Genomic DNA, 72,089 nt, shown 5'->3' with positions numbered 1-72,089 from the left:
GTCTCTGTCCTAAACTCCTCTTCTTATAAGGACACTAATCTCCCACACACTACCTTAATTACTTTTTACAAATGCCCTAGTCCCAAATGAAGTCACATTTGGAGATCCTAGCACTTCAACATATGAATTTGGGGGACACAATCCAGCCCATGAAAGCTCTCTAACATTATGATTCCTCTGCTTTCTGGGCAACTAAGAATAAGACTTTCTCAGTTTGGTCAAAAAATTATAAAAACTTGTAGCGCAGGAACCCCCATTCATATTTGTATCCTTCAGTGACAGGACACAAAGTAGGCATTAAATAAATATGTCCAGAAGGAGTGTGTGACATTGTGTGATGCAATTCCCAGTTTGCTCCACTCAGGTATGTCTTTTTTAGGGATGGAATTCAGTGTGTGTACAACATGCGTCCTCAACACCTCTCAACAAAGAATAGTGTTTCTTACTTTCCTAAAGATGCCACGGGCAGTCTTACTCAGTTCATTGCATAGCACTCTGAGAAACAGGAGTCTGAGAGGCAGCACATGAGGAAGAAGAGTGCAGAGAGGAGGATTTGCCCAAAGTGTACTGAACAGGGCCCACCAAGCCCCTCCCCAGCTGAGAACTGAGTTCACTGAGTGCCTTTGGCTCAGGCCTGGATGTCAAGCCTTGTGCCATTCATTCCAATCCACAGGATTGCCTGATTAGTCACTACAGAGAAAAACAGTAGGAAGAAGTGCTGTGGGGCCCTGGGACCCTCCAAAGCAGCCACCTTGTCAAGATTCATGCAGCCAACAGTGCTGCAGTTGGTTGAATCTCCTGGAGGCACCGCAGTTATGTGCTGCCAACACTCCAAGAAGACCACAGATGGGCACCTATGCAAATGTCCATATGCCATCATGAAAACCTAGCCACCAGCTTCATCACCATCACACCACAGCCCTGCCACACACGCATGTATGCCCATTCATGCACTTGCATGCACATATGCACACTCATGCATGCACACAGGTGCACACCCACACACATCTCTGAGATCCTTCCAGACCATTCTGAACCCACAGCCCCCACCCATGACTGTCAGCTTGACCTGGGCTCCAGGGACTGTCCTCAGCTCTCTCCTTTCAGACACTTATGGAGCCATTCAGAGCACTTTCTCTCAGGCACGATACCAGTAATCACTTTCTGGCCCCAAACACTGCAAAGTAGGGGCCAGACAACAAAAACAAAGTCAGTCAAGCATTCTCAGACAAATGGCTTTATTGCTAACACTTCCTAGGTGAAATAACAAACATTAGCAAGGGTTCAAACATTAATTTGGCACTTCTGGCAGAAAAGACAGAATGATAAATGGTCAAAAAAGAGATGATAATGGTTGCTGTCCTCGCAAAGAAACAGAAGATGGTTAGATCTTAGAGAGCTGTTTCCCTCATCCCAGCGGTCTTTTCATCCAATAGATTATCAATTTATCTATCTGTCTGTCTGTCTGTCTAACTGTGTGTCCAGGGATCTGCTTGAGTCATAGCAACCTGCCAGGTTCCCTCTAAAGCAGGACCTAAAGAAGCCAAATGACTTGGGATATTGAACAGGAAATGTTTCCTCTTCTGTATTTTCTGATTTTAAGAGAAGATGCCCAAGTAAGGCAGTGAGGGCTGCACGGTAAGATGAAGGGGCTTGGGTCTCATTAAAGCCAAGACTGGCAGCAAAGATGGAAAGAGGAGCTGCTGAGGCTTATTTGGGGTTTACAACCCTGCGCACACCTGGACTCACGGCTTCCCTTCCTATTAAAATCCCCTTTCCCAGCTCACAGACAGGGTCCCCAGTGGTCCTGGTCGTGACTTGGGCTAGGTAGGCCCCTCTTTTCCATGCCAGGCTTAGCATGAAAGCCTCTGAGCAGCCTGCTCCATGCCGCCTTGCTTGGGAGGGTTGTGCAGGCAGGCTGGGCTTTGAAAATGCAGGGGGCTGTCTGCCCCTAGAAGGTGCATCCTGCCACCAGGGAGACAGCCAGCTGAAAGTCTCTCCCCAAACCTACACCAGTGGGTTTTTCCCAGGTCCTCTTAAAAGAAATACTACAAAAAAAGGTGGTGGTGGTCTGGCTCCTGTGGCACATTCAGGACAAATAGTTATCATGCTGAAGGGCCAGCGAGGCCACAGTTTTGATCTCATGTTTACATAGTCCCAGCCTCCACAGCGTGCCAAGGAATCTGTGTCCCATGCAGCCTCAGGGACCTCCTGAGGCCCGTTCCCACCTCATGTGTTTTTGCAGCTTTCGCCGCCTCCACTCACATGACTCGGCGGCCCTGGGTGGCTCTGCTGGGCAGCAAGTGCACTTGCTGGAGGAGAGAGCCCCTCACATCTGCGCCCAGCGGGGAAGCCAGCGCTGCTCGCCTAAGACTGCCACAATTCTAAACATATACTCCTAAACAATACTCGGGTGGTGGGGCTTTTTCTTTCTTTCTTTCAAATTTCAAAGCATTGAAAGTCATCTTGCCTCTCCAGATAGAGCCAGCCAAAGTCCCATTGTAAAATAATAGCCAAACATGACTAAGTGGCAAGTCCCAGGCACAGCCTTACATGCTTCCATGGGGCAACTCAATAAACCCCCTTTACAAAGGGGCAAGTGGCACACCTCTGGAGGTCACACAGGGGCCACTGTGTTCCCAGAACCAAGGCATGGTGTGATCCTGATTCCAAACCTTACCGCCTAACACCATGCTGTCCGATGTCTGAGTTATCTCCTGCTCCTGCAAGGCCCACTTGCCCTGGTTTCACATCCCACTTGCTCCACCTCGTTTGTTCTGCGAGGCCTGAGTGGCTTACAAAGTTCGCCACATGCAGACAAAGCCCCAGGGTCTTTCCTGCAGCCACAGGGCTTAGCTGCTCTCCCGTTGTGGGAACATCCAGACCTGCAAGCAGGTTTGCTATTTCCTCCTTCAGATGGCGGCCAGCCCTAAGCCCAGTGCTCCGAACCTGAATAATCAAAAGCAGATGTGCTACCATGGAATCCTAAGCTCTGGGGTTAGATATGACCTTCACGATCACATCAAGTCCATCCCTGAGGGCCCTGCTCCAGCCTGCTCTGTGAAAGCTCCCACCTATTCACCCTGACGAGTTTTAAATATCTGGATTGCAGACATTTCTGCTCCAGTCCAAAAATGAGGAAATGCTCTTATTCCCCTAAGGATCTGATCACTTACCATCTTCCACCTGACTCCTAGTCTCTTTGAACTTTGATATGCCCTCTGCACCAGAGCAGTCTATGTATTTAGGAACCGTTAAAAGGTGAAGGCCGGTGCAGTTTGAAGAGTCAACATTTCTTTGAAGCATGTGAGTCCCTTCTGTTAGTACAAACTTGTTCCTGAAAAATGTAATGAAACTCATCATCTTTATCAACAGCAAACATTTATTCAGCACCTACTATACCTACTATTTATGCATCCAACTTAACACTGGGAAAAGGTGGTACAAATACATGAACGCATGTAAAAAATAGCATTGCATGGCCTCAAGAAGCACATGAGGGAGAGAGCCCCTAACACACTCAGGTCGATGTGACGCAAAACCAGTGTGATGAGCTGTGACAAATGGGATGATTTCTACCTGAGCAGGGTGGAAACACTTCAAGGAGAAAGTGACCTTTATATGAGGCTTTCACAGGTAGAAACCCACCCTCCACCCCCACCCTGCAGAGTACACTTTCCAACCACGGAAAGGGCACGGTACCACTGGTGGCCCAAGGGGCAGGAACATTCTTACCAGAAGTTGAAGGAGCTGAAGTGACTGGGGCAGGCACCAGGCAGTGACAGGGCAGCTGAGTCACATCCAGGCTGTGGAGGGTCTTGTGGTTCAGGAAGCCGGATGTTCATCCACGGCTTTTGGTCTCCAGGTGTGACCTGTGCACAATGGGAAAGCTGAGAAGGAGGGATGGGCTGCCCTGGCGGCCCTGAGGATGCCACAGCGTCTTCCCTTGGCCACTTGCTCATGCAGGTGAAAAGAGAAGCCCCTCAGGCACGCATTCCATCTGTGCTTCCTGTGAGGCCAGGAAAACTTGCAGCCAGGTCCCACCTCCTTGGCTCAGCCCAGCGACGATCCATCTTCCCTGCCTCTACCCTCACCAACACTGCCTGTGCTTCTAGGAAGCACTGTAATCATCCGTCGTGGTGATTTAGGAGCCCACCTTTTCCGTGCACTGAAGTGAGAGCTTGCAAGGAGTAGGATGGTTCCTTCCCCATCACACAGGGTCACTGAGGAAAGTGCTGGAGAGACTCCTGGAGAATCACTTCGTGAGGCTCATCACGACCTCTGAGCTGCGCAGGGGACAGGAGGCTGCAGGGTGAAGACTGTGCCGCTTCTGTTTCCCGCGGAGCCCCGAGACCATAAGCATGAGAAACTGCTGGGGTCTCAGGGAGGCAAACAGTTAACAGGAAAGGACTACTAGTGGGGCTCTGGCCTCCCCCAGGGGCTCTCCCTGGGGAAGGGGCCCTGAAGGTGCCCATGGTCACTCCTCCCAAACCAAACCCAGTCAGGTGGAAGGCAGGCCGCTCTGCTCTACCCCACTTTAGGTCAGCCCCAGGGTACTCGGGTGGCTGCAAACATTCATCAAGTAGTTTCTAAGGACAAACCTCTCAGCTGACTGCCTTGAGGGCCAGGAGATGAATTAATCAGGCTCGCCTGAGAGAAAGTTTCAAAGTCTCTGGAAGGACAGATATAGCCCTAGGAATGCCAAGGAGGCAGCGCTTGCCTCCAGCTTGGGAGAAAGAGTTGGGTCCTTAACTATGGCAGATGGGCTTGTGCTTCTAAACCTTTCTTCTCGTAGGCCATGACATTATTATATTAACTGGAAAATGATTCTGAAAAGCATGACAGAATTAATCGCAAATCAAGGTGGTAGAGACGACAGCTATAAATGGAAACCGGCATCATGTATTGATTTAACTGCTCACAATCTCTTGAACTAGGGTTTCTTAGCCTCTGCACTATTGACATTTCTGTCTGGGTGACTCTGTGTTGTGGGGAACCATCCTGAACACCATAGGGTGTTTGCACTGTGGATAAAGTGAAGGTTCCTATGGCCAGGATTCTACTTGGCTCTGGTCAGCTAGCTCACTACACACGTGTGGGCAATGCATTGTTATTGACTCTATATAAAGAGCCCTGCCCAGTGCCCCCAGTGACACAGTGGCAGGGCTGCATGGCTGCAGGAGAGCAGAGGCTGGAGTGGTGGCTGTGCCGAGGACAGAGACTGGGATGGCTGTGCGGACAGAGGGGCCCCAAGGCAGAGACCAGCTTGCTGCATGCAGACTTGCTCTGAGTGATCAGGATTTTAGTGACTGACCTGCCACCATGGAAATAAAGTTGGGTATAACCTTTTCACCCCAAGAACATTCTACTGTCATTTCTTTGGTCACATTGAATCCATAGTGAACTTGCCTGGGGCTGAAACCCATTGGCAGAACAAGAACTATCCCCTGCCTCTGCCCACAAGACTCCAGGAGCACCTCCACCCTGTTGTGACACCCAACTCAGACATTGCTGAATGTCCCCTGGGGGCCAGGTTACCCTGGATTGAGGGCCATTGCCTTAATCCAAGTCAGACAACATGCCCACCTCTCCAGATGCCCACTGCATGTTGCATCTGCCAGGTGACACCTGAGTACAGCAGATGTTGTCCCCTTTCACTCTGCAGGCACCATAATCTCTCAGCTGTGTCCCCACTCAGTTGTGACAGCCATGGGGGCCCTCTGCTCATTCAGTCAGTTCCCAGGGACAACACCCATGTGTCTTCGGTGCCACCACCCCACGCAGGGGTGGCCCTTGCCGCCGTGCTCACTCCCATGCCGCAGTGCCGACTTGGAGGCAGCCTTCCCTCTGCTGGGCACCCCCCACTGACTCTGCTCTACCTTAGAAAGAAACGTTCCATGTCTCCTCTGTCATCTATAAAATGGCAATTAGAAAGATCCGATTAAACTCCATCAAAGCACCTCCTGGATCTAAAGGCTGTTGGGGAGGAAAGAAAGTAAGTGTGCTGTCCCCAAACTGATCATTCCTGCCATGGCTGCTCTGTGCAGTGGGGCTTCCCCAAGGGACTTCAGGGTGGCTCTGACACACAGAAAAGGGTCTGCTAGTCTGGGCACCCAAGGACTCCATGTGTCTGTTAGGTGCTTAGACCTGCAAACCAGGCCAGTTTTCATGCTAACATATAAAGGCAATTCTAGGTGGAAATCTATGTATTTTCACAGAAATCCTGGTGAAGCCTCCAGGCAGTTTGCATACATCATTGGTTTGCTCTGCAAGCCTCCCAAAGGAGAGGAGCCATGCCCTCCTTGTCAAACTTTGACATGTCAATAGGGCATGGAGGCTGAAGAGTCCTCAGTGTGTTGAATAGGACAGAGATTTATTTCACGGATCTTAAGGGGCCATGAAGAGGACACTCAATAACCCTTAACTTTTCCACCCAGTGTGAGATGAAGTCTGCAGTGCTCTCAAATTGAGGCGCTAGTGCACACTCAGCTGAAAGGAGTTTAGCACCATGAACGCCAACAATAACGAAAGACGCATCATCTTCTAAAAACCTTCTGCTCCCTGCATTCCTCCAGGTGGATAACTACCCAGAGTCACAGACCCCTTTCTCCAGAGCTGGGGCACTGATTCGGGGAGCCCCCATGTTTCTAAATACAACACAATCAAGGACCATACACCTCCCCACCTCTCCTCAATCACACGCCAAAAAGGAGCAATGACTCCAGCCACAGTTGGTATCAGGTTGTCTGGAGTAAGGAAAGCAACAGCCAGAGGAGTTTCTACAGGCAAATGATGCCACGTGGGTCTCAGGCACCAGATTCAAGGTTTTCACTGCAAATGTGCTTACAGGGCAAACCTCATTTTCATCATCGGTGAAGTAGGGGCCGTGCTACTTGAATAGTAATCCTGACATCACTGTGATGAGTCAGTGGAACACTATATGTGTGATGTGTTTACAACTCCAGATATGTTAGTGTTTGTGTGTTTCGTACATGCATCATGTTTTAGGGGGAAGATGTCCCTACGCTTTCTGATATTGTTCATGTTCTTGTTCAGGACCGAGGCGCAGCATTCCCCAAGTAGGAAGAGCAGATCCAAGAAGCGGCCAGGCGCACAGCACTTCCGAGCCTGAGACGCATCCCAGGGAGGATTCTCCCACACACGGGGGCAAATTCTCCAGATGGTCACACTGCAGCACACAACCCTTTCTCCTTCCTTCTTGCCCTTGGTTCCCGTCATCATTAAATGAAAGCAAAATAGAAACTATCAATGTTTATTGTTGCAAGTTAGGAGTTGCAACAGCCCAGTTCAAGACTGGAAATCGAATCTGATTCCACTTCCCAGACCAGATCCAGATACTATTGGAGTTTTGTTTTTACTCACACTGAGTTAATTGCCTCAACGACTGTGCCACTGTAATGTTCTAGCTGGGGGAAGATTTATCTACAAATGAAATTTTAAAACCTGGCCATTTTCATTAGAAAACCAAGGAATTTGTTTGGAGGACTACACCCCGTTCTCTGGACTCAATGTTATGTACATTTATGTTCACTTCTTTACCATACTGGGGCAGAGGCCCAGAAATAAAGTCCTCTCTCTCTCTGAAACAGTTGCTAGAAATGCACTATCTTCATGAGAATTTATTGACCTACACTAACTACACAATTTGTGAAGTATTCAGAGAACCGTTGAGATGGCAAAAGGTCTAGAGATATTGATAGAGGTGGTTTGCATGAAACCCAACTGTAGCACTTTGAAGAGAGAACTCACATGTTTCCTGATGTGAATGATATTAACATCATTATGAAGGAAGATAGGTTCCAGGAGACCCATACATCTGCAACTAGAAAGTGAGGAAATTAAAAGCAAAGCCATCAGGTGTTATGAAGACAAAGAGAAGTGTTTCCAAACCAGCACCGGATGGTCACAGGCAGCATGGAGGGGTATTAATGGAGTGAATTATGAAGAACCGACCACAGTTATGGAGCTCTGCTGAGTGGGGTGGGGAAGTGGATGACAAAGCACTAAGTTCCATTGGCTAGAGGCTGAAGTTCAAAGATGAGCTGTTAGAGCAACTGAGCTTACCATGCGTGCACCTGAGCAGCCTTTTGTAGGTCATACAGACAGAGCTGCCCCAGTCTCGCTGCTGACCTGGAGAACATTCACGAGGCTGTTCTCTCTCCCCACCAATGAAGCCTCTCAGTGTGAGGCATGAAAACAGCCCCTCCCTTGGCCTCTCCTTGCACCTGGATGGAGACACCAGGGACCTAGGACTTCAGGAGAGTTTCAGTTTTTCTACATCTTGAAGGAACACCAGCCTAACCCCAGGTTTCCAGCTAGATTTGCTCTGAGCTAGAACATCACAACAGGGTTCCTGAAAGTGTCCCTGACCTCAGAATATGTTTCATTACATATAATAATGAAAACAGGGTCCTGGGAGAATATTACAAAGGATGTAACCCAATAACAAAAGAGCCAAAAATCAAAGAACTTTGAAAACCAAAAGGCACTCCACAGGACACTGGGTGACATGGATACACTCAAGCAGTTTCTCCATCTTCCTTTCTTTAATGAGAATTCCACAAGCTACACATTAAAATGTAGCAGAAATAAAAATATTGTTTAAAAAATCAGTTACCAAATATCAAGTTAGAGTACGGCATAAGATCAGCAGCAGTTCAGGAATGTGTCAACAGCTAGAGCCTGAGGAAACACACTCTTTGCTCTGGGAACGCTCTTGAGAGTTACATCATACAGTCCCCTCTGTCAGCACCAACGGGAATAGTCCTTTTAGGTCTCAGCACCAGGAAGAGCCATGACTGTCCTGAGCCTCTGACTTGGGTTTCCTTTATGTGTGCTCTGACACATAAACGACCCTGTTACCATCGTTCTGCTTGTTGTTAGGAAGCTCAAAGCCAAATGTGTGGCCCTCTTCTAGCTGGGTTACAGCATCTCCTGGGATACATTTTACCTGCCAGTATAACTTTGGAGTTTCTGAATTTTTTCTATTCATGTTATCCCTTTGCTATTTTCTTCAATTAATACTTTTATATGTGGTCGTATTATATTTTTAACAGTCACCTTAAATCCTTTTAGGACTGAGAATGTCAAGAAATAAATAATTGAATAAATAAATACAAACAATGGTTTATGTTTAGAAGACCAATAAACAAAACAGGACCTCAGAGTGTATAAGTTCAATGTGCATGCACAGTGTGAGGCAGATGGTACAGGATATCTTGAACAATGCTGGTCAGGTCACTGGAATGCTGTGACCCATTTTAAGGTTTTAAGACTGATGACTGACAACTTCAAACACATTGGAAGAAGGAAAGATAGAAGTGTCTGGAAAGTTTGAGGAAGTACCAAAGAAACATGGTTAATCTGCAAACATAAAGATGATAGAATATTCTAGAAGCTTTGGGATTTTTGAAGAACCATCACATGGAAGAAAGAATGGACTCATTCTGTTTCAATTCAGGCAACAGAATTAGAACCAGCAAAGGCAGCCAAGAATCAAGGAGATTTGGAATTAATGTAAAGAGAAGTTCCAACTAGGATGTCTGGAACAAAGGCATCAGTGTGCCAGGAACATGGGGGCAGGGAGGAAGCAGAGCTGCAGCAGGGGGCTCCCCAGTGCCTGGGAGATTGGCAGGGTCCTCAGAGTTCTCTTTCCAATGGGGCATCCAGACCTCTCTACTCTTCCAGCTCAGCACACAATCCTGGGAAAATTGCTTTCCTTCCTGGGTCTCATTTTCCTGGGGCCAAACAGCAGGTTTGTGACCCTCACATCTTGACTCACTTGGTGCCCCTTATTCACAGATAACTGTCTATTATGCACTGCACCATTTTCCAAAGGAAAAGTTCACCAGAGAACAACAGCCAGTTTTACCATGTACAGCATTATTGTGAAAACTAGACCTTCCTGTGGTGCATGATTGATGTGTATTTGACCAACCAGTTGTGCTGTCTGCTGCTCAGCCCCGTCCCCTCCACTCCACCAGGAGGAGGAAGAAAAACACGTCCCTCCAGGCCACATTGCAGATGAAGGCAAGGTCCATTCATAATCGCAGTGGGTCCAAGCCATGTAGGAAGGGCAGGGGAGTTAAGGTGAAGGAACCAGGGAGAGGCTCCCCCAGGCAGCACACTGATGGAGAAGCCATGGGGACATGGAGTCAGCAGGCGCTCCTGCATGTTCAAGTCAGAGTTGGCAGAGCATAGGTCTAATCAGCCCTACGTTATGATTTATAAGGTATTTTTATTATATTACCTATTTTATGTTATATTGAGTCAGAAAAATAAACAGCAATCCCACAAGAGCCTTTGATCTAGATGAAAGAATATAAGCTCTTATAACTTTCCTGCTCTGAGCCAAGGTTTCTGTCAAAATTTATTCTGGGCTCATCGGACTTCTGGAATTGGCCTTGCTGCCATCAGGAAAGTGAGGTTCACAGAATATAAATGTTTCTATTCTGTATGTTTTCAAAAGGTGAAGAGTTTAAGGTTTGTCTGACAAAAACCAACAGTGTTACCTGCTGCTTTAGAAAATATGTGCCTCCCATTTTGTCTGTGCAGTGGTGAAACAGCTCCACCTTGGCGTAGCCAGCTCCACAAGATTTTAACAGACATTATAACCCCAAGGCTCCCCACCCTTCTTCAGGAATTGCAGCCTGACAGAGGCGTCAGGCAGAGCAAGTGTGCCTCTGTATTTCACGTGTGTTTTCTTTTCCCAAAGAAGCAATTCTTCTACTTGAGTGGATGCTAGTACCAACCAAGAGCTAGCCTGGGGCTTTTCTGGCTCCAAAAAGCTGAGCTGAGTCCTTGTTAGCAGTGAATTAGTACAGTTTTATGCTAAACACGTGTTGGTAACTTGTGGCAGGCCCCTGCCTCGGAGGGCACCTGCGCGCGCACTCTCTGCGTGCACTCTACTCTGGCACCTGATGTGGGGGCACTGGAGCCCCTACTGACTGCTCAGCCACACCATCCCCCAAAGCAGGACAGGGGTGCAGAAGAAGCAGCTCCAATTTTCACCTGCATGTCTCCTCACACAAACATACACGGGCGGGCACACACTGTCTACTCTCCAGTCGCATCCAAGTCTTCTTTATCATCCACGAACAGATGAAAAGCCTTGATGTGCACAGCCTTGAATGGGGTGAGAGCACGTCAGATTCAGCACTGCTAGGTCCTGGGGCCAAGGCACTTCCCTAGTGTGGGGCAGGTTTGGACTTGCTCCCAGGAAGAGCTTCCAGATGATGAAGGAACCAACGAGCCAGTCAATCGACCCAGCGTAACTGATAAACTGCATGGTGATCAGCAGCCTAGGCAAAAGCTAGACCATCCAACAACGACCCAATCCAGCCATGTCCCGTGACGGGGCTGCTTGCCCTGGGTTTTATGCCAGAATCTTGAATTAATATTCCTGATGAATCAGAACTTACGGCGTCAGCATAGCCACTGGGAAAAAGATGAAAGCAGTGGATTCCTCCAAGGCTGCCAAGCTGGAGATCCAGAGAGCTTAGAGGCTTTTCCATACCCTCAGGAAAGCAGGGTCAGGTTCTGAATCCCCCTCTTTTTTTAACTGTGATAAACACACAACATACAACTTGCTCTCTCAGCCATCTTTAAACACGCCTCTCAGCAGTGGTATGTGCGTTCACATGGCTGTGCAGCCATCGCCACCACCCGTCTCCAGAACTCTCATAGTCACGCAGAACTGACGCTCCTTCCCCATTGAACTCTAGCTTCTCATTATCCCCGGCCACCTCTGGCATCCACCATTCCATTTTCCGTCTCTATGATTTTAATTACTCTAAGCACCCCAGGTAAGTGAACTATACAGTATGTGTGTCCTTTTGCAGTGCGCTTATTTCGCTCAGCATGATGTCTGTCTTGCCAATGGCTTTCAGCCCAGGGCAAGTTCACTATAGATTCAATGAGACTGAAAAAATGACAATGGAATGTTATGGAGGTGAAAGAGTTTATGCCCAACTTTATTCCCACAGTGGTAGGTCAATCACTAGAATCCTGTCCACTCAGAGAGAGTCTGCATGCAGCAAGCTGGTCTCTGCCTCTGGGCCTCTTGGCCCCCACAGCTGCCTCAGAGTCTGTCCTTGGTGCTGCCATCACTCCAGTCTCTGCTCTCTTGCAGCCTTGCAGCCATGCCACTGTGTCGCCCAGAGCACTGGGCAGAGCTCTTTATATAGAGTCAACAGCAACATGTTGCCCACACGTGTGTAGTGAGCAAGCTGACTGGGGCCAGGTGAGAATCCAGCCATAGGAACCCTCACTTTATCCACAATGTCCTTAAAGTTCATCATGTTGTATGAATCCCTGTTTTCATTCAGGATGGGAACAGTGCCTCCTTGCCAGACCCTCCACCTCCTCCTAGCATCGTCATCTCAAACTGGAAGGAAGCCTGATTGGCTTTTTTGGATGGCTGAATGGTGCCTTATTATTCTTTGAGCTAAACTATGCTTATAAAAATGGGATTTTGCTATATAACTATGGAAAATACAAGCTTAAGCAAATAAGCATTTCCCTGTTCACGTTAGAAGGTAAAGTTGGTTGAAAGAAAAAGGCTGGGGCAGATCGGCTGGTGGCCTAATTAAAAAGCTCAGGGACATTCTAAGCCCATGTTTTCACTCTCCCAAGCTAGGAAAAGCAGCAGCTGAAACTGTTGTAGCCCGAGGGTCTGGGAACAGGCCATCTGGACCTGCCTCTAATGGAAGGTTGAGTATTTTAGTCCCTGAAGCTGCAGGATTGAGGAGTTCACAGAGGAAATGTGTATTTCTACAATCTCTGGGCCCCACCATCGCCCACCCAATCATGTGGGGCCTGTATGGGAATGGCTGCCGATGGAGGGGGAGACCAGAAGCCTCCTAATTACAGTCCTGAGTGTGCCCTTTTCTTTCTTTTTTACCTTGAGGAGCCCTTTGCTCTCTCCTAGCTGAGGGTGGTAAAACTTCCAGCCCTGCACACACCTCCACTTTGCTGTGGCCTCTTACTGCAGACCCAGAGCAGCATCGCCCAGGCCTAAGCACAGATGGAGAAAGGCCCATCCCACCCCGTCCTTCTCCAGGTTCCAAGTGGCCAGTCCAGCTGGGCCAGGAGCCTGAGCACCCCAGCATTCAAAGCCCAGAATGGATCCGGCAGGTTCTGTGCATTGGCCCAGTCCAGCCTGGTCCCTCAGCGGACGTGGTCTCTGTAGCAGCTTGCATGGGAGATGCACCCAAAGCAGAGGCCTCTGAGATCCAGGGCCCTGTTTTCCACCTTGGTTTGAACTTGCAGTGAGATGCTAACAGGAGCAAATGCCAGGGAGAGAAGTAAAGCAGGGAAACACCAGACACAAACAGGCCAGCTCTCAGGGAAGACCTGCCAGGCCCACTCAGCCAGGGCAGAGGCCCAGGGAGGGCATATGGGGAACAGCCCAAGGCCAGGCATCTCTCAGCCCAAGCCTCTCTCTTCTGAGCTTAGCCGTCATTGCTCTGCTCAACAAAACCCACAAATTAAGTCATGCTGAACTAATATCCCTAATAGCCAAAAATCCATCAATAAAAGTTCAGTTGTTGCTTGAAAATCTTTCCCCCAATGGAGTGGGTGTGTTTAAAAGGACTTTATAAATCAACTAAAAGGAAATCTGAACCTTTGGAGTTCAAAGAAGAGTCCCACAAAGACAGCAGGACATGTGTGTCCTTCCACTGGGTGTGCATGTGCCCCTGGAAGCTTCACCAGCCTGGGTCCAGTTGGTCAGCATTTCAGGGGAATCCTGACCTACCCCACAGCCATTCCCTTCCCCTCCTCCTGGCCCTGAAATTTTCACTGGCAAATTTGTAGAATCTTTTTTTTTCTATGATTGTTTTCTTGATAAAAAGTCCATGCATAGTGTTTGAATTTTTTAATAGTTTCATTGCTTCACAGTTCCTGAGAAAACAATGCCACAGGGGGAGTCTGTAAAGTGAAGCTGGAAATAATTGGGGAGTGAATAAGGAGCCCGTTTTATTCTTATTCCTTGAATTCCAGGAAAGTGGGGACATGGCGCAGTCCTGTGCAGACCGGAGCCTGGCCCCCCGACACACAGTGGGCCCACCAGGGGGTCAACAGCTCTGGACAATGGGAGGTGGCAGCGCCCAGGCCCTGTGGCACACAGGCAACCAGCAGGACAGGAGCTGCCTCCCGCTCACTTTTTTATTCAGAATGAGGACTCAGAAGAGGATCTGGCCGAACTGAAGGCCATGTGTTAATCAGGGGGGTTACCGAATCAGCACCAGAGTGTGCCCTGTCCCCTTTTCCAGAGTGGATCCTGGGCCTCAGAAGGGGAAGCCACATGTAGGAGCCATGGGTATGTGGGGAAGGACCAGGGTCTGACTCAGGCCCTGACTCCATCTCTTACCAGATAAGTCACTGGACCCCATGGGCCTCCTGTTTGACCCAGTTCCCTCACCGGACAGCAAGAGGAACAATTTCTGTCTTCGGGGGCATGCTGGCAGTTATGGAGAAAATGCATTTCAACCATGAAAACTCAGAACTGAACAGCTGGATGGAAAAGGCATTAAGTCAGGGTGGAGCAAATGGGCCTGGATACCCAAGGGCTCCCTGATGTTGGGCCCCCCTTGAATCAGGCTCTCTGAGCAGACAGCTTATAAACACAGGCCTGCATGTCCTTCCCTCGACCACACCACAGTTCCTCAAGTGTGGACATGCCTTATCTTTGGCCTGCATTATGTTGTGCACACATGTTCTTCATTTATGCCTTTGAACACCTACTGGGTCTTTAGGAAAAGCTTGCAATACACAGAATTAGGTCCCAGGCACAGAGAAGAGAATCAGGGCAGGAGCTGGAGCTGCAGAGCAGCGACTTTCACCTGTGAGGACAGGCGCCCCTCCAGCTGCGGCTCCCAGCCCTGGGTGACAGGAGCAGCTCAGTGCTGCGGGGACCCCCACAGGACCAGGCGCCTCCGGGGCCTAGGGGCATGGGGGCTTGGCTGGACTGGCCCCATCCTCCTGGCCCCCAGTGCGCTGTGACTGCAACTTCTCGTGCTGATGCTCAGTGTTTGAAAGTCTCCTGTTACGTAGCAGACCCGTGTCAGACAGGAGGAAGGAGAGATGCGGGAAGCCAGGTCACTGTGAATGGCCTGCTCCGGACACAGCTGAGCTGTTTCTCCCAGAACTCCTTTGGAAGATTCCCTCTCCAGGTTTGTTTAAGAGGTCAGGAATCCTTGTCCCTGCACCAGGGCATCAGGGGGCTTACAGTGTCACAGTGTGACTGATGATCCACTAGAGCAAGGAGTGGTCTGTCTCGGCAGGGGCTGTCCTTCCAGGCCCAGGGCAGCGTCAGGCACAGCGTGGGTGCTCAGTAAATGTTTGTTACTTGGGCAAGTGGGCCATCTGCCTCTTTAGACCTTGGCACTGGCCGTAGGCCCTGGAGCAGAGGCCCCGCACAGGCCTTCCCAGGTGGATCTGGGACCTGAAGAGTAATGTCTCCACCTTCATATCTTACCTCTTCAGGGAAATCAGAAAATGTCAGCTTTCTCTCTGTATTGCTGTTGACTCACAGTGTGTTATCCCTGCTTCAGTGCATGTACAGGGTAAAGAATCTGCCCTGTAGGATCTGGGAACCTTGATTCTGAGGGGGCTGGGTCCCTGGCAGACTGATAACCATGGCAGAGTGACCTATGCTTCTGTGTTAAGGGCACCCAGGTCAGGAACTGCTATAACTGCGCCCTTTCACTTCATTAACTACAGCGGCTAGGTAGTGATACTGGGCTTGTTTCAATAAATAGACAAAGGCTCCAGAACGTTTCTCCTGGGCCTCAGGCATAGTGATGCGTGGCAGCTCAGCACTGTTGATCCAGAGTAGGGAAGGCGTATGTGATGGATGCTTACAGCTCCTGTACACTTCAACCTGAATTCATTGAATTCTGGGAATCAGTATTATGGTGTCAATTTTCCATATGTGCAGTGGAGGTTCAGAAAACCTAGTGACTTGACCCACCGAGACCTGGTTGTAAGTTGTGGGACTCTTTTTCTTTCCCTGTGATTGGGGTGTTGACAGTTTTCCAACTCACAATCCTACAAGATGTACCAAATGGCCATTTTAGGTACATCAGCCCAAACACAGCCCAGGAATGGCCAGCTCGTCTCTGCCTTAGCCTGTGCCATTCTGTGAATCAGTTCCTAGGTTGGGAGTCAGGATACCATGTGCTGCTTCTCTTTGAATTTTGCTGTTTCTGTGATCTGAGGAGAGCCCCTTCACCTCTCTGTATCTCAGTTACCTTCCTTTTCCCACATCCCCACCTGAAAATCAGGAAACTTGGGCCGTAGGAGTTAAAAGGCATGTCCAGGCACATGGACAGTCATGCTATATGCCCTGGCCTGACGCCACACCCTTGTCCTCTTCAAAACACCCATGTTTATTTATTCCTCAATAAGGATTCTCTGATCTTTTTTTAAAGTTGTTCACTCTGTGCTTCAGTCCGGACACTTTCTGAAGCTCTGTCTTTTTCACAGCTGTTTTCTTTTACGAGGTATACAAACCTGTCTTAAGCCCATCTATCAAACTTTTCATTTTAGGTAAAATCTTTAGTTTTAGAATATCTACTTGGTTCACTTTCTGGTTTCCATGACTATGATGATGTTCTCTTTCTGTACAATCATTATGCCTACATGCTCATTGAAATCTTTCACTATTAGCTTCTTTAAAGTCCTGTCTGCCACTGGAAAGATCTGACCATCTCTGAGTCTGTTTATATAGACTTTTTATGCTGTGTCACATCTGCCTACTTTTCCTCATGTCTAGTAACTTGTGATTGTGTGGTATGCTACTGAGAGAATGGATTTGGTTTTCTTTCTCAAAGAATGTTGATTTTTTGGTCTGGCAGCCAGTTTACTTACTGGTGGATCAATGTGAGTCAGTCAAGGTTTGAATTTAAGGCATTGTCTGTAAGAGTTTTGTTAAGGCTTGTCTATAAAAGTTCTTACTTGAAAGCCAAGATAGTCTTACTCTTAAGGCATTGCCTTTCTAGGATCTCAACTATAGGCCTTAGATGTTCGGTGAGATCTTTCTACTTTTGCTGTTGGAACTCCAACATCTCCCAGAAATAAGTGGCTTCTGGAATCTCCTTATAGCCCACAGCCCTCAGCAGCTGCCATGTTTCTCAGCCTTACTCATGAAGCTTAGTGCTCAGCCAGACCCAAAGAGATCCCTGTAAAGACTTTTTGGTGCCCTTTTCTAAGGAATTCCTTCCTCCCCAGCATCATGTCCCACAAACTCTAGCCACTTCCGTTGCCCTGAATATCAATCTGTTTTCTCCTACTAGTGAGACCACAACTCTGTATTTGTCTTTGTTTCCTTGTCACTGTTTGGAAAGTGCCTCCATGAGGGAACCAGAGGGAACATGAAATTCACCTCATGTTTCCCTCCTCAAAAATCATAGCTTACTTATAAAATAGCCATTTATGCTTCTTCTATCCCTGAATCCTTTGACTCCATCAGCTGCTCTCAGAACCACTATGACCATATTTTTGTGAAGGCCATGGAGATGACATGGAAGCAGAATTCCCAAGGAAATACACTGGGTGCCTAATCTACTAGGTAGGCAGACAGGGACTCAACAGAGGTTTGGCTCAGGTAGAACTGCCATCTCTTCTACCACCTGGCAGTCAGTGACTCAGTGACATAGAGCCACCCTGAAGTTGTATACATTCCCAGTGACAACTGTTTTCATAATAAAATTGCACCAGCAGGTCACAACGCCCACAAAGTACATAGATACACCTACATCTGTGTTTAAACTTCATAAAGAGACCAAAAGTGAAGCAATATCAAGGTGATGCACTGGGCTTGAAATACATTTGTTTCTGGCATGTTGACTCTTTGAGGCTTTTCTTTTCTTTAGGAAGAACCAGAAATGTTGTTCCAGTATCTCTCAGGACAATGCAATCACATATCAGCTCTAGGCTCTGTTGTCTGTTGGTTGCCTTGGCAAGCTGCTGAGAGTTCCTTTGGGTCTCCATGTCTGACTTGGGAATGGGAAATTGACATCAGGCTCAATCCATGTTTGGTTTAATAAACCTACGGGAGAATTGAAATGGAATCAGGCCAGGTAATGCAATAAGTGAAAGAGGCTTGAACTAAGCATACAACTTCTAATAAATTCTACTTTGAATTGCTTTAATCAATACACAGGCTGAACTGATTTTTTTTTCCTAGTATGTGTTCATCATTTGTACTTTGCTTTAAATAAAACTTTTTGTTTATTCTTTAACCTTGTATCCATCCATTTATGGCTTCATGAGCTTTTACAGATTTGCAGAAGGTTTTGACAGATTTCATGTCTGTCACAGTTGTCATACTCTTTATTTTTAACTTTTTCAGTCTTTGTGGAACACAAGTTTTAAAATTCCTGTATTCTTAAATTTTTGAACTTCTTTATGATTTTTTTTACTTTAATCCTCAGAAAATTTCATTCCTACAGTCTTAAAATAAAATGTATTTTGTAATTTTATTTACTGTTTTTTTTATTGTTTTATCCAGATGGACTTTATTTTACTATACTATATGAAATATGAATATAAATTACTTTTCTCCATATTAAAACAAATTACCCCCAATTCATTTTCTCAATGCACACTCTAAATTGTATATGAAAGTTATTTTACGTATTAAATTTGTACCTAAAGAGAGTCAATGTTTTGATTTCCTTGAGGTATGAATCTAAATTACTTTTTTCCACATTATAACATATTACCACCAACTCCTTTTTTAATATACATCCTACATTGTTTATCAAAGTTATTTTACATATCAAATTTGTACTTAAAGAAAGTCAATGTTTTAAATTCCTTGTCTGTCCCACTGATCCATATTATATTCCTTAAAAATATATTCTAATACCAGATAAATTTGTTCAAATATATGCATCATTTTAAATTCAGAATATCGTTTGAAATTCTCACAAGTTTATTACCCATACCACTTTCAGTATAACTTTATTAACCTTAAGCAATACACCTCTATATTTGATTTAGGTAATATGAATATATTTACATTCAAAGATATTTATAAATACCTGTTATTTTTTAAATGAGGTTAAATTTACCTAAATGTCAAATAATACTGGAACAAATTATACTCTAATGTTAAGCATCATGGTACCATTAATATATTCTAGAATAGCAGGTGATGGCGTAAAGTTTATATTACGAGATGAAGGAAAAATGGCAAGGCATTGTTCTTTCCATGTAATGATCCCAACTATAAAGTATGTGTTTACACTCATTCATTCATTTAACAGTTATTTACAAAACTTCTGCTGTGGGCCAAGCATTACCCGAGTGTTGAGGTTACAACAGTTAAAAAGCACCCACAAACCCTGGTCCTCATGGGACACCCCCATGGGATTTCCCAGTATGAGGAGCCAGTGGTGTGCTGGAGATGGCTCAAAGCAGTCTGCAAGGGCAAGGTGCGAAATTTTCAGGAATTTGCAAGCCCGTTGTTGAACACAGCCATCCATCGGAGTCCCTACAGCACCCCTAGCCCTGCAGAGCCTTTTTTGCAGATTTACCAGAACACTACTGGGGGAGTAGTGCAAAGAGGAAGATAAAGAAGTCAGATTTATATAGTCAGTTGGATAGTGACGGGTACTACAGAGAAATGCGTAGATGTCATTTCGCCCCATGAGACCCACGCACCAGGTTTGAGCAGCAGAATTATTACAGGCCCCTTTTCCTAGTCAGTGGGAGGATGGGGGAGCATTTTCAGTTATTCAGACCCTGGGTGGGTTTCAGTTCACCACTGACAAGGTTTTAGACACTTGAATAAGAGCTGAAGCTGGCAAGGGGTTCAGTCAGCTGCCTTGAGAATTTCTAAATTAACAATAATGCCAACTAATCCAGCACACCATGCCCCTACCTCACTACAGCTGTATCTATGTGACTGCAGAGGTGACACTAACAAATAAAAGAATGATTTGCAAAGCACAGTTGTGACTTTAGACAAGGAAATCCATGGCTGGGAAAGACACATTAAAGTACTAACAGTCCAGTGTCAAAACACTGTAGTTATCAGGAATGTACATTCTAAATATTGAAAGAGAATGTCTTTCAATATTAACAAACAAACAACAAAACCAGAAATTTCCTGAGGGTGTGATAGCCCTGTGAGGTTTGGAAATCAGCCAGTGCTTCTCTTTCTACATGCTCAGCTAAGCCATGCTGCTGTGTTTGCTGTGTTTGTGTCATCTTCTCCGAACTTGACTTAACATCTTTGTTTTAGGGTCTGGTTTCCAGTTCTGCTCTTGCTTTTCTGATGGCTGATGAGGTCTCTGGCTTTCCCCTGGCTCCCTAGAGGGCCCTCAGGTTCCCCTGGTTGTGGAGCCAGGAGTCTTCTCACCTAACCCTGTGCCCTGCTGCTCCCACGCTGTGTCTTTTCTGGGGGATGGAAGTTGTTCCCTGCGTTCTAACTGTGGCTTAGCCTGGAAACATGAAAGTTTCTCAAGATGCTCTGCTTGCTCTTTTTTAAGTTGCTAAATACTTTATTGACCATGTGGGTTCTGTGCTATGCTTTGGGCTTATTTTGTTAGTTTTTCAAAACAGCTGTTCCTGGGTTTTCTTCTTTTTCTTTTTTTGGAGTGTTTTTCTTAATGTCTCCTGGAAGTCTCTCCTTTGACATCTGACCTCTTGCTTTGAATCTCGGAGCAATGTGGATTTCTCATGCATGATGCCAATAAAGACAAGAGCTATCATGAAACCATTTTTTGCATATTAATCTTTATGGAGTTTCATGGGAATTAAAATGAAAAGATGAATGTAGAATGATTAGCTTATAGCAGGCACTCAATAAATATTTGCAGACTCTAAGTGTTTTGTGAGCTCCAAGATGCTTTTCAAATTTTGGCTGTAATAGCTCCTCTGTGAGTTCATAGCATGCCTCACCTCTGTGCTGCAGCTACCGATGCACTAGTCTGTCTCATGGAGTGAAGGACAGCCCTGGGCTCTCCACGCAGGGCCAGCCTTTACTCCTCACGGAACCTCCTATACTCACCACTGAGCCCAGGAGGTGCAGTAAAAGCAGCAAGGTCTATAGCAACACTATAATAAAAGATCAGTGAAATATAGTCCTTGAGAGAATCCATAATATCTCAGACATGAAACTGAGTTAATATTTCTCCAAGTAACTCGACCTTTTCTATTCTCATTTGACAAGTGAGGTATTTATGGTCTTAGTCTTCACAGAGCATTGCCACAGTGATTTTTACTTACAGATCTTATTTCCAAGGAAAAGAATGATAAACATCCCAGTGTGAAAATACCTGGTTGTACTTTACGAATTTGCATAATGGTCCATTTCCAGAACCTGGTAGGTTGATTACCAAAGGAAACCACCAAAGGAAAATGTGCCATTTGGATTTGTTTGCACAATATTCAACACCAATCCACCTTACCCAGCAGCTATAAAATTATCCCATTTTTCTATAGAAGCTTATTTTTCTAGCCACCATAATCACTTTTTCTAAATCAAATCACTGTCCTTATGCAGCCAAGCTACTTTGGTTATTAAAACGACATAAAACATTCTGAACAACATTGAAACCCAGGCATAGAGTGAGTTACAGGAAACAGAGAATACTTGGCTCCAAAGTTCACTTGTCTTGCAAACATTTTTTTTTACTCCATCACTTAACGTTTCTCCTTGACACTCCTTAATTGAATCCATGCAGATTCAATTCCTCCAAGGAAACCATCCACTTGGGCAGTATGAACTCTGAAAGGTCACATCATTTGGAGTTATCTCCCTCCAGAAAGAATGGCTTCCATTTATTTTTCAAGTTAAAAAGTCTATTTTTTTTCCTGTTCATGAAATTCAAAAATGTCCGGAGTAATTTAACTCAGACTGACCAAACAGAAAAAGCACGTTTCAAGCTGTGACAGAACCTGGAATGTCTGAGTCTGGAAGGATAATTATTTGGAACTTTCTTTTGGAAGCCAGGCTGCCAAATGATGGATTTTGTCTCAAAACCTGAGCTTTGCTTTTAAACTGCAATTTCTAAAGCAAGGAACCTTCAGGAAGAAAGGTCAGAATCCTCTTAGAATGGATAACTAAGGTAAACTGCAAGAAAACTATACTAGAGGTGTCCAGACTCTCTGATTGAACAGTCCCACCAGTCTGATAAGAGAATACATTGGGAACTGTTCCCCCACATAACATGCAACAAAATCAGTCATTTATTTCTTAGAACTGCACTGCATGCATGTTCACACATACATGAGCATGCATGTGTGTGTGCCATGCCCTCTTTGGCCTATTCTTCATGAGTTCTCTGCCCATTCAGGATGCAAATCTAAGGTTGCAGGGGTCTTGCCCCCAGCATTTAAAAGGCACCTAGCACAAGGCTGCCCTTGATGAAACCTTATGGACCTGATAACAGACATTTGGACCCCAGCTGTCCAGGGGCATGGATAGGCCCCCTTCCTTCTGTCTCAAGCCCCCAGCGCAGCTCTCAGTGCTGACAAGAACCCCACAACTTCGTTCCAGCAGAAGTTGGGCCTCTGCAAAAATCCATCCCACCAGGATGTGCTTTGAAAGTAGGACTTCTAGGCTGAGATCATATCAGTATTTTGAACAAAAGCATCGGACCACTGCTATTCTGGCTCCCAAAAGGCAAAATAGATACATTTCAGAAGGGATTGCCATGGTTTAATGAATTTTTATCATTCTAGAGGATACAAGTCTGCAAAATCAAGTTTTACATGAAGAGTTTGGTGTTAAGACAGAAAGAAGCATTGCCAAAAATACCTTTGTTTCATTCTAGTTGTATTGCAGTGTTGTGTTTGTCATGCTGCGGACAAGCCCAAACACCAAATTGTGATTAAAAATACTTCATGGTTACTCTTTGCCTCTGTAACCATTTCAACATCTGCTCACCAATGTATGGAGTTCTTACTACAAAATGTTGAAGAATCATTTCATTTCATTGTTTTCCTACCACAGTCCCTCCAAAATAACAAAATCTGCCTTTCTTCTGAGGCTCTTCACTTCGCTTACATGAATACCGGTACACTAGTTTTGGAATAAAACACATCAAGAAGATACATTAAAACACAAAGATGCTCAGGACACAAAGATTTAACTCAGAGTCCAGATTCTTGAAAGAAGACAGTTGATAAAATGAAAACAGGATCTTTCAGTTTATAGTAACATATTATCATTCAGTGATTTGATGCAGGAGGGAAGGACATTAGGAGAATAACAATGAATAAGAAAGCAGCTAGTTTATTTCACAGGAACAGATAGACAAGGAGCTGGGCTCTTAAAACACAATGGCTTATCTGATCCTCACAGCAACACTAAGTTCAGGTGTTATTATTAGACCCATTGCACAGATGAGGACAGATGAGGCTGAGAGGCTAAATGATTTTCCCAAAGGCACAGAGCTAACAAACAGTGGCAGTAGGCTTCAAACCCAGACGGTTTTGACCCCAGCTATGTAACTCTCACTGCTTTAACTCATATATGTGTCTTATACATGTAAGACACTCCCTTCACACGTTGCAGTTTGCATCCTTTCCCAAGTAAGAACAGAGACGATACTCTTAGGACAGGGTGAGTCATTATGGCTTCAGCATTCATTAATAACACTTGAAATTATGACATTTAAAACTAGATTTTCAAAAACGAAAAAATATGCTCCTAGTTTTTTAAAATGGCATCTATTCTTTCACTGTTGGATGCATAATTTATATAATATCCATTGGATCAAACTCACTAATACTTCCTTCTGATCTAATCCATCCTTACTACTACTAAAGGCCTATTGACTCATTAGTTTCTCCCCCTGTGACTGTAAATTTATTATTTCTGATCGTAATTATAGATTTTGACACTATGTGGTTAGTGGCATTTAGAAAGAAGGCAAGTATTGTCTTACTTAAAAAATACATGTTTTATTGAATAAAACCTTAAAAAAAATACATGTTTTATTATCAAGTAATAAATGGCTTAGTTTCTAAATGCTTTACCTTTTATCTAGTGTTAATATTGCTGCAATCACTTTCTGTTGATGGTATATGGTATGTTTTTCAATCTCTTTGTTTCTTTGCCATTTTATTTTAGATGGAAATTTAAGGTTGAGTTTTGTTTTATTTGTTGGTATAATCATATGTAAAAGTCCCTCAATTTATAATTCAAATTTAGAGTTTATATTAGAATTATTCCTATTTGCATTTAACTTTTACCAACTTATTTGGTGTTTTCTCTTCACCATGTATTTTGTTCATTGTTTCCTTTTACTTTTTCATGTTTTCTGACAAATTGATAAGGTTTTCCTAATTTTTTTTCCCTCTAAGGGCTTTTGAAGTTTGCATTCTATTTCTGTTTCTGTAGTTATCCTCAAATTTTTATGTTACATACTTCAGTTAATACATAAAAAGTTGATCCCTATTTTAACTGCCTCCTGAGTAATACAAAGGTATTGGAATACTCCACTTCTGATTTCTACCCTGTCTCTTACTATAGTATTGCTTTTCAGTATTTTAGTTGCAACTTATCTTTAAACCTTCCAAAAATTGTCTTATTTTCCAGCCAATGCTACTTTATATTTTCCAATGTATTTGCTACCATTTTTGTAGTCACTGATTCCTGACAACTGACTCTTACCTCAGGTTTAATTTCCCCCTTATTATAGCCTGTCTTTTAGTAGCTTCTTATCAGTGGCTTTCTAAAGGCAAGAATTTTGTAGTCCCTGTTTTGCCAAAAATGTCATTACTCCTCCATTTTGGCATTAATTGTTATAATGAAGAATCTTCTATCAATGTATTATCTTTGTGAGAAAGATTTTTATCTCTTTCTTTCCTGTTCTCCAGGCTTAATGGGTCTGGTATAGTTCGATTTAATACATTCTTCTCAGGATTCCTGTGCTTCCTAGAAATGAAAATGTGTATTTTCCTTGAGATCTGAAAGATTCTCAACCATTAGCCTTTAAGTATTGCTGGCCCTCGGTTTCATTCACTTTCCTCTCTCCTTCTGGAATTCACATGTAAACGAATCAGTTCACACTGTCCTCCGTGTCCCTTAGCTGTTCTGTTTTTTCCTTCCTCTGCGGCATTGTTGACTCCCTCAGAACTGCCTTCCAGTCCACTAATTCTCCAGCTGCCTGCTTGATCTGGGCATTACCCTGCCCACTGGGCCCTTATTTTCAACACTGTGTTTCTCACCTAAAGAATTTCTCCATGGCTCCCTTACATTGCTTTTCACACTGACAAATCTTTTTTCATTCATTCTCCTATCTTTTTAGTACTTTGACATATACTTACACCATTGTTCTTTTCACGTGGATATGTTCTTTCTAGTCTGGAAGGTGCTGATTCTGTCCATTTCATTTCTCCCTCACTGTGGCTCATTTTCTTGGGTAGTTGGTGTAGAATTGTCAGCTCATCTTCAGTGACACTACTTTTGCTATGGGAGTCCCATGAACCCTGGGTTGTGAAAGTTTCCCTACAGCAATAATTTCACATTCCCTTCTGCTAAAAATGTAGGGCTTTAATGGTCCTGAACAGTTATTTTATTTCTCTGCTTGGAATTCCCACAACAAGCTGGTAGTATAAATTTGGAGTGCACATCTGTGTATGCATAGACCTAGGATTTCAATTTTTCATGGTGACTCCTCTCTCCTCTCCCATAGATGACAGATTTTCTTTTTTACAAAATTCTTGAGTATATTAACTTCTACTAAACAGAAAGGACAACTCTTTGAGACTCTAGGCATTATGCAGGGGCCTCAGTCTGAGCTGCCTCCCTTTGGTACAGTTCAATATCTCATGTCCCATCCTACATATGGGTGAGACCCCCAGCCTTCGCCCCAAAGGTCTCCAAACATCATACTCTTCATTTGATACTTGGAGATTTCAGTTTTCCTTTTTTGTCTAAAGTTAGCTAAGTGTCAAAATTAGTTTTAGTTCTATATAGAAAATGCTCTTCACAATTACCCCACCAATGCACATGCACACACACTGACCATTGGCCCATTGCCTGACTAGTTCCTGCTTCCCTCTACTCCCGGTTTAGATGCATTTTCTCCAGAAGCTTTCCCTGCCCTATAGGCCTGGGACAAGGAAGTTATCATGGCCCTGTGCCTCAAGTCCTCTCTACTCACCCTATCAGAGAATTTCTCCCTCATTCCTCAACCATCTCTAAGACTGTTCAGAGCAGGATTGAGTTTTGTTCCCCATTTATGGCCCGCAGCTAGGACAGAGCTTAACTAGAGCTAGATACTCTTTGCATGTGCTGTGGCTGCTCCTGCGTGCTGGACACTGTCCAGGGCTTTGGGGAAGTGCAGCACAAGAGAGAGAGCCCAGGGCCTACTGGGAGGACAGTGTCTCCTCTCCTTTCCCCCAACATCTTGACCTCAGTTACTGCATTTCCTATGATAATTTGCTTCCAGGACTTCCCTACAAATTGTGAGTTTCTTGTGTGTAGGTAAGAGACAGGGTCAATATGTTCAGTATTTCTCCAGTTCCTGGTCCTGTTCCAGGGATTTCAATGCCATCAATTGGCTTTTAGGATTGACTTCATATCAGCATTGACTTTATCTCATTAATCCTCACAAAAACTCTATGAGGTAGATCTACTGACCCATTTTTCAGAAAACAAAACTAAGTCTCTACATGGCTAAGACCCTCTCCTAAGGTCACAAAGACAGGGAAGTCTGGGTGTCTGACCTCCTGCTACTCTTCAGTGTCTCGCTGCCTGTCCATCTGTGTTGCTGACACTCAGCCCAGTGCCTGGAGCAATGAGGACTGCAAGTGCATGTGGAGCAGAGGGCAAGATGGGGGCCCAGGCAAGGCCCCTCCTGAACTTTGTGTCTGAGGAGCAGCAAGCCAGCCAGGAGGAGAGAGAGGGCCCAGTAGTCACAAAGTATCAAGATGGGGGTTTCAGCAACAGGCATGTATGTCTCAGTGTGGAGGCTGGACCTCCAAGATCAAGGGGTCAGCAGGGTCGGTGTCCCCTGGGGCTCTCTTCTCGGCTGGTCACCCATGTCTCCTCACCAGCCTTCACTTTGTGCCTGTGTGTCCCGGTGTCTCTCCCTCTTCTTATAAGGGCACAGGTCCCAAGGATCAGGTTGATCCTGATGACCTCCCTTAACCTTAATCAACTCTCTAAAGGCCCTCTCTCCAGAGCAATCACATTGAGAGGTGACAGGGCTTTTTACATACGGATTTGGAGGGGTCAAATTCAGCCCAAACAGGCCCCCATTATCCACAGAGGGGAGATCTGAAAAATTGCTTCCCTTGCACTGTGCCCACATCTTTCTGAGGTCAGACCCACTGTCAGGGGGGCATGGAGGGTGAGGGACATGAAGAAGAAAGAAAGATGCACCAGGACATAGATCTGGTTTCTCTTTGGTCAAACCCAGACTATTCCTGTGCAAAGGGCCTGGTATTGCCGGCTTCTGCTCTGGTGTGTTTATAGCCACACAAGCTCTCCTTGTAGCTTGAGGCAAAACTTAGTCGTGTCTCCTCCTTGTTGTTTTTAAGCTAGAATGCTTATTTTGATCCATGTGCGGTCCACCCACTGGAATTCAAATGCCCACAAAATATTGTTTCAAAGATGCATTTTTAAAGCCCACTGTCCAAACTGATATTTCATGCAACTAACAGAGAGAAAAAAGCAGGAGTTGCAGTACTTGTATCAGACAAAATGGACTTCAAAACACCGAAAGTTACAAGAGACAAAGAAGGACATTACATAATGATAAAGGGGTCAATCCAACTAGAAGATATAACCATTATAAATATCTGTGCTCTCAACACAGGAGTACCCACATATGTGAAACAAATACGAACATAATTAAAAGGAGAAATAGAGTGCAATGCATTCATTTTAGGAGACTTCAACACTCCACTCATTCTGAAGGACAGATCAACCAGACAGAAGATAAGTAAGGAAACAGAGACACTGAACAACACAATAGAACAGATGGACCTAACAGACATCTACAGAACTCTACACCCAAAAGCAACAGAATACACATTCTTCTCAAGTGCACACAGAACATTTTTAAGAATAGATCATATACTAGGCTACAAAAAGAGCCTCAGTAAGTTCAAGAAGATTGAAATTGTACCAACCAGTTTCTCAGATCACAAAGGTATGAAACTAGAAATAAATTAAGCAAAGAAAATGAAAATTCCCACAAACACATGGGGGCTTCACAACATGCTCCTAAATAACGAATAGATCAATGACCAAATAAAAACAGAGATCAAGCAATATATGGAGACAAATGACAACAAAAATTCAACATCACAAAATCTGTGGGACACAGCCAGGGCCGTGCTAAGAGGAAAGTATATTGCAATACAGGCCTACCTCAAGAAAGAAGAACAAACCCATATAAACAGATTAAACTCACAATTAATGAAACTAGAAAAAGAACAACAAATGAGGCCCAAAGTCAGTAGACAGAGGGACATAATAAAGATTAGAGCTGAAATAAATAAAACTGAGAAGAATAAAACAATAGAAAGAATTAATGAAAGCAAGAGCTGGTTCTTTGAGAAAATAAACAAAATAGATAAGCCCCTAGCCAGACTAATCAAGAAAAAAAGAGAGTCTACACACATAAACAGAATCAGAAATGAGAAAGGAAAAATCACTATGGACACCACAGAAATACAAAGAATTATTAGAGAATAATATGAAAAATTATATGCTAACAAACTGGATAACCTAGAAGAAATGGACAACTTTCTAGAAAAATACAACCTTCCAAGGCTGACCAAGGAAGAAACAGAAAATATAAACAGACCAGTTACCAGCAACAAAATTGAATCGGTAATCAAAAAACTACCTAAGAACAAAACCCCTGGAACAGATGGCTTCACTGCTGAATTTTATCAAACATTTAGTGAAGACCTAATACCCATCCTCCTTAAAGTTTTCCAAAAAATAGAAGAGGAGGGAATACTTTCAAACTCATTCTATGAGTCTAGCATCATTCTAATACCAAAACCAGGCAAAGACCCCACCAAACAAGAAAATTACAGAACAATATCCCTGATGAACATAGATGCAAAAACACTCAACAAAATATTAGCATACCGAATTCAAAAATACATCAAAAGGATCATCCATCATGTTCAAGTAGGACCTATTCTAGGGATGCAGAGATGATACAACATTTGAAAACCCATCAACATCATCCACCACATCAACAAAAAGAAGGACAAAAGCCACATGACCATCTCCATCGATGCTGAAAAAGCATTTGACAAAATTCAACATCCATTCATGATAAAAACTCTCAATAAAATGAGTATAGAGGGCAACTACCTCAACATAATAAAGGCCATATATGACAAACCCACAGCCAACATTATACTTAACAGTGAGAAGCTGAAAGCTTTTCCTTTAAGATCGAGAACAAGACAAAGATGCCCACTCCCCCCACTTCTATTCAACATAGTACTGGAGGTCCTAGCCACGGCAATAAGACAACACAAAGAAATAAAAGGCATCCAGATTGCCAAGGAAGAGGTTAAACTGTCCCTGTTTGCAGATGACATGATATTGTACATAAAAAACTATAAAGAATCCAATCCAAAACTACTAGATCTAATATCTGAATTCAGTGAAGTTGCGGGATATAAAATTAATACACATAAATCTGTTGCATTCCTATACACTAACAATGAACTAGCAGAAAGAAAAATCAGGAAAACAATTCCATTCATAATTGCATTAAAAAGAATAAAATACCTAGGAATAAACCTAACCAAGGAACTGAAAGACCTATACCCTGAAAACTATAAGACACTCATGAGAGATATTAAAGAAGATACCAATAAATGGAAACACATCCTGTGCTCATGGATAGGAAGAATTCATATTATCAAAATGGTCATCCTGCCTAAAGCAATCTATAGATTCAATGCAATTCCTATCAAAATACCAATAGCATTCTTCAACAAACTAGAGAAAATCGTCCTAAAATTCATATGGAACCACAAAAGACCTCAAATAGCCAAAGCAATCCTGGGAAGGAAGAATAAAGCAGGGGGAATTATGCTCCCCAACTTCAAGCTCTACTACAAAGCCACAGTAATCAAGACAATTTGGTACTGGCATAAGAACAGACCCATAGACCAATGGAACAGACTAGAGAGCCCTTATATAAGCCCAACCATATATGGTCAATTAATATATGATAAAGAAGCCATGGATATACAATGGGGAAATGACAGTCTCTTCAACAGCTGGTGTTGGTAAAACTGGACAGCTACATGCAAGAGAATGAAACTGGATTAATGTTTAACCCCATACACAAAAGTAAACTTGAAATGGATTAAAGACTTGAATGTAAGTCATAAAACCATAAAACTCTTAGAAGACAACATAGGCAAACATCTGAATATAAGCATGAGCAACTTCTTCCTGAACCCATCTCCTTGAGAAAGGGAAACAAAAGCAAATATGAACTCATGGGACTACATCAAACTAAAATGTTTTTGTATGGTGAAGGACATCATCAACAAAACAAAAAGGCATCCTACAGTATGGGAGAATATATTTGTAAATGACATATCCAACAAGGGGTTTTAAGATCCAAAATATATAAAGAACTTACACATCTCAACACCCAAAAAGCAAATAACCCAATTAACAAATGAGCAGAGGATATGAAGAGACAGTTCTCCAAAGAAGAAATTCAGATGGCCAACAGACACATGAGTAGATGCTCCACATCACTAATCATCAGGGAAATGCAAATTAAAACCGCAATGAGATATCACCTCATACCAGTAAGGATGGCCAGCATCAAAAAGACTAAGAACAACAAATGCTGGCAAGGATGCGGAGAAAGGGGAACTGTCCTACACTGCTGGTGGGAATGTAAGCTAGTTCAACCATTGTGGAAAACAATATGGAGGTTCCTCAAAAAACTAAAAATAGAAATACTGTTTGACCCAGAATCCCACTCCTTGGAATATACCCAAAGAATACAACTTCTCAGATTCAAAAAGACATATGCACTCCTATGTTTATCACAGCACTTTTTACAATAGCCAAGATATGGAAGCAACCTAAGTGTCCATCAGTAGATGAATGGATAAAGAAGAGGTCATACAAATACACAATAGAATACTATTCAGCCATAAGAAAGAAACAAATCCTACTATTTGCATCAACATGGATGGAGCTGGAGGACATTATGCTCAGTGAAATTAGCCAGGCAGAGAAAGACGAATGCCAAATGATTTCCCTCATTTGTCGAGTATAACAATAAAGCAAAACTGAAGGAACAAAATGGCAGCAGACTTACAGACTCCAAGAATGAACTAGTAGTTACCAAAGGGGAGGGGTGTGGGAGGGTGGGTGGGGAGGGAGGGAGAAGGGGACTGAGGGGTATTATGTTTAATACACATGGTATGGGGGATCACAGGGAGTACAGTGTAGCACAGAGAAGGCACATAGTGGTTCTCTGGCAACTTGCTGCACTGATGGACAGCGACTGCATTGGGGTATGGGGGGGACTTGATAATATGGGTAAATGTAGTAACCACATTGTTTTTCATGTGAAACCTTCATAAGAATGTATATCAATCATACCTTAATAAAAAATAAAGTAAATAAAATAAAATATAAAATAAAATAAAATAAAATAAAATAAAATAAAAAAATAAAATAAAACTCACTGTCCATAAGTCCCCTGGCGGGACCTGGGACAGCTCAGGAAATCACATTCTGTTATGTTCTCAATCTGGCTTGCACTGGGGAGGAGGAAGAGGGGGTAGGATAATTTTTTTTGAAAATATTTTGAAGGCTTCAAATACACTCCCTGGCTAGTTGAAAGTCTGGAAAGCAATCTCATTTTTATTTCCCTAATGGTCAAAGATCTGATGATGAGAAAATTCCTTTAAAAAGATTTTTGTTTTGATTCCTCCTCACCTTCTGTACTACTTATTAGCAACTCAAAAAAATATAACTACCCAGAAGAGATTGAAAAGCCCTGATGGTAAATCCTGAAGCAAATCATATACAGACACACTAAAAAGGGTAGAGTTTTTTTTAAAAAAGGGAGTGTCACTGTACCTTGAGACAGAAGGCTTGACATACCCTCCCAGCTTAGGGAAACACCCTCACTACACCGGCTTCCCAGGTGACATCTCTCCAGCGCTTGCATCAAGAGTCACCTAAAGTTGTTCCCAGGTGGCAACTGACCCAAAACTCCAAATAGACAGAAGGCAGAGAACACACAGCCCCACCCTGGCCAGAGATGGCCTCGGGGGCACACAGGGCCACCCTGCCATTCTCAGAACTCGCCTCCTTAGGGATTTTTTTTCACGAACAAAGGCACACTCTCAGTTATCCCACTTTGGTTCTGTGTCTTACAACTGCAGGGTTCAATCAGATATGCATAGGAAAAGAGGGAACTATAATCAGACCGTGTCAGACTTCCCAAATACACAGAGAAGAGTAACACACTGCTGTCAGGACCCCTGACCGAGGGGGGGTCCCAGAGAGCTCTCCACTCCCCCAGTGCTTTTCTCATTTACTAATAAACTACAATGCTGTTTTTAAAAGACTTCTTCCTTCTGGGAGGTCGCCAACTACTATGCTCCCAGAGAGCTCTACTCTTAAGATGGGCTGCTGGAGAGGCAAAGGTGAAGGCTGGCAATCAGGGATGGACTGCTGCCCTCTGATTCTCCCATGTGGCCAGCTTTGGAGGAGTTTGTCTGATCTCAAGGAAGCCTCCATCTCCCTGCAACCAAGACTTCAGTCGGTGAGGAAAGCTGGGTATTTGGATTTGCTATTCAAGTTGACAACAGTGTATGCCAACTTAGCCATTCTAAGAAGCTGGATACTGAAGACCAGTCCCAGGAGCCCCAGTTCAACAATCCTGCAATATGGGAAATATACCTGGTTTGTTTCCCAGACGATCTCATATCTGACTCTTGAGTAGGTTCTTTTGGGACCTCTGTTTGGAGAGTGGGCTTAGATATTTGGGGGATAAATAGCAACATTAAATATTGCAGCAAATTTCCTGGAAGCACCAAAAAAGTGTCATAGAGTTCAGGAACTGAAAATTTACTTCTACTCTATGACTGTTCATAGGGCATTTGTCATGTGACAAGCATAGCACGTGGTAGGAGGGGATGCAGAATGCACATCAGTGGACCATAAAGTGTGCACTCTTTTTTGATCTGGCTTATTTCACTCAACATAGTAATCTTGCGATTCATGCATGTTGCATAGATTAGTAGTTGATTTTTACTGATGAGCAGCAATAAATAATCAGTATATGCCACAGATTATTTATCCATTAGCCTGCTACTGGGCATTTAGATTGTTTCCGATTTGGAGATTCTACAGATAAAGCTTTTATGAACATTTATGCACAAATATTTGTATGGAAGCATGCTTTCATTTCTCTTGGGTAAATATATAGGGGTGGAATTGATGGATTATATTGAAGGTAAATATTTAACTTTTTAAGAAACTGCCAAACTACTTTCCAAACTATCGAAGAACCCCATTTTCTCCACATTCCTGCCAATGCTTGGTATGCTCAGTCTTTGTCATTTTAGTCAATCCATGTCCTATGCAGGTGGGGAACTCAGCTTTTTGGTTGGATTATAAGAAGTGCATAAATCTTAGCCAGGCAATGGCCCCAGACTGTGTAATAATATCTCTATGTGGTTTTAATTTGCTTTTCCCTAAGATGTTGCACATATTCTCATGTGCTTATTTTCTATCCTTATGCCTCCTGTGGTAAAATGTCTGTTCAAATATTTTACCCATTGAGATGTTGGGTTTTCTCTTCTTATTGAGTTTTTAAAGTTCTTTATATATTCAGGATAAAAGTCCATTTTTAGACATTTGATTTGCAAATATTTTCACCCATCCTGTGGTTTGTCTTTTCATTCTATTAACAAAGACTTTTGAAGGGCAAAGTTTTTATTTTGATGAAGTCCAATTCATCCATGTTTTTCCTTCATGGATTGGCACAGTATCTGGAAATAGTTTTTCCTTTCCTTAGTTCTTACCTTAAAGATTTTCTCCTACATCTTCTACTAGATGATGTATAGTTTGAGATTTCATGTTTAGGTCTATGATCCATTTTGGTTTAAGTTTTTGTATATGATACAAAACATGGATCAGAGTTCATTTATTTTGCATATAGATGTCCATTGTTCCAACACCATTTGTTGAAAAGTCTATCCTTTCCCCACTGAAATGCCTCTGTACATTTTTGAAAATCAATTGTCCATGTATATGTGTGTCTATTTCTTGACTCTTTACTCTGTACCGTTGATCTATTTGTCTGTCTTGATGCCATTATCACACTGTTTTGATTTCAGTAGCTTTATAAGTCTTTAAATCAGGTACTCTTGGTTCTCCAAATTTGTTCTTTTATTTCAGTTTGACTATTTGGTCAGGTCTTTGAATTTTTACTTGGATTTCAGAATCAATTTACCAACTTCCTTAAAACAAGCCTGAGGTGGTTGATTCTTTAACTGTGATTATTCAGAGACAGAATTTAAGGAAGGTTGGGTTCTCTTTGGCTCCCTTTAATGCTAGGGAAAGATAGATTACACAATGTGGGATCCTTGCACAACTATGATTTATGCACTTCCTATAAACCAGCCAAAAACTGAGGTCCCTACCTGGATAGCACACGGATGGAGATGAGTACCCTTAATTGCCTTGATTCTTGCTTTGAACACACTCCTGTGATCTGCAGCCTCACAGTGAGATTGGTAATCCTTTCAGTCACAAAAAAAACATGTGAGGAAGGTCAGTGTTACCAGCAGAAGTTTCCCTTTCTCCTAAAAATCTTTCCCTTAAACTCTTTCAGCTTTGGAGTTCTTCCCTATCTCACAACTTCTTTTCTCAGCCAACCTTCATGAAGAGATGAGCCTGCTCCCCCTTCTAGGTCTTCCTCTCTAGCTCACTCTGCATCACAGTATAGTCTGATTGCAAAAGGAGACGGGCCCTCCCCCAGGGTGCTCTTCCCATCCAGTGTTTGGGACAACACCCTCCTACAGGCTGGGATCTAGCCCAGCTCTGAGACCAAGCCTGACCCAAAGCAAAAAGCAGTCCCAGTCCAGTCCCCAGAGGGCTCAGCCTCACAGTCCCACTGCCCTGACCCTGGGTCCTCACTTTGTTCTTTGTGTTTATATCTCTGTCTCATCAACCCCTAGGATACTCATGGCTCTTAACTGCCAAGTAGCTAAGAGTTGGGCTGAGAGGAAGTAGGAATTCTAATGGAGTCCAGGCCCTGAAAACCCATCCCCAGTAGATAAAGTAGAAAAGAAAAAAGGAAGAATAACATTTTCTTAGCACAGGATAGTATATTGTCTCAGAAAGAGGCCCATTGTACGAATTCTGACTCTAGCTCCACAACATACTACCTGCTCGATGGTGGGCAAGTTATTACACCTGTATTCACTTCAGATTCATCTGTAAGAGGGGGACATAACAGCTCTGAGAATGAACAGAGACTGTTCGTGTAAAGTCTTTAGCAGAGTTCCGTGCACACAATAAGTACTTGATCACCATCACCATCACATCCAGAGCTGCTTGCTCAACCTTGTCCCCATTGCCGGGTCCTCACTGCCTGAGGTGGGGCACAACCAGGCCGTCTTCTTCCGTGCAGCAGGCCTGACCTTGGTGCAGGCTGAGGTTGGCAGAAGGTACATCTCCGCCTACAGAGTGAGACCGAATGAGAAGCCTGGTCAAGGAGCTTTGAAAAAGCCACATCCACAGGGTCAACTGTTTTTTGCCACAATCTGGAAGAGACAATTCAGAGCCCGAGAGATGGGCCAGGCTGTGCCAGGGTGCTGTGCCGGGCCGAGCGGGAGCCACGCTGAAGCTGGACTCCATCCCTGATTTCCACCCCCCACTGACTCCACACCTAACCTCATGCCTACACGTTCCAGCAAGTGCCCCGGCCACCCCCCATCTCACATGTGTGTGCTGTCAGGGCTGCTTCCCAGTCCCCCTTTATTTTGAGCCTGAATGTCCTGAGGATCCTCTCGTCCATTCTTTCAGCTGCCGCTTATGAAAGCCGTAGGAATCAAGCCCTGAACCAGGCATGAGGAATGCAAACTTAAAAATAAACAAGTAAATATAAACATTACCTTTGTGGAACTCAGAGTCTACTGCGGGAGACAAATGAGTACAAGAAAAGTCATGAAACAATGGAATTAACTGCAGAGGAAAGTGGGGTAGAAAGTCCTGTGAAATCCAGAATAACACCACCACCTCTACCTGGGTGGTTAAGGATCAGTCCTTCCTCTGTGTTCCCTCCTAAACAGCGAGTTCTTCAGGGAGAAGGGAAGGAAAAGGGTGAGAGATCCTGGCTTCGTTTATATCTAAATTCTCCAGAGCTAATTCAGGGCCTGGCACATAGCCACGCTTAAAGATGCTTTTAAAATGGACTGACCTTGACTTTTCCATTTTCTCCATTCTTATCTATTCTGTATACTGCTGCCAAATTATTTTCCAGAGCAAATCCCAGGCAATTCTCATTTGGTAAGCTTTCAACTGCACCAGAGCGCCTTCAGCAGTAAGAGTGTTTTCTTAGCCCCATGGATCGCCCAGGGGGTGCTGGGCAGTGGGGGCGGGGGGGCGGGCGGTTGGTGGCTAGCAACTGAAATGAAAAATGTTTTGCATCAGGCTATGGGAAGCTCAAAGAGTAGGAACAGAAGTTGAAGGACCAGACTCCCAAAATGGACAAGACTCAGGGTAGCTCTGGGAAGCAGAGGGCAAGAACTGGGGGCTTGTGCCTTCAGGGAGCAGTTGATAGAGTGAATGAAAGCCCAGAGCGCCATACTTCTGGTTCACTCCCTCAGCCAAAAATCCCAGGGAGAGAGCTCTGCACTGGCCTGGCATGGGTCACATCCCAGCAGAGTCGGGCTGGGTCAGGACACCCGAATGCCAGTCCCACTAGAAAGCAATTCAGTGGAAAGAGAGACATGCCAACACCCAACTGAGGAGTTGTTCCAGGAAGAAAATCTGGATGCCAGGCAGGCAAGAGCAAAAATAAATAAAAATCAAAGTGAACAATGAAAACAAAAGAACTAGTAATCACTGCGACCACTAAAGCAGTCAAAATCCCCCAAAAGTAGGTACAAGTGGCATTCATCCAGCACTTCTCTCTTCCACATACTCTATGCCACCTTTCCAGTACATGCACAGGGGTGACACGTGTTGTTTCTAGTCCCTGGATCCTTGCATGGCTGGCACTTCTGGTCACTCACAGCCAACCAGCTCGAATGTCATCCCACGCTGCCCACCCGAAGTGCCTCCAGCAACCCCCCTGAATGCCTGCCAGGGAATGCTGGGGACAAGCAGGGACGCTCTGTATCTCTGCAAGCCCTGCATTTATGCTCAGGGACAGCTGACCTGCCACCTCCTGGCACAACAAATGGAGTGAGGTCCATATCCAAGGTGCTCTGCGCAGGGGAGGCGGGTGTTGTAGTTTCTGCTTTCCGTCACCCTGCACGCCTCGCAGGGGAGGTGGACAGGGCCACTCCCGTGCGACCAAGCACCTGTTTTCCACTGTTGCTCCCTTGTGCTGCATTCAGACCTCATTTGAAAATGACCACCCCTAAACTCCAACATTGCACCATTTCTGAAATCTTCATTCATTGATAGATCAATGTTTCAATACAAGTATGTCATTTAAGGTAATTCCAATCATTATCTAAATGCTGGTGGCAAAGCAACTAATATGGCCAGTGTACAGTGATATATGCAGTGTGTATTAATATGGTCAGAATGCACTGATATAGCCAGTGTGCATTAATATGGCCAATGCACATGGGCTGGCCCTGTGTGTGAGGCAGCCCAGGGAAAGGGGCATGGCATCAGACTAGATTCAGGAGCTTCCAAGGTCTGCCCTGATGCCGACTCACTGTGTGCCTGCAGCCCCCAAGACTCCACTTTTCCAAAGACATAATGAGGGGTTTTACCCCTGCAGACTGCGGCAGGAGGAGAGAGGGCCAAGAACCAGCCACACCTGGGTTTAAGTCAAGGCTTTCTCCCCTATTAGCTTTGTGACCTGAATAATTACCCAATTCAGTCCTTCCCAGACTCTACTGATTGTCAGGAACTCCAGGGGAACTTGGAAATCACAGATATTTTGCCTCCAGAAATGTTGACTTGGGAGATCTGGAAAGAAGTCCAGTAGTCTACATTTTTCACAAGTTGCTAGGTAATTCTGATGACCAGCCAGGGGTTTAGGAATACCCCCTCGGTTACCCTGAGCCTCAGGTTTCCATCTGTAAAGTGATGATAAGAACACTGCCTCCATGGTAGGACTGTTGATAGGGCTCATGAGGTGAGGTGTGTGCATTTCTTGGCACACAGTGGTGCACTGTGCACAGTCAGACACTAGGGGTGCCTGAGTGCCCGTCCTATGCCAGGGACCAGCTCAAGCACTGGAGACAAAGTGTTAAACATGGCAGGTGCATTCCAGCTTCAGGGAGACTGCGTCCTGGAGCAGGCGGACAGACAGCAAGCAAGAAACCTATAAAAACTATTCTCATTCGGCATTCCCATCCTCTGCGTCTGCCACTAAACCCAACCTGGTAACCAGTCACCATGAGGACAGCCAGAGTGTACAAGCCCCAGGACAGAGCCTGCACCTACAGAAGAGGGGGAGTTGAACAAGCAGAGGTTCTGAGTGGGGAGCAGCCCAAAGCTGATTCAGGTGGAGATGAAGGGGTCAGCTGTCTGGTGGGGAGGCAGGAGCTGTGTGGGAAGAATTCACCAGGGGTGACCGGACAATAGGGAAGTTGGGATGCCAGAAGTAGCATCTTGAGGGCAAGAGGACCCTAGCATCCTCTTCTACTGTCATTTCCCACATTGAGTGAGTCAAACTCTAATGGCGGGGGAGAAGCCCCTTTGGGAGCATTTCATTCACAGATGGACCAAAGTAGCTGGGATCATGTAGGAGTGAAAGACTCAGGATGGGCTTCCAGCTCTCCAGGGAATCCTCTGCTTCCTGGAAAGGCTAAGCCATCCTGTACTTCATTCTTATTAGGTATGTGTTAGGAGGAAGGGTACAAACCTGGGATCTACCTTCACTGGTAGAGTTTAGAAGAATTTAGAAAAATAAAGATGCCCTGAAGGAGAAAAATGAGCTATGAAAAGGTGATAATTAAAGGCTTGTTTATTTGTTTGTTTTATAAAGCAGAATTGAGCTTTTTATCAATTAGAATAGGGTTGCTCTATTTTGCAAACATCATGTCAGTGCCTGAGCTCAAGGCTGACAGATCAGAAACAGTTCCAGACACCAAATTCTGGGGACTCAGGCAGCAAGTTGGCACAAAGAGCTCAGCCTCTCCCAAAGTTACAGTGGGCCTGGGGGAGGAGCTGGAATGGATCTGAGGGGCGGCTAGGCTGTGCACACCAGCAGCAGCCTGCAATGAGCCGGCACTCCAGTTATGTTTCCAAGGTGCAGGTTCCAGTTTGGGGCCTGAGGGTTTTAGGACAGGCTTGGCCTCCATCCACAGTCAGCAGGCTGTGTCTCTGGGCATTTGTAGGTTCCCTGGATTGGGTGGGGCATGCAAAACTGAAGGAAAAGGATGAAGGAAGGACAGCAAGGTGGGTTTTCAATCTGCGTTCACTCATCTGCGCCCATGCTGGGTGGCCCATAACTGTCCTGTGTCATTTGGTGAGGTGCAGGGGAGGGGTCTTCCATCATCCTATCTTAAAGGTCGGCAGCTGAAGCCAAGGCAGGGCTGACTTGAATTCTGCCCAAGAGGAAAGGTCTGATGAAGACTGAGGTGTGATTCCAAGCTTCCACCTGGGGTCACCCACTGAGCTCCTGTGCAGACTAGGGTGAGGGGGCGGCGGGGGGCATGCATCTGCAGCCGCCCTGTGTCAGCTCACACCCCTGTGCCAATGGAAGGGGCATGGCTGGCACTGGGGGTGATGTCCTTCCAGGTGAGAAGCAGGTCCCGGGGAGAGGGCACAAGTTCGGACACTTTCCCCACTCTGGCAGGCAGCAAAACCCCCTCGGTCCAGAATGATTCCCTGTAGGAGGAGGTACTGTACCTGACCTTAATTGATGATTTGCAAACAACTGGCCTTTAATGAAATGTATTTAAAACTAAAAGCATCCAGAAAGGAATGGAATGTGTCTTTGAAGGCAGTGTTGGGTCTTGGCAGATGCTTAGTTCATCCTCGTCCGCACCATCGGCAGAGGTCCAAAGCACAGGGCTCCCTGCGGGCACAGGAGGAGGCAGCAGACGAAGCAAGAGGCTAAGGCGACCTCATGATACCCCAAGGCTGGGCGGGGTGCCTCTCTGAAAGATTCCTCCTACTAAGTCTGTAGGAAGAATTTCTTCTCCCTGAAAACCTGAAGGCTATTGTAGATGTTGGTTTCATGGTTAGATTTGCTTCTGGAAAATCAAATCAAATTGACTATGGTATGAAGAGAGCTGTTGATAAAGCCAAGCCTAGGGTTCCGTGGATGAAGAATGAAGAAAGTTGCAGAAATGCACAGACAGGTCAAGTGTTGCAATGTGGACATAAGAACCAGACGTGGAACCATGTGCCCACATCACTTATCCCTTATCTTTGTGCAAGTTATGTAACCTCTTTTTGCCTCAGTTTCCACATCCAGGAAATGGGGTAATAAAAGTACTTCTTCATATGGTTCTTATGAAAAGCAAATGGATTAAAACACGTAAGTTCTAAGAACAAAAAGCCTGGCACACAGTGACGCTATATGGGGTACTTACCCATATTGTTTTACAAAACTCTGCTCCCCAGACACACTTATTCACTACTGAACTTCAGAGAGAAATTGGCTTCATAAAATATGCCAGTTATTAATTTCTGTGATCTCCTGCCCTGAGCTTGTGGGTCAAAGCTCAGAAATGACTTAGGCAATCACCCTGAACTCAGAACATTTCTGGCAGACCTTTCCTACGACAAGGAGTCGCCAACTAATTGTATTAAACACGCCTTGCCCTGAGCCAGAAATGTGATAACACAAATTTTCTCAGAGGGACGGACCAGGAAGCCTGAAGTCAAAACTCCAGGGAAGCTGATGAAATGTTGAATGCGTGTGTCTCCGTGCAGCGGGGAAGGAAGAGGAAGGGAACGGAAGAAAGGAAGGAGCAAGAGAAGCAAACATTCTAAAAGGGACTCCAGACTCATGCTGTCTTCATGCAGAGGCAACGTCCACTTCCAGGCCATCCTCTCCACCTGAACTCTATGCACGGTCGTCTGCGGCCAAGAGAACGGATGCCCGCATTACCTTTTCTGTTTGCTCTTCCCGCCACATCTGGTAGATCACCAAGGGCTGTTGGTTCTGCCTAACACTGTGCAGGTTCATGATTTCAGTTCCCACCAAGGGCTTACTTAAGGAAATCTTATGCAGCATTTGGGGTCTCCTAGGCCGGAAGGAGGGGAGATGGTCTCAGGGTACCAAGTCAATGTCAGCTAATCCTAATGGGGGAGCAGGAAGAGGGAGAAAAGTCGACATCCACTGACCAACAGAGTCTGAGCTGTGGCCACTCTGCACAGGTGGCCACTGAGCCCTGTCCCCATGCCCCTCACATACAGCTGGGCTCTTCTGCCACCATATCTTCTTTGGTTGCTGCCAATCAAATGCCCCTTGGCTCCCACCGGCTCTGCTGTCTGAGTGCTTCCATTCACACCCTCTCTCTTTAAGTCTCCTCGCATGCACTGTGTCTGATTTTCAAGTCCAAAAGAGGATTTAACTGGGTCAGTAAGGTGCCATATGGAGCCACCCTGGGCGGGGCTGTTGCAACAGGACACTGCATGAAGACCTGAAGACAGCTGTTTTGGGGCAGGCTCAGACCCACAGGCCCATCATTTGTAGCAAGATCAGGTAAAGGAAAACATCTCTGTTGACCTTCAGAAGTCAACATACTCATTTATACTTCTGGATTGTTTTTCACAGGGCATGACTTCAGTGGGTGTGGCATGTAAGGAACACCTAACCGCAGGAACATTGTGTAAGTGATGTCAGAAAAGTAAGAGCTGGGAAAGGGACAACCATCTCGTGAACAGGTCTGGGACAACATGGGAATATTACAGCTCTTTGAGGATCATTTGCACTGCATGCATACTACAAGCAAGCAGAACAAGAGTGTGTCGTATTAGCCATTCACAAATTTTTTCTCTAAAAATGTCCCATCAGCAGTTCATGGATGGAGTTTATCTATCCCATGGGCCAGAGCAGCCCCTCGTATGAAGCCAGCATTTAAACAGTCAACAGGGATGTGCCGGACCACCCAGGCTCCCTGAGGCTCCCAGACAGGACACCACACTGGCTGTCCCAGTGCTAGCTGCAATTCAGAGATCTGGGCCACAAAGATGTTTCAGGATTTCTGACTTACCACCAGGGCAACTGATTGTACCACTGCACACATCTGGAGGGAGAAGTACATATTTAGGTGAGTGACACAGGAAGTGGTTTGCAAAAAACTTCCTAATTGTGTTAAAATTTTTTGTGGTCTTGGCACTCTTATTTAACATTCATCTCCCTGTCCATAAAAAGGAGATACAGATGTGCACATACATGCATGTGGATTTCCGTGGAGATCGGTAAGGGCATCCACTTATAAATAGAATGGCTGAGGAGGGTATCCAGAAATGAGAGGCTTCAGTTTCTGAGATTGGCTTCAGTTTTAATTATAAGAGAAAGCAGGTGAGATCATCAATATGGCCTGACAAATTCCTTCACTTTATCCCATTATTCCATTTAGCTCTTTCATTTTAAACAAGATAGAACTAAAATTGTGACTTTCCTGGAGTTCCTCAGCAGCTAACATCATTGTATGGGTCTCTCCATTTCCATCCTGGGGCAGTAAGTACCTGCACTTCACGGAGGGGACTTTTGCCGGCTGTAAGGAGCTTCCTTATGTTCCCTTGGGCTGAGAGCAACTGTGGCAGCTACACATGACTCAGCTTCCTATGCACCTGGTCTCAAGGCTGCTCCTCAGGGCAGTTGGTCTAGGGGACAAGCACCCCCTTCATGAGATCAGCCTGCCTTCCCCCACTGGGAGGGGCAGGCACCCTGCTCAGCCACCACTGTGTGCTGAGCCCAAGTGCGCACTGTGCCCCCAGAGGGCAACTTCCAGAGCTGAGCCAACTGCATGATCTCATCTTGGCTGAACTTGGTATACAGCCTGACCTCCTCACGTAGAGTTAGAAGGCTAGGCCCTGGGCCTGCCACTTTCACTCTGCAAACAACAGGGAGGGTGTCTTTCCACTTGCTGGAGCAGGGGGCCACTTGCTGGGAATCTTAGTAGGTATCTGAGTGCCTGACCTGCAGAAGCCCTACACTGGTGCTCACAGTCTAGATCACTCCCAGAAGAAAGACAAAACAGTCCAGAAGGCCCAACCGAAATGGCACTTGAGTGAGCAGGCCAGAGTCCACTTACAGCAACCTTCATATCAAAAGCATATACGTGCTGTTAATATATGGCTGAAAGCATTCACATACAATTTAATCTTTATCTCCTGCACCTCTGAGTAAGATCAAGATCAGAGAGGCCAGTCTTAAAGGTGAGGGAGAAATCTGAATGGTCCTGATAGATACAGATGTGATCAACCCAGGATCTGGCAGAATGTCTGTAAGATCAATTGCATGCAATGCATTAAAAATGATCAGTCATGGAGTGGAACTGCCTATTTCAGAATATATGGTGCTTGAGGGCTCACAATTATCTGAAAGAAAAAGCCCCAGAAACAAGATGTCAACAACTTTATTTTTGTAGCCCATATTGATGACTGAAGAACACTTTGGCATCAATAAAACTTGAGTGATTGCCTTTTCCAATTGACCAAAATGAGAAGCAGACCCAAACAGACACATTTCTGCCAGGGGGGATTTCTCTTAATTATCCCTGAACCTCATTTCTATAGGCTTCGGAGCAGCCTGAGCCTTTCCCCTCTCTGTGACCCCGTGCACACACATGCTCACGTGCATGTGTTGGCACACTCACACATAAAATGTATACCTCTAAAGATGAGCTAGCAGCATCAGGCTGGACTTGCTAGATAAAAATATGGGCAGCCCACAAAACAGACATAAAACCTTTGCCAAAAGCCTTATCACAAGAGGCCTAGGTTACTAAGAGGTCCTACAGTCTTTGTGTTTGGATAAGTGAGGGTTTGAATTACTCCAAGTGATTTGCCTTCTAAAACCACACAGAATTCTCCTTTTCACAATAAAACCTCAAGACTCCTAAATTTCATAGAATTGAAAAAAAAAAAAAAAAAGCCACGTCCCTTAGGACTAAAATAGAAAGAGAAGCAGGAGCAGCCAAGAACATTTTTCCAGATTACAAGAGGCCTCCTTCTTGTTCACATACCCGGTATGATTTGCAAAGGAGGTTAAGGGTCCAGCTCCAAGATTAAAGGCTTGAGGCCAAGGAGACGGCCACCTGAGCTGGGGCTGAGCAGGCCTGGGGAGCACGCATGTCCTTTCTGAACCAAGGATGCCATACCCCTGGGGCGGAAATCCAAGGAACCCAAGATAACTTTCCGAGACTATTTTCTAAGGGCAGAGGTGAAGGAAACAAATGATGCTCCTTCCCCTTGAGGGATTTGAGATGATTAGATTACCACTTCAAGACAGGAACATTCTGACATGATGTAGGATTTGGACTCAACAGTGGAAGTCTGGGTCAAAAGCAAATTTGTTGAGTTTGGATGGTGGGGAAGCTATTTCTCTTCTCCCAACCTGACTGTTTTCTTCTATTGATTCATCACACCTACAAACCCTAACACTGGTAGCATATGGCTGCTATTACTCTCTTAACGTTTCCCAGTCTCCGATGGGGATTGAATGTTGGTCAGACATGTCAATGCACCACAACAGGGACATGGAGAGGCTTTGACCCCAGGCCAGCACTCATGGGTCGTTTCCCCAGCCCTCATCCCCTCCGGTCTCTGTCCCCACCTTGTCATGGCCTTTGGCCCCAGAAGAAGCTAGGTAAGGCTCTGCCCCCATCACTGGAGCTGAGAGCCTAGGCAAGAAACAACTTCCTGTACTTGTTTTATATGCGAAATAAAACCCTCCAGGGAGGATTAAATGACACTGTTGTAAGAGTGAGACTGTCTGAGCAGAGCTGCCCTGATGAGGAGCTCTGTAAGAGCAGAGCATTTTCTCTGGCTTCCTGTGGTGCATCAGCCTGTGAGCCAAGAGGGGCTCATTTCACCAACTTCACCATGAAGCTCTGCACAAAAAGCACTGGAGAGGTTCCTGCCCCAACTGAGGGAGCCAGGCAATCTTTCCCAAATAAGTAGAAATACGGAACAGGCTGGCAGACTTTTGTTTAAAACCTGACTCATTTTTAAAGATTGCCATTGTTTTCTTAAACTCACTTTCCTTCCTTTGCTTCCTGTGCATAAAGAAAGTTCACACTCACATACTCGAAACACATCACAACACCGTGTGCATATGATGTCACCCGGTGAAGCCTCTGCACAGGGGAATTCCAACTCAGAGGCCATGTCTCACTAGGCACCATCGCCAACTGTAAGCCACTGTCCAGCCCACTAACAGGCTGATGTCCCACCATCCTCAGCCAGGCACACATGGATCTCAGTGACAGGGGAAGCTGTGCTGGCAGAGGGGGAAGAGCAGGGAGTGGGCAGCAGAAGGCTTTGCCCACTGTTGGGCTTTCCAGATGGTGACTTGAATCGTTCTGAATTGCCTGAGATAATGCTGGTCTTACTGTACCTGCCTTTTTAATTCTACTAAATAAAATGCTTTAAAATCATTTCACATAAAGGAACAGAAATACCCCCGGAAAGAGAAAAAGCATTTCTGCACATAAACAAACATGGCCTGATTATGATTTTTGGATTGAAGGAAAGGCCAGGAATATATACCTCTGTCTCTTTGTGCCTTCTTCTCCCTTCTATTTAGAATGAGTTCTGCATCTCCTTTTTCTGCTTTCTTCAGCTACCTACCCATCTTTGTGTCCAAATGCCACCTTTGGTGTAATGTTCCCTACATTTCTCTCCCTACCAAAATGAATTAGTTAACCCCTATTTGGGGCTTTAGCACATGTTTCATTTGCCACAGCTACAGAATTGATTACACTCTGATTACCTGGGTAAACCACACTCCTAGGGGCACACAAGCACTTCATGAAGACCTATAAGGCTGATGGCATAGGAAGGCTGCTGGTCCTGGGAAGAAAACAGTTGCTCTTGGAAACCGCATGACAGAGAAAGCTCTAGAATCTGAGTCATGGTGTGGGCTGATAAAGGAATAGGACAAATGATTCTTTCGCAAGTAAACATGGTGACTGATCAGAAAGAATGAACAGATACCCTGTTGGGTTTTAGGTATATGCATAAGTCCTTTCAGTGGGTGAACACATATTCATTCCCACATCACAAGATAAGCAAGAGCTAACTTCTGGGCCTGGTGCTGTCCATGGGCATTTCTGCCGTCCTTTCCCTGAGGGCAGATCTTAGCAAGAGGGGATGGTCCTGCAGCCCAAGAGGCTCCCTTCTTTCCGGACAAGGAACTGGAATAGAGGGTAGGTTCTCTAGGACTGACTTCAAAAATCTGCACTCCATTGGGTTCTTCTTCTGTTCCACCAACTAGCAGTTAGTGGGCACGTTTTTTAAGTCAGGGCCAGTGCTGGGCTCTAGGAATAGAGTGCAAAATTCCTGAACCCTTAGAGCATGCAAGCTTCTGAAAGAAGGTGCAAGAGGTGTTTTTAGAAGTTCCCTCCTATCCATGGAGGAGAGGACAGCCCAGACCAGTGGGACAGGAGAGGGGAGGGGGATGGAATGGGGGGCCCCAGTGGCAGGTCGGAAGGGTCATCAAGGGTGGCAGCAAGAGGAGTAGGCCCCCCCAGCAGGGCCCCTCTGGAGGCAATCCGGGAATTCAGCTAAAAAATCACAGTCCTGAGGAATGACCCTGAGTGAGGACCCAGTGCTGTGACCAGGAGGGAGAGCCAAGGCCGCCGGACTGTGGCAATTTTACTTAAAGAGCCACCATTGAGGGGCTGCTTTCCTCCACCCACAGGAACACACACACTTGAGAAAGAATTCCTCACCGGTGTTTGATACACCAAAGCCAACATTATAGCTTCAGCAAAATGAATTTATTAGGAGGCTGGGGGAAAGGGAGGCACTGAGGATACAAGACGCGGAGGGACAAGTCTGCTCCATTCAGGAAAAAAGGAGAGAGAGAGGAGGTGAACACGGAGCTAAAGCCAGAAGAATAAATACACAGCTGCCACAGAGAAAGGGGTGGGGTAAGAGCAACGTGGGCAGAGAAAACTCTGCCTATGAATAAAAACCTAGACATTGAAGGTGATGTGGCCAGAGCGCGGTCTCTAAGAAAGGACGCTGTAAGAGCTAAGACTGGAAGGGCGGATGGGGCCAGACCGTGGGGACTTGTAGGACCACACTGGGGAGTTTGGATTCCACTGGATGGAATGGTCTCCTTCAGACTGTTAGGGAAACCACCTCATACCCTCTAAGGGTCGTAGGGCATAGCCAAAAAGGAACCCTGGGCACATATATCTATTTAAAATATCTTAAATTATTCCAATTTTATCTGCCATTTTGTAATAGATTGGCACTTGTTTTAATACTTAAAAATAGTTCTAAGCATCAAGTAAAACTGATACACCAGGATAATATACATCTCTCAAGATGTGGTTCCAGGCTTCGAGTGCCCAGGACCCCAATGAAGCACCTGTTCTTCTTTGAGAAGAACTGTTATATGAATCTGGAAGTTTGCAAAGCATGTTAGATGGAATCATTTTAGTAAACTGAGAGACCACTTAGATTATGAAATGTAGAAAAATACAGAGGATGCCAAGTGGAGACTTAGTCGGTCACCGTATGTGACTGGTGGAAAATGGCAAATAAGAAGATGCAGGGCATTGGCTTGGATGCTCTCCACTTGGCTGAGGAATGGAGGCGAATCAACACAAACCCAAGGCGGGAGCTAAACAAGGAGGCGCTTGGTTGACGTAAGCAGATGGTCTGCTCAATTCCGTGCCGACCACCTGTCAGGATACGCTTGGGAACATAATAGGCCTACTGTGGAGGAGAGGTCTGTGCTCAAGAGAGCATTTGGGAGCTGCTGGCCTTGCAAGTGACCTGAGGAAAAACTGTGGGGTGAAAAGGCCCTGAAGAAAAAGCAATGTATTTGGACCTCCAGAATGGGTCAGAGATAGAGGAGTGGATCAGGTGATTTTCTTTCTCCTCAGAATTCAGTTCGATGTGGACGTCAGGATGGCCACCTCGTGGCCATACCAGGCAGCGAGTTAGTGGTAGGCAGCAGGCAAACCAGGAATACTCAGGTTGGCCTAAAGCAGGAGGTCAAACTAAAGGTCACAGAAACTGAGACTTTCTTAGGAAGGAAGTCAAGGACAGCTTGTGAATGATCAGGGACTTTGGAAGGCAAAGGAGAAGTGTCAGAGTCTTATGAGCAGGGTAAGCCCAGGTCCACAGCTCTGTGCAGCAGTGTCAAAGTGGACTGGAAGAGCACCTCATGGGAGGGTGATTGGCAACATGAGCACTGCAGGGCGATGGCAGTACAAGGGGGAAGGGAGAGGCAGGGAGTACTGGTGCCAGGCAGAGGAAGCATTTAAAATACCAAGTGATCCTAATGACAGAGGTGCCAACCATTCAGAACAGGTACTGGCCAGTGGCACAAGAGACCAGCAGTGGAAAGGGGTAGGAGGGGGAAGCTGCAAGGGGACCCAGCCTGTCTCTTCAGTAGAGATGCAGGTGGCCCAGCGATGGCTTTGATATCCTATCAGCAAACGGGCCAGGAATGATTTCTTGATAAAACATAGCTCTGCCCTGCACATGTGCTGCCATGGGACAAAAGAGAGAAATGGAGAAACTGGGACGCAGAGAGACCTTGTAGGCTGGGACCATCTGGATCTCTGAGAAATAACACCGGCTTCAATTTCCCATTCATGAACTCGGCCCATCTCAGTCTTTGCACCAGTCACTCTGCATACCTGTGGAGCCATTTATCTTACTTTGCCAAAGCTGTAAAGCTAACCCAAGGATGAAAAAACAAAAGAAAATAAATAGTCACTTTCCCATTAGGCCTAACGCTGATGGAGACGGTTGATGGTGAAGGCATTCCGGGCCCTACCCCAAGATTTAAGGTTCAGCAGGTGCTAATTTACCTTGCAAGGTAGATTTCCTAAACCAGCAGGAATGGGACCACCCACGCTCTGCAGAAGGAAGCTCCTTTCTCAACACAAGGTCTTGGGAAAGGCTGGAGCATGTGCCCCCACACCCCGTGTTGGAGGGAGCATTGTGGAGCCCCAGAACAACACACTGTGGGGTCAGGGTGGGGTGGCACAGCAGCAGCAATCAGAGGGGCCTGAGGAGCTGGGGCCACATTCACCTTCTGTGCCTCCCCTTGTCACAGCAAAGAGTAGCTCAAGAGCTTGGAGTTCCCCACCAGATGGTAGCCCAGCCTCTGCTCATAAACCTCCAGCCAGAGGGATATCAGCTCCCCCAAGGGAGAGAACATGCCATCTTTGAACTTTCCTGATTACTGGAGGTTGACTCTTCATTTCCCAGTGCCCCACCTCCCCTAGGTTCCTTAATGGCCCCTTTAGGGGACCCAGATGTGGTGTAGCCTTAGGCAGTTCCTTCTGGAATTTTCCTAACAGAGGCACTATGTTGCCAGTGCAGTCACCTTGGCTGACCCCACAGAGAGGAGGCGGGGATAGGTGAGGGCCCTGGCAGGAGGAGAGCCTGGGCTTGAGCTCTGGTGCCTTCTGCACATGACCTCTGAGCCTTTCCCATTTGACACACTCCGCCCTCTGCCCCACTGGTCAGCTCCTTTGGCAGGTTGATGTCATCTGTGCATAATGCCGGGAATGCTCCCTTCCAATTTCCGCCATTTCTCCTCTTGACCAAGCAGGTCAACTGGCCTTGGCAGGAGGCCAGCTGATACACAGTACAAACATCGTGTTTCTGCTCCCTGGACTTGGCTCAGCAGATGCAAAGCTGACTCACAGGTCTCTCTCCCCACTTTTCTTCCACTCTGCTCCTCCCGATCAGAGATTTAAATAGTAAGGCCACCGGGCCTCCTCTTCAGCTTTGCCCTCTCAGATTTTTCCATGCTGTGGAAATGGACCCTAAGATGTCAGTGACCCAGCACTCTCTCCCCAGGCTGAGGGACGTCTGCATGGGTCTCAGCCATCGCTCAGAACTCCTGGGCGCTAAAATCTCCCTCTAGATTAGGAGAGATACCTACCCCCGTAGTACCCTCCTCTAATTTGGTCTACAATGTATGGCCTTTGTATATATTTTTCCATCCATTCTTCCACAGGGTTGACGCTGGTTGTCTTGTCAATGACCAGGATTTTTTCTCTGGAGTGGGGTCCTTCCTTCACATGGACGTGTTCTAAGGGGAGTTACATAAGCATGTCCTTCGCCTTCAAGCTTTCCAGAACTTTTCCTTTATATTTCAAGGTGTTTTATTTAGTACTTATAAGTCTGTTCCTATTACTCATTTCTTCATGTTGGTTAATTTTTTTGCACTGAGTGCTACCTTTTATATAAGTAATCTCTCCATACATTTTTGGGGAGTGGTTGCATTTGGGAAGCAGAGGAAGTCAGGTTGGGGGATACCTGAGCCTAGCGTTCACGTGGGATGTTTCTGTATCTTTTAAGTATTTTTTGTTGATGTTGGTTACAATTGAATTATTTGTCTTAACCTAACCTGAGTGATTTTATATGTAATTTATTTTTTTCTTAATTCTACCATCCTGTTTGATGCTTTCTCCTTTGGTTTGCTTTTACTGCTTCCTTTGGGCTTTTCCTAAGAACATTTCTTTTGTTTTTATTTTCTCTCAGTGATTGGGAAGCATATATCCTGTTTCAAATTTACTTCTGGTATCCTTTAAGATTTTCCAAAACATACATCTTTTGTTTTCTCTTGTCAAATTCAAGAAAATTTAATAATGTTTTAGTCCCCTGTGAGTTGGGGAATTTGCACATGCTTTCATCCATTTGTTTATGTCAGTATGATTATTTTTGTTAACTTACTATTTAAATGTCATGTACCTTCTAATTTAATTTTTTGGCAAAAAAAGAAGATTGACTCTTAATTTACAAAACTAATATGTAGACCTAAGTGAATGCCTGGCAATAATGCTAACCACAGGCCTCTTCTATTATGATTTCTCCATTCCTAAATATTTCCTTCGATTTATTTTTCACTCCACCAGTACGTTTTCCAAGGAAGGCACATGCGTCTTGGACAACCAAGTTCATCTTTCTGATAGCTTCTTACAGGCTGGATGTGGACATTTTTACTTTCTGTTCCTCTTCCAGAAGAATCCAAAGGAATTCCCGCATTGCTTTTTAATGGTCAGTGTTGGAAGACATGTTCTAAAATCTCTAGAAGATTTTTTCAAATATTTTCCTTTGCGATTTTCCTTTCTTCCCACAGGGGTGATTTTGGATGATTCTTCTTTATAACTGAAATGAAAACATTTGGACAGGATATATCTGCAGGCAGGTTTCTATTCACAGGGTGCTCCATTTCATCCAAAAAGTGCATGTTTTCTTTTAGAACTTTAGAAAAGTTTTCTTCCACATGATGATGTTTTTCTGATTTTTCTTTCACAGAATGCCAGTTCATCTGAAATTGGATTTTTCTTTCTGGATACCCATTTTTTCCTGTATACCATATTCCACTTTGTATATCCATTTGCCTTTCTTACAAAGTTCATGTGTTCAACCTCCAAGTCACTGTCTTGTCCTTTTGCTAACTCTTGCCTTCACTGTTCACCATACAGATTTTAATTCTATAACAGTCTTTGGCATTCCTACCTCTCTTTTACTTTTTAATCTGCTTTTTATCTTAGTCTATTCAGTCTCCTCCATATGTCATCTCCATCTTATAAACTTCATGATTTCTTACATTTTTATGCAGAGTATAGAATATATATTTCTTTCATCTGCTGTGAGTGACAAGTCATTTTCTCCATATCCTTATGAAAATCATGACCCTCTTCTAAGTCCAGCATCTTCTCATTATCTCATAAAAGCCAGAGCAGAATGAGAGAACCACCCTCAGGGCTCTTAGCCAGTAGTGAGGGACATTTAATCCCCTTTCTCTCACCTGCAAGATCTTGAGCTGGGGGACAGATTGTGGTGCACTAACTCTGGATGGCAACCTCTTGTCTATCAAGAATCTAATTTGTGTGTCTCTGTGGAACTGGGATGAGCTGTCCTCTGCTGAGGCACCCAGTGTGCTGAATGAGCTGGAGATGTGCCCCTGGGGAGGCAGTCACACATGCCATCCTGTCCATCTTTGCTGGAGATATTTCATGCTTGGGGGCAGTACCAGAGGGACATGTCCTTTCGCTCTTAGAGTTTCTATCCCCAAATGCAGTCAATCCCCATATGAACATTTCCTCCTAAGTAAAGTGTCCTAAAGAGATGTGGCAAGGTGGAAAGCTCCAGTGGTGGCCGAAGCAGGGCAATGGTTGTGTAAGGAAGGATGTGAGCATCTCAGATCTTCTTACTGGGGGTTGGTGGCCACGCCTTGTGTTTGACTCCATAGGACCAGGTCTCACAATAGGACCACACAGCCTCTTTCCTCCCTCTTCTCCAGCTATGTGCTATTCCAGAGTTTTAGATACGAGGTATGTACAAAGCATTTATGGAAGTTCAGTGACTGGGATTAATGATCAGACTCTATGTTTCCTGTGCTAGAGGTTTTTCACCTTTATTTCCTGGGAATTCCTGTGAAAGGTAAAAGAGATCTATTTAGTCACAGGTAGGCAGTAAGTTTCATTCAGAGCCCAGACATCTACTATTGTACATATTTTATCTTCTCATATGGCATGCAAACCACATCAAAGACTTTATCAAAAGAAGTATGTTACACATGAACAAAAGAATTAAAACTAAATATGTAAGACTCAGAAAACTTAGACTCTAGTGCTTGATTAAAGTCAAAAGCAACTTTCCAAAACATAACAATACCTATTCTTTATCATTTTAGTGTAATACAAGCTCCATTTAGTCCCACTGGGTGTTTCCTCAGGGTAGATTATCTAAGTGTCTCTTGCATGACTTGCCGGTTCACCTGAGCTTATCTCCTGGGAGGTATCTTGTAAGGAGATAGACTACTGAACTTGGCAGTTTTTAACTGGTACGGTCAAGTTCACTCAGCAAAGTGGCAATTAAGGATTGCAATGCCAGATCATGATTCTCCTTACTGTGCTGGTCTAATAGGCAGTATGTCTCTTTTAAAGACTGACCAAAGAGCAGTAAATGGACCTCCACTCAGGGACTACATGGAAATTGCAAAAGTCCTCAGTGGAGAGACCCTGGACCAGCTGCTCAGCAGTGGAGGCCCTGCCCATTTGTCCTCCCCCTCGTAATCAAGACCTTATCTCAGGCCAGTCCCATGCAATGTCCCTTTCACATAAGACGCTGAATACATCTGCCAGGTGCAATGTATTCCTGCTTGACATGGACTGGAGGCCCCTGACATCTGACATCAAAGAGAGACTGCTATTGAAATGCTGGCCTTTTAAAAAGAAAAAGCTAAAACCAAAATGGGCTTTCTGTCCCAGCTTTGGAATTCACCAGAGCCAGACCCGAGGAATGTGATGACATCCTAAAAGCCTGTGATTAATTCATGCTGGTCCCCAAGCCTTTGCCCCTCAGTGCCACATGGTGAAGCAGTTACTACCACCTGGTTTTGCTCCACAGCCAGACAGCACTTCCAAGAATTCCAGTCATCACTTGAACGGAGATAGGCTTGAGCACATGCAGCTTCTTACAGTGCTATTTGATGCAAATCCCTTTTATCCATTCCCTCATTGAGATTCCCTTGCATAAGCAACCCTGCTTACCAATAGGTTATTTGCACATGTAATTGATTGCTCTTTTTTCCATGAGCCATTCAATGTGGGGTCTTCAGCTCCCTGTTCCAGTGTTTTTGTACAAGTAGGAGGCTAAGGTAGCAGGAAATGGAAGCTCCCCAGAGAAAAAGTAACTGTGATAAATGAGACTGTGTAAGGCTATTTAACCATACATGAAACAATACAAGCAAAGGAATGAGGCCCCCTCAAAGTTTTCAAGTTGTATTTAATCAGTAGTGCTGAATTTTTTTTGCCAAACTTAACTTTTGGGAATATATTATTTATTATCTCTGGTTTAAAGAAAATTGGTATATATGAGAAAAAGTTTATCATAATGGTTTAAAGACTATGAATAGTGGAATGTGAGTTTTTCTGCTGGAAAGTATTGATACTCTGCACAACAGGGCCCAACTCAGATTATAGGATTTGCATTCACGTCCAGAAAATAAGAACGTGTTTGGTCAATGCCAGGGGGATGAAAGCCTATAGAAAGGAGGAGCATTATGTCAACTTTTCTCTAGCAGAAAGGAGTAGTATTTCTAGAATTAAGCATTTCTGGATGGCCCCGGGTAGCCTCTGTTGTCTGGAAGATAAGCAGTCAGACCCGAGAAGATGGGGTGTCTAATCATGACCGTAGCTCCTCGACCACTGAGGCTTGGCCAGAGTACTGAGAACCTGCTGGTCAAAGGACTCAGCTGTAGAGAAGCCTTGACATATTTGACCTGCTTCTGGGTTTTGCTACGACATGGCAAGTTCATGTCCACCCTGAACCCACAGAAGACTTCCAGGTTTTCCAAGGTTGACTAGGCCTGCTCCATGCTGTCTGGGGTGCAGCACCATTTTCTGAGCTCTGGCTGCAGGAAAACTCCAGGGTCCTAGGAGCTGTGCTGCTTCTGGGTCATGAGTAAGGAAAGGTTCATTGTTGTAGATGCCAAGGAATAGACGAGTCACCCAGCCCATGACAATGGCCTCAGGCCCAAGACTCAGCTCTCCTTGACCTGGAAGTACTGATGGACTCATTCATAAAAAGAGCCTTTGTCTGAGTAAATGTAAAGATCATCCTGGAATTAGCCATGGGACTCCATGAGAATTTATTTCCCAGATGTAACATTTTCCCAGATGTAACAAGCTTAATAAGCTCAATAGAACTGGGTTAATGGAACCCAGAGTCAGCTGAAATCTTACTAGAGCTTGTGGGTTGTCTTTCTGACTGTGTCTACCTGCTATGGGTCCCCAGAATTTCTCCTGTCTTCCTCCTGGGTTCCTGGAAAGAACAGAGATGGTTGATGTGAAGGCCCACCTGGAGGAAAGCCCAAGCTCCATGTACCATCTTATATTGCTGGGAACAGGACATTGTTCTAAGTGCTTCCAGCCTGTCCCAGTTTCCGGATACAGAGGCAAGGGGGAGTCCGTGAATCTCACCATGGAGCTGGGCGGTCTCTGCGAAACATGGTTCTTTCCTCACCGACTCCAACTCGCACCTCCCTCTCATGACCCTCCTCGCTCTCATCTGGCCCCTACCCACGGAGCCACATTCACCAAGCTCTAGCAAGGCTTCCTGGTCATATGTCCAGCCTCGTTGTGTTTGCCTTCTGGGGCACTGGACACCACCCCTCCCTTGAAACGTCCTCCTCCACACCTCTGTAAGGCAAGACCCCCAGCTGGGCTCTTCTCACCTGCTGATAAATCCTAGCTTATCTCTAGTCTGTCCTCAAAGCTCTTTCCCTCTCCTCAACATTGTGCCTGGATGGTCCCATACCCTCTGATGGCTCCTCCATCCAGGCTAGACTCATATCCCTTCCTCTGGATGTATATTCCCAGTTGTATGCTTCCAATGCATGAATTTCAGTCTGTGAATTACATCTCACTAAACATATTAAAAAGGAAAACATGAGTGCCAGCCCACTGATGTACTGATCTGCCACGCACACTGTGTCTTGGCTTCTCCAACCTCTGGACACAGTCTCAGCTCCAACTCTACTTCCCCCTCCCAGCACACTATGTTTCAGGTATAGCAAGCTGTGATTACACTTGAACAAAGTTCAGCATTTTCTCATGAGAACATGCTATTTCCTATTTCTGAGATTCCTTTCTCTCCAACCTCTTGGTTTTCTGGTGCATTGATTCACCAGCACCTCTCCCAGGCACAGGTGGCACTTAATTCCTCGGCATATGGTTCCCTCACCATGCTTATGTCAGGGAACCATCTAAGCATGAGGACTCAGGTGCTTCCTGAATGACGGGGAGTAGTGCCAGAAGAAAAGGGCAGGACAGTGGGATTACGCAGATGTGGATTTCAATCCCAAGTCTGTCACAGTATTTCCCTGGCCAAGGGAATTAGCCTCCCTGAGTATCAGTTTCATATTTTTAAGAGTAGGATATGCACCCAATAAATTTCTTTGGAAGAATTACATGAGATGAGGTACATAAGGTGATCAACCCACTCAATAAATGTTAGCGTTCCCTTCTCTTCCTGTGGCTTGACTATTTTTAAATGTTTGGCCATAGATAAATGGCAGGGATAGTGAATATACAGCATCTGTAAGTGTTTCATTTAGTGAATGAGTGAGTAAATATGTTATTCTTCTGTATTGTCAATTGTAGGCCCACCACTTTAGAGTCATTCATTCTGAATTTCTCTGACCCTTTACATGGCAGAATTTGGCTAATGTAGGGTGAAAAGTTGGTATTGTTATCACTGTTATTACCACTCTGCTATGGCTATTGCTGATGGGATGGTAATGGTGGTTGATAGTAAAATGAACACTGTTTAGGACTTTATAAAGAACCGTCACCCAAGAACATCATTCAGATAAGACACAATAAAACCATGAGAAACATCAAGGGGATTTAGTAAAGCCCCCTTCAATAAAATGGCAGATTACAAAACATCAAAGAGCACTTCCTAAACATAAACAACAGGTATTTAGAAAATAAAATTGTTGAAGAACATCCCATTTAGAGTTGTAAAAGGAACTACAGCAAAAATGGGAATAAACTAAACAAAAAAATGTAAAGGAGCTGTATGAGGAGCACTTTAAGTTGCTGAGGAATATAAAAGAGCTGCAAACTGGAAGTTGTAGTCTAACCTTAAATGTCTTAAAAGTGTTAGCTTTCATCCCCAATACTAGCATGTTCTGGAACTATGTGACCTGTTTCTAGAGTTCATCTGTAAATACTAATGTGTGCATAGTCAGGAAAATTCTGGGGGAAAAAAAGAGCAGTAAATAAGGTCAAGCCTATTAGATATTGAAACATGTTCTAGAGCTGTGGCAATTAAAGGTTTTGATCAAGAGCAGGAATAGAAAATTGGTAATTATAAAGAGGTCTCAGAATTAGATGAATATAGAATTATAACATATCCTAATGGCAGAATTTAAAATCATCAGACAAAAATAGATCATTAATAAATCACAGGGGGACAACTGCCAAAAATCATGGAGAATCAAAGCTTAGTTCTTACCTGACCCCCATTCAAATAAATCCAAGAATCAAAGACTCAAATATTTTAAAAAGGAAAATGCAAATACATTTTAAAAAAGATGAGTTAGACAAATAGTCTTTTGTTAGAGAAGGTTTTTAAAGCAAGAACCAGAAACCAAAGCCATAAAGAAAAAGTGTGATAGATCTGGCAAATTTATCAACAAAAACATCACAATTGAAATCAAAAGGCAGAAAGAGGGGAAAAAAGTTCTTAATATGTAAAAACACTTTGCAAATCAACAAATAGAACAAAGCACATTAGGGAAAATGAGAAAAACATTAATGGGCAGTTCACATTAATAGAATTGAAAATTGCACATGAATAATTAAAAAGAAGTGACATATCTCTCATAATTAAATATCACAAATTAAGGTGTTCTTCCACTGTTCACTCAACAAATTTTGATAATATACAATTCACAGAGTATATAGAAACCCAGTTGATCTCATTGGAGATCACTATGTCATTATCTAAATGAATTTAAATTGCTCACATTCTTTGCTGACCTACAGACAGAGAAGGGATTTTGCACATACATATGGTCTGGGTAAAGTGATACTGATGCTGATGTGTTGGCCTTGCAGAGTAGAAATGACCAGTCCACCAATAAAGGACTTAAGTCAATCACAGCATATTTCCACAATGAAATACAGTGTGTCTGTGAAGAAGAATAGATTAGATCTATATGTCCTAATTTGAAATAATTACCAAGATTGATTGTAAAATGAAGAGCAAGTGTGAATACAGAATGCTCCCAGCTGCATGTGTTAAAAGATGAATATGTGAAGTTTTATATGTTTAAAACATTTTTGAAAGGATGCACAAGAAAATTCTGAGACTAGCTACTCTGGGGGAAGTGTGCTCTGAGGGGACAGAGGATTTTTCTGCTTCTCTTTGTATTTATTTAAATTTTTAATCATCTATGTAGACATTTGCTCAATAAAAACCCTAGCTAATTTTAAAGTAACATTACAGAAAGAGTTCAATGTTTCTAAGACTCCTCTCTCCTCAAATCAATACAAAAATTTTTCAGCTGACTTATAAAGTATGCTTTTTAAATTAGGTGATATTCTGATCACTTTTGTAATATATTCGTTAAAATGCACTCACATACATGATCTCAATTTTTAGTCACAACCACCCTCTGACACAAGTTAACCTATTTTATTGCAGAAGGTGAGTTTGTCAGCTCACTAATAGCCTGAGTCCCTCTTAGTTGTTTACCACACAAGGAAGGAAGGCTATGGGAGGCTACAGCTGCCACCTTACCAGGTAAGAGAGTCTGGAAGGAGTGTGCCTCTGCCCACTTGCTTGGGACTGCTGCAGCTTCCCACATGAGGTCAGCACCCTCGGGGCTGAGGGACCCACCGCCCACTTGTTCAGGGAAGTTTTCTTTGGTTTCATAGCCACCGAGAACCACACAGCCTTGGAGTCTCAAGACTGGTAATCTCAGGACACCTCATAGGTCTTTTTGCCCCGGGATCCCATTGGGGGTGTAGGGTTCCTCTCTGCTCCTTACTGGTCAGTTTTCCTCTGACCATACTGCTCTGCTCATCCCCACTACTGCACCATTCTACCACGTCCCTTCTTTCCTATCTTTACCACTGTGTCTGAGGCATCCTTTCTGTGACAGACACTCTCAACAGTGTCCTTAGGCTCTTCACAGAGCACATCAGCTCTCCTGCCTGCACTGACACTTGACCCTGCCTCCTGATCTTCTCAAGTGGACAGAGAGATGCCCCGCTGACCTCAGGGACACACAATAAACCACCATGCCCTTTCTTTCTTCTTTCTAGCACATCACCCTCATTGTCTTATACCCACCTCTTCCCTTCACACGTCATTGTTAACTACACCCACACTTGGACCACATCCACACCTCCATAATGCCTTTCTCTCATTCCCTCAGTCCCCGCTGTCCTTATCATCATATGCACTCACTTCAGTGTTCATGGGGGGTACACATGGGTCTCCAAGTCTAATAGCCTCTAACGCCATCCTCCTTCATCTGCATGTTCTTATAGTCCACATGTGGGTGCTCCCAACTGGCACTGCTCCACCCCAGACATTTTATTCCAACACCCAAAGAGAAAAAGAAAATCTTGAAAATCTCAGAGAGAACTGAAAATTATGAAAAGTGGCACAGCAGCTTTGAAAAATATCAAATGTAAAAATCAGATTTTTAAAATAAGAAGAGAAATAGGACAGATTATCTCAAAAGGAGCCACCATGAGACCAAGGACAAGTAGAAGACATGGAATGATTTCTTCAATTTGCTGACAGAAAATAACTGCCAACCTAGAATTCCATATCTAGCAAAAACTCATTTAAGAATGTAGGGAGAGGGGGGCGGAGCCAGGATGGCGGCGTGAGTAGAGCAGTGGAAATCTCCTCCACAAAACACATAGAGCTATGAAAATATAACAAAGAAAAATCTTCCTAAAATAGAGACCACAGGACACAGGACAGCATCCAGACCACATCCACACCTGCAAGAACCCAGCGCCTTGCGAAGGGGGTAAGATACAAGCCCCGGCCTGGCGGGACACGAGTGCCCCTCCCCCCGGCTCCCGGCGGGTGGAAAGAAACCGAGCGGTTTTTTTTTTTGGCGAGCGCTTTTTGGAAGCCTTAAAGGGACGGGCCCCCGTTGCTAGGGAGGCAGGGTGGCAGGACCTGTGAGCAGGTGCCTGGGACCGGCGCCTGAGGACAAAGAATATCCCGCGTTTCTCCCTGCGGGACCAGCGGGCGGGTGCCTGAGACCGGTGCCTGAGGACAGAGGAAATCGCGCATTTTTCCCTTTTTTTTCTCTTTTTGGCGAGCGCTTTTTGGAAGCCTTAAAGGGACAGGGACCCCAGTGTTAGGGAGGCAGGGTGGCGGGACTGGTGAGCGGGTGCCTGGGACCGGCGCATGAGGACAAAGAATATCCCACGTTTTTCCCTGCGGGACTGGTGGGCGGGTGCCTGAGACCGGCACTTGAGGACAGAGGAAATCGCGCGTTTTTCCCCTTTTTTTTTTCTCTTTTCTGCGAGTGCTTTTTGGAAGCCTAAAAGGGACAGGGACCCCGGTGCTAGGGAGGCAGGATGGCGGGACTGGTGAGCAGGTGCCTGGGACCAGTGCCTGAGGACAAAGAATATCGAGCGTTCCTTCCCTGCGGGACCGGTGGGTGGGTGCTTTTTGGAAGCCTTGAAAAGACAGGGACCCTGGTGCTAGGGAGACAGGGCAGCAAGACCAGTGAGCGGGTACCTGGGACCGGCACCTGAGGACAATAAAAGAAAAAAAGAAATCACTTGTTTTTTCCTTTTTTTTTTTTCTTTCTTTCTGTTCCCTCTCTCATTGTTGCTGTTGTTGTTTTGGTTTGGAGAGTGCTTTTTGGAAGTCTTAAAGGGGCAGGACAGGTCACTTAGACCAGAGGCAGGGAATCTGGGGATCTCTGGGCACTCTAACCCCCTGGGCAGCAGGGAGCACAGAGACCCCTTATGGAGGTAAATAGCCTCCTGACCACTCCCCCTCCAACGGGGCTCCACCATTTTGGAGGAACAGCTCCAGCCAGGCCAAGCCCACAGCAACAGCGGAGATAAACTGGGCAGGAAGCAGAAACCCTGTCTGCGCAAAGCGGCCCAGCACAAGCAACTAGAGGTCGCTATTCTCCCAGGAAAAGGCTACAAACCAACAAGAAGGGAAACTCTTCCAGCAGTCACTTGCACCAGCTCTGCAAACTATATCTATCACCATGAAAAGGCAAAACTACAGGCAGACAAAGATCACAGAGACAACACCTGAGAAGGAGACAGACCTAACTAGTCCTCCTGAAAAAGAATTCAAAATAAAAATCATGAACATGCTGACAGAGATGCAGAGAAAAATGCAAGAGCAATGGGATGAGATGCAGAGAAAAATGCAAGAGCAGTGGGATGAGATGCAGAGAAAAATGCAAGAGCAGTGGGATGAAGTCCGGAAGGAGATCACAGATGTCAGGAAAGAGATCACAGAAGTGAAACAATCCCTGGATTTATAAGCAGAATGGATAAGATGCAAGAGGCCATTGAAAGAATAGAAGCCAGAGAACAGGAACGTATAGAAGCTGACATAGAGAGAGATAAAAGGATCTCGAGGAATGAAACAACACTAAGAGAAATATGTGACCAATACAAAAGGAATAACATTCATATTATAAGGATACCAGAAGAGGAAGAAAGAGGAAAAGGGATAGAAAGTGTCTTTGAAGAAATAATTGCTGAAAACTTCCCCAAACTGGGGGAGGAAATAATCGAACAGACCATGGAATTACACAGAACCCCCAACAGAAAGGATCCAAGGAGGACAACACCAAGACACATAGTAATTAAAATGGCAAGGATCAAGGACAAGGAAAGAGTTTTAAAGGCAGCTAGAGAGAAAAAGGTCACTTATAAAGGAAAACCAATCAGGCTAACATCAGACTTCTCAACAGAAACCCTACAGGCCAGAAGAGAATGGCATGATATACTTAATGCAATGAAACAGAAGGGCCTTGAACCAAGGTACTGTATCCAGCACGACTATCATTTAAATATGATGGTGGGATTAAACAATTCCCAGACAAGCAAAAGCTGAGGGAATTTGCTTCCCACAAACCACCTCTACAGGGCATCCTACAGGGACTGCTCTAGATGGGAGCACCCCTAAAAAGAGCACAGAACAAAACACACAACATATGAAGAATGGAGGAGGAGGAATAAGAAGGGAGAGAAGAAAAGAATCTCCAGACAGTGTATATAACAGCTCAATAAGCGAACTAAGTTAGGCAGTAAGATACTAAAGAAGCTAACCTTGAACCTTTGGTAACCACGAATCTAAAGCCTGCAATGGCAATAAGTAGATATCTCTCAATAGTCACCCTAAATGTAAATGGACTTAATGCACCAATCAAAAGACACAGAGTAATAGAATGGATAAAAAAGCAAGACCCATCTATATGCTGCTTACAAGAAACTCACCTTAAACCCAAAGATAAGCATAGACTAAAAGTCAAGGGATGGAAAAACATATTTCAGGCAAACAACAGTGAGAAGAAAGCAGGGGTTGCAGTACTAATATCAGACAAAATAGACTTCAAAACAAAGAAAGTAACAAGAGATAAAGAAGGCCACTACATAATGATAAAGGGCTCAGTCCAACAAGAAGATATAATCATTCTAAATATATATGCACCCAATACAGGAGCACCAGCATATGTGAAGCAAATACTAACAGAACTAAAGAGGGAAATAGACTGCAATGCATTCATTGTAGGAGACTTCAACACACCACTCACCCCAAAGGATAGATCCACCCGGCAGAAAATAAGTAAGGACACACAGGCACTGAACAACACACTAGAACAGATGGACCTAATAGACATCTATAGAACTCTACATCCAAAAGCAACAGGATATACATTCTTCTCAAGTGCACATGGAACATTCTCCAGAATAGACCACATACTAGCTCACAAAAAGAGCCTCAGTAAATTCCACAATATTGAAATTCTACCAACCAATTTTTCAGACCACAAAGGTATAAAAGTAGAAATAAATTCTACAAAGAAAACAAAAAGGCTCACAAACACATGGAGGCTTAACAACATGCTACTAAATAATCAATGGATCAATGAACAAATCAAAATAGAGATCAAGGAATATATAGAAACAAATGATAACAACAACACTAAGCCCCAACTTCTGTGGGATGCAGCGAAAGCAGTCTTAAGAGGAAAGTATATAGCAATCCAGGCACACTTGAAGAAGGAAGAACAATCCCAAATGAATAGTCTAACGTCACAATTATTAAAACTGGAAAAAGAAGAACAAATGAGTCCTAAAGTCAGCAGAAGGAGGGACATAATAAAGATCAGAGAAGAAATAAACAAAATTGAGAAGAATAAAACAATAGCAAAAATCAATGAAACCAAGAGCTGGTTCTTTGAGAAAATAAACAAAATAGATAAGCCTCTAGCCCAACTTATTAAGAGAAAAAGAGAGTCAACACAAATCAACATAATCAGAAATGAGAATGGAAAAATCACGACAGACTCCACAGAAATACAAAGAATTATTAAAGACTACTATGAAAACCTATATGCCAACAAGCTGGAAAACCTAGAAGAAATGGACAACTTCCTAGAAAAATACAACCTCCCAAGACTGACCAAGAAAGAAACACAAAAGTTAAACAAACCAATTACAAGCAAAGAAATTGAAACAGTAATCAAAAAACTACCCAAGAACAAAACCCCGGGGCCGGACGGATTTACCTCGGAATTTTATCAGACACACAGAGAAGACATAATACCCATTCTCCTTAAAGTGTTCCACAAAATAGAAGAAGAGGGAATACTCCCAAACTCATTCTATGAAGCCAACATCACCCTAATACCAAAACCAGGAAAAGACCCCACCAAAAAAGAAAATTACAGACCAATATCCCTGATGAATGTAGATGCAAAAATACTCAATAAAATATTAGCAAACAGAATTCAACAGTATATCAAAAGGATCATACACCATGACCAAGTGGGGTTCATCCCAGGGATGCAAGGATGGTACAACATTCGAAAATCCATCAACATCATCCACCACATCAACAAAAAGAAAAACAAAAACCACATGATCATCTCCATAGATGCTGAAAAAGCATTTGACAAAATTCAACATCCATTCATGATAAAAACTCTCAGCAAAATGGGAATAGAGGGCAAGTACCTCAACATAATAAAGGCCATATATGATAAACCCACAGCCAGCATTATACTGAACAGCGAGAAGCTGAAAGCATTTCCACTGAGATCGGGAACCAGACAGGGATGCCCACTCTCCCCACTGTTATTTAACATAGTACTGGAGGTCCTAGCCACGGCAATCAGACAAAACAAAGAAATACAAGGAATCCAGATTGGTAAAGAAGAAGTTAAACTGTCACTATTTGCAGATGATATGATACTGTACATAAAAAACCCTAAAGACTCCACTCCAAAACTACTAGAACTGATATCAGAATACAGCAAAGTTGCAGGATACAAAATTAACACACAGAAATCTGTAGCTTTCCTATACACTAACAACGAATCAATAGAAAGAGAAATGAGGAAAACAATTCCATTCACCATTGCATCAAAAAGAATAATATACCTATGAATAAACCTAACCAAAGAAGTGAAAGACTTATACTCTGAAAACTACAAGTCACTCTTAAGAGAAATTAAAGGGGACACTAATAAATGGAAACTCATCCCATGCTCATGGCTAGGAAGAATTAATATCGTCAAAATGGCCATCCTGCCCAAAGCAATATACAGATTTGATACAATCCCTCTCAAATTACCAGCAACATTCTTCAATGAATTGGAAAAAATAATTCAAAAATTCATATGGAAACACCAAAGACCCCGAATAGCCAAAGCAATCCTGAAAAAGAAGAATAAAGTAGGGGGGATCTCACTCCCCAACTTCAAGCTCTACTACAAAGCCATAGTAATCAAGACAATTTGGTACTGGCACAAGAACAGAGCCACAGACCAGTGGAACAGATTAGAGACCCCAGAAATTAACCCAAACATATATGGTCAATTAATATTTGATAAAGGAGCCATGGACATACAATGGCAAAATGACAGTCTCTTCAACAGATGGTGCTGGCAAAACTGGACAGCTACATGTAGGAGAATGAAACTGGACCATTGTCTAACCCCATATACAAAGGTAAACTCAAAATGGATCAAAGACCTGAATGTAAGTCACGAAACCATTAAACTCTTGGAAAAAAACATAGGCAAAAACCTCTTAGACATAAACATGAGTGATCTCTTCTTGAACATATCTCCCCGGGCAAGGAAAACAACAGCAAAAATGAGCAAGTGGGACTACATTAAGCTGAAAAGCTTCTGTACAGCGAAAGACACCATCAATAGAACAAAAAGGAACCCTACAGTATGGGAGAATATATTTGAAAATGACAGATCTGATAAAGGCTTGACGTCCAGAATATATAAAGAGCTCACACGCCTCAACAAACAAAAAACAAATAACCCAATTAAAAAATGGGCAGAGGAACTGAACAGACAGTTCTCCAAAAAAGAAATACAGATGGCCAAGAGACACATGAAAAGATGCTCCACATCGCTAATTATCAGAGAAATGCAAATTAAAACTACAATGAGGTATCACCTCACACCAGTAAGGATGGCTGCCATCCAAAAGACAAACAACAACAAATGTTGGCGAGGCTGTCGAGAAAGGGGAACCCTCCTACACTGCTGGTGGGAATGTAAATTAGTTCAACCATTGTGGAAAGCAGTATGGAGGTGCATCAAAATGCTCAAAACAGACCTACCATTTGACCCAGGAATTCCACTCCTAGGAATTTACCCTAAGAATGCAGCAATCAAGTTTGAGAAAGACAGATGCACTCCTATGTTTATCGCAGCACTATTTACAATAGCCAAGAATTGGAAGCAACCTAAATGTCCATCGGTAGATGAATGGATAAAGAAGATGTGGAACATATACACAATGGAATACTACTCAGCCATAAGAAGTGGAAAAATCCAACCATTTGCAGCAACATGGATGGAGCTGGAGAGTATAATGCTCAGTGAAATGAGCCAAGCGGAGAAAGAGAAATACCAAATGATTTCACTCATCTGAGGAGTATAGGAACAAAGGAAAAACTGAAGGAACAAAACAGCAGCAGAATTACAGAACCCAAAAATGGACTAACAGGTACCAAAGGGAAAGGAACTGGGGAGAATGGGTGGGCAGGGAGGGATAAGGGGGGGAAAGAAGAAGGGGGGTATTAAGATTAGCATGCATGGGGGGAGGGAGAAAGGGGAGGGTGGGCTGCACAACACAGAGAGGACAAGTAGTGACTCTACAACATTTTGCTAAGCTGATGGACAGTAACCGTAATGTGGTTGTTAGGGGTGACCTGATATAGGGGAGAGCATAGTAAACATAGTATTCTTCATGTAAGTGTAGATTAAAAATTAAAAATTAAAAAAAAAAAGAAAGAAAGAAAGAAAAGGGGGATTACTCCTTAACAGGATAAAACTATTGGTAAATCAAAGATCAACGCATGCTTTAAGTATCCTTAATGTTGATCACTTAAAGGGTGTCAGATGATCAGCTATGGAGGTACTCTTTTCTGATAATATTCCTTTCTCTTAATTAAAAAAAAAAAAAAAAAAGCAGTTGCTCTGTGCTGACCTCCAATGAGTTCTGCACAGTGGTATAGAGGGCATGTCAAAGTGTGGGCAAAGGGTCTGTTTGTTTCTATGCAGAAGATCAAGGCCTAGCTTGGATACCCAGAAAATGAACTAAGATACGATATGAGGAGGAGCTTCCGGCATCAGCACTCTCTGGAGGACTTGTGCCAGGGGATGATCATCAAAAAGCCTCTACAGGGATCCGGACGATGCTGCGGTTGTGGCTGCATCCAGCCCACCATCTCCTGGACTTGCCATAGGAATGAGGAGGGAGATGTCTAGGCTGGCATGTGCATACAGTGAGACAACGAATTTGACCGGATCTGTACTGTTGGAACTCAACCAGGAGTTGGGAGGGGTGCAAGTTGTAGCACTCCAAAATCTCATGACTATAGACTATCTATGGTTAAAAGAACATATGGGATGTGAACAGATCCCAGAAATGGGCTGCTTTAATTTGTCTGATGGTTCAAGTACAGTTGGACAATATCCATCATATCATAGATAAATTTTCACAAATGCCTAGGGTGCCTAAATGGTTTTCTTGGCTTCACTGGAGATGGATGGTAATTATAGATTTGCTTTGTTTATGTCACCGTATTCCTATTATGTTAATATGTGTGTACAAATTAGTTAGTTTAAAACCTATACATACTTAAGGTACTATACAAGAAGATATGTCAAAGAAATAATCAATCCTCCCATGTTTCCTTCATATGCTACATCTATAGCTTTTCTTCTTCCTTCCTAATTACAACCCTTAAATAGAATTCGTGCCTCATATCGAATTTACCAAGTATCATAATTCCTCCAGGTGGTAAAGATACCTCGAGACAAGTGCTGGGCATAGAAGCCACAAGGCATAAATCTGCAAAGAAGTAAAAAAGCTAACCTTTGCAAACAATATGGCTTCTCTCTCACTTACCAACTTTACATTTCCCTGTATGGCCCCGGAAGATGACTGGTTAGCCAGAGACGGGTAAGATTCCTCAAGGGAGGAACAACCTAAGACAGGCACAGTCGCAGGGGGGCCATCAGGTGAGAATTTGGGGATCAACAGAGGTGAGGCTCAGAACCTCACCCCCCCTGCTTTGAGAGAAATCTTCTGCATCCGTGGATGTCTTGCTGCCCTTGTCTAGCCTGGATTAATACTTAGTCCATAGGCACACACCTGATCATCTGATCATCTACATTTGCCTTCTTACAGCACTAAACTATGTTTTCTACCTTTATCTTGCATCTACCTACCTCTTCAGCATTTTATTAAAAATAAAAATAATAATAACAATAGGAGAAATGTGGGATCAACATATAAATCAAGTACAAAAATCAAACAAATATTCATATTTGACCTGATTGTTTATAGGTCATATTGCATGATCAAAACCGAAAGTTTCTGTGATGAATGCCCTTGTACTGTTCACCATGTAAGAATTTATTCACTATGTAAGAATTCGTTCACCATGTAAGAACTTGTTCGTTATGCTTCAGAAGATTGGAGACTGACGAGAATTAGGCTTGAGATGGATTAATGATTGTACATTGAGCATTGACCCCCCATACTGAATTTTATTGTTGTTAACAACCATTTGATCAATAAATATGAGAGATGCCCTCTCAAAAAAAAAAAAGAATGTAGGGAGAATAAGTACATTGTAGTTAGACACTGAGAGATTTTGCTACCAGAAGTCTTGCACAGGAAGAGTTCTGGTGAGGTGCTCCTCAATCACAGGATGTAAATTCAAAGGTCAATTTTAATAATGAAATAAATTTAAATAGAGGGTATTTAAAATCACCTAGGAAAAACATAGAGAAAGAAGAGAAGAGGTACTGACCCAAAATATAAGGATCCCAAGAGTTTGAGAGTATGCCGTGATTCCACCAGCCACCACCCCCTCTTGATTTCATTTGGGTCTCATAATTCATCTCTTAAAGTTCTTTTATGAATATACTCAACTGTCTTGAACCTCCAAGTTTCTGCCTCATCCAACATTGAGTCCAGCTCTACACTTTTCTTACAACTTCCCTTGAGATGTTGAGCTCTGCAGGTGAACTCACACAACCTTGAAAATTGAGGCCAATTAAAAGTCTTAGTCTCCAAATTTGCTTCCATATTTCCCCCTGGAAAGCCTTTCTTTTGGTCCTTGGAATATTTTCTTACTCAAAACAAAACTAGTTCTGACCTTCACAACTCTCTTTAGTCCCCTAGATCCACTGCCTTTCTCATTACTCCCAAGACCAACTAGTTCCCAGGGAAAACAAGGGTGTGGTGGAGGCTGTGATCTGCAGTCCAAGGCCAAGGTACTCATTGCTCCAGCTTCTAGGAGTGTTGGCAGCTGATGGTCGTCCAGTGAGCCCTTCCTGGAAATGTCCCTCATCCATAGAGAGTCCTCCACCTGAGAATGGCTTGAATCCAGTGACTGGAGGGCACAATAACAGAAAGCTGAGCCTCCTTGCCTCAAGCAGGACAACTCATAAGAGTCATCCCAGCTCCAGAGCTCCCTGCAGGATTGTCTGAGGCCCCTGCTGCAGCTGCATCACAGGCCAATTTCCCCTTTTCCTACTTTCCTCACACTTCAAAGTGTTGTTCCTGAAACCACCCATAAACCTCCTGCATGCAAACCTCTACTTCAGAGTCTGTTTCACGGGAAACCTGATTAATGTGGGACAGGAACTCCCCCAACTCCTGCCCTGCCTCCTCTAGCCCAGAACGTAGTTAAGGAATAAGTTGGCACACTACCACTCCTCTTTTGAACAAAAGTTCTTCTACTTGTTTTCTGTATGTACCCCAGGACGCCCTCCACCATCCCGCACCTCCTAGGTGCCTGCTTACGAGCTTTGTTCATAGATTTCCCTTCTCTTCCTGACATTCTCAACATCTCCCTGGAGGGTCATTCCCAGTAGCATATAAACATGTTCAAATCACACTCATCTTAAAAGGAAAAAAAAAGGTCCTCAAGCTTCTCTCTGTGACCCTTATCTCGGATCTGTTTTTACTCCTTCACTCTCTAGCTTCCGAACAACAGCCAAGTTCCTGCAAGTCCCCTCTCTCACTCCTTAACTCATTGCGGTTGTCCTTCCCACTTCAAAACACCCTCAGAACAGTTCTCACAAAGGCCGTCCATGACACCTTCATGTCTGATTCCAAAGGACACTTAGAAATAAATCAATGTTAGACGCCACTTCTTTTTCTTGCACCCAGAAGACTCTCAGGCTCACCCATCCTCCCCTCCCATGCCCATGCATGCCGGGGTTCCACCCTTCATCCCTTTCCCTTGTTTACAGCTCACCCCTCCCTGGGGCCTCACCCCATAGGATGATGACTTTCAGGACCGTGTTTCTGGTCCACTCCTCTTTGCCAAACTCTAGACTCCATATCTAAGAGCATCTCTGCCCAGCCACACACACCCCACCATCCCTCTGTCTTCACATCCTCTAGACTCCAGTCAGACTACGCACATGGTCTTAGGTATCCAGGCCTTTGCACGCGCTGAAACTTTTGCTTTGGAAGCCCTTTGTCCCTCAGGTTGCCGACTCCCACTTATATTTCAAGTCTTAGATGGAATTGTCACCCCTCTGGAATTTTCTTCTGCTTTGTCAAGGCTGAATTAGATCTTCCTCTCAATGTGTACGCATGGCAGTCAGTGCTTTGCACCGCCTTGGCACCTAGAGCCACCATGGACAGCTGTGCCGGCTGTAAGCCCTGCCACGCCACAGCATGCAGTTACATAGACTGCAATGCGAATGGAGCCCCTGGGATATGAAATGCAGAAGTTCCACTGGGGTTTAGCAAACCATATTTAAATTACCTATCTATTTCCCAAGTAGATTCTGGGCTCCTTGAGCACAGACGTACCTGGGAGATGCTGCAGGTTTGGTCCCAGACTACAGTAAAGTGAAGATTGCAACAAAACAAGTCAAATGAAATTTTTGGTTTCCCAGTGCATATAAAAGTTATATTTACACTGTAATCTATTAAATGTGCAATAGCATTATATCTATAAAACAACATGCATACCCTAATTAAATAATACTTTATTGCTAAAAAATGCTATTTGTAAAAAATGCAAAGGCTGCAAAGTGCAATAAAACAAGGTGTGCCTGTACAGAGACTGTGTTCTGTTTTCTTCCTAGCCCCACTGCCTCTAGGATAAAAGTCTAAAATCCATAGCGTCAACCCTAAGACCTTTAATAATCTGACTTCTGCCTATGTCATCACTTTTTATTCCTCCCCTTCCTGTCTGAAGACCCAGCCTCGCTAATCTAATTTTGGTTCCCCAAGACTCTCGTGCCTGCATGCTCTGAGTAGGTAACTCATTTCGATTGGGTCTCCTACCTTCCCCAAATTCCACCTAACTCCTTCTTATCTTGCAACACTCAGCACTGTTGTAACCTATTAAAAACTCTTCACATCAGGGATGAGAGACAAAAAAGGAAGACAGCCATAATTTAGAGCTTATGCCATTGTAAAACGTTTCCTTCTATTTTACTTGCTTTATTATGTGCTGATCTCTATGAAATGTCATTGTCTATTGTGGAAATACAGAAACTATAGACACTGAAGTGAAGAGGTGAAATGGCCTCCAGACCTGGGGAATAAGTGGCAAAGTTGAATTTTAAGTAAGACCTTTAAAGTCTAGGACCACTTGGGGCCAGTTTCTGACCATAGTTAGCCTTAACAATCATATTTATGATTTGAAAGGGAAAAAAATAAAGATATATTGTCAGTATCATAATTCCATGCATGAAAAATAAGTTATCTACTGTGGATAAATGAATGAGAAACCACTTATAACTTTCAGGTACCTTCCAGATATGTCTTCTTGATATTTAATACCCTCCTGTCTAAGCCATCACCGCCATCCCCCTCACCACAGGCCAAAGTGGGTAAAACCTGGAAACTATATGCTCACTCCCTTGGAATTCTAGTTGGTGTCCACCATTAGAAGGCCTCCAACAACATTCAGAAGGCAGAAGAGGATCTAACACTCCCACGGCAGCTGAGGGCAGGCACGTGCCTTTGGCACCCAGAGGCCATGGGGGCTTCCTTGGCCCCAGGGCGTCATCAGGAAACACTCCACTTCAGGACCGTCCCCAGCCCCAGGGTTGTGCCCTGACATCTCTGTGGAAGCCCGTGCAGCACAGGCATCCTTATGAAAGGATGCACATGGGCATCGCCCATGGCTGAGCCCAGCAGACCTTCACACTGCAGGCCCTTCGGAAGGCGATCCCAGTTCCTTCCAGTCCCCAGAAGATGCCAACAACCTGCTATTAACGTCTCATCCTCTGTAACACCTAGGGTGGCACTTGGATTCTTGACTAAGCCCCAACTAAAAAAAGCCTACATATTCCATTTCTTTCCATAATCTGTAAGAAGAGTTTCTTAAACAATGATAACTGGAATCCACATGTAGATAGACAATTTATAAAAAGTGAAAGAGGAATGATGAGGTGTCATTCAATTTGGGTATGTCTGAAATACATCTTGTCTCCTCA

General features: G+C 44.3%; 1 long non-coding RNA gene across 1 annotated transcript; it reads right to left on the bottom strand.

The window, feature by feature from the left end:
- Positions 1-17,758: 17,758 nt before the first annotated feature.
- LOC140850593 (uncharacterized) lies at positions 17,759-36,359 on the bottom strand. Its single transcript, XR_012133533.1, has 3 exons — positions 36,272-36,359; positions 35,413-35,706; positions 17,759-18,073 (listed from the first exon to the last, which is right to left on the bottom strand). It is a non-coding gene; the product is annotated as an uncharacterized lncRNA (long non-coding RNA).
- Positions 36,360-72,089: the final 35,730 nt, after the last annotated feature.

This window comes from Manis javanica, chromosome 7 (genome assembly GCF_040802235.1).
Source record: "Manis javanica isolate MJ-LG chromosome 7, MJ_LKY, whole genome shotgun sequence".
Classification (NCBI taxonomy): Eukaryota; Metazoa; Chordata; class Mammalia; order Pholidota; family Manidae; genus Manis; species Manis javanica.
Note: the sequence above shows the minus strand (reverse complement) of the source record. Positions and strands in the feature narration are given on the sequence as shown.